The 71799-nt window shown below is 41.0% G+C and overlaps 2 protein-coding genes across 12 annotated transcripts in view; one reads left to right on the forward strand and one right to left on the reverse strand.

Moving 5' to 3' along the window:
- Nucleotides 1-3288: 3288 nt before the first annotated feature.
- mcamb (melanoma cell adhesion molecule b) lies at nucleotides 3289-53984 on the forward strand. 9 transcript variants are annotated; one of them, XM_086261513.1, is made up of 20 exons: nucleotides 3289-3481; nucleotides 38889-39013; nucleotides 39118-39343; nucleotides 39879-39949; nucleotides 40053-40140; nucleotides 40237-40416; nucleotides 41235-41365; nucleotides 41472-41607; nucleotides 41706-41821; nucleotides 42031-42172; nucleotides 42266-42390; nucleotides 43911-44049; nucleotides 45092-45178; nucleotides 45881-45943; nucleotides 46853-46921; nucleotides 47929-47967; nucleotides 49515-49550; nucleotides 49941-50064; nucleotides 52259-52370; nucleotides 52485-53984. In XM_086261513.1, the coding sequence occupies exons 1-20, from the start codon at nucleotides 3418-3420 to the stop codon at nucleotides 52485-52487; spliced, it is 2076 nt and encodes a 691-aa protein (XP_086117639.1). In that variant the 5' UTR covers nucleotides 3289-3417; the 3' UTR covers nucleotides 52488-53984. The 9 variants fall into 9 exon arrangements, with proteins under 9 accessions (XP_086117639.1, XP_086117640.1, XP_086117641.1 ...); XM_086261517.1 differs by lacking the exon at nucleotides 3289-3481 and adding an exon at nucleotides 24681-24699; XM_086261514.1 differs by lacking the exon at nucleotides 46853-46921 and having other exon boundaries at nucleotides 3290-3481.
- Nucleotides 53985-57288: 3304 nt separating this feature from the next.
- The window catches only part of cbl (Cbl proto-oncogene), a 35258-nt gene continuing 20747 nt past the window's right edge, over nucleotides 57289-71799 (reverse strand). For 2 of the 3 annotated variants that reach the window (XM_086261525.1, XM_086261524.1), the window contains 13 exons: nucleotides 71523-71679; nucleotides 69105-69226; nucleotides 67297-67434; nucleotides 66503-66590; nucleotides 65874-66005; nucleotides 65472-65690; nucleotides 64569-64700; nucleotides 63565-63981; nucleotides 63069-63157; nucleotides 62666-62863; nucleotides 62491-62579; nucleotides 61896-62135; nucleotides 57289-60623 (listed from right to left, as the gene is read on the reverse strand). In XM_086261525.1, coding sequence (XP_086117651.1) covers nucleotides 60334-60623; nucleotides 61896-62135; nucleotides 62491-62579; nucleotides 62666-62863; nucleotides 63069-63157; nucleotides 63565-63981; nucleotides 64569-64700; nucleotides 65472-65690; nucleotides 65874-66005; nucleotides 66503-66590; nucleotides 67297-67434; nucleotides 69105-69226; nucleotides 71523-71679 — 2311 coding nt within the window. In that variant the 3' untranslated portion in view covers nucleotides 57289-60333. Of the gene's footprint in view, nucleotides 60624-61131; nucleotides 61259-61895; nucleotides 62136-62490; nucleotides 62580-62665; nucleotides 62864-63068; nucleotides 63158-63564; nucleotides 63982-64568; nucleotides 64701-65471; nucleotides 65691-65873; nucleotides 66006-66502; nucleotides 66591-67296; nucleotides 67435-69104; nucleotides 69227-71522; nucleotides 71680-71799 lie in introns of all 3 variants that reach the window. The other variant, XM_086261526.1, reaches the window with a different exon arrangement.

The following is a 71799-nucleotide window of genomic DNA, read 5'->3' on the forward strand; positions in this document are numbered from 1 at the left end:
ACAAATGCCAAAACGAGAGTGATGTGATCCTGCCTCGTTAGTCCAGCTAAAAGCCTGGCAGCTCACATCTCTACAGTCTGCAGTCGCTTAAGAGTTTTTGTGAAGGCAAGCACAAAGAAGTTGCAGTGTCTTTAAACGTTAAACTAGAGCGTATTTGTAAAATATTTCCAAAATAATAAAAGAAAACGTGACATGTGTTTAGTTCATGATGTGACGTTCAAAGATTAGGTCTCCGTCGAACTGGAGATTTGAGATGTTTGAAATTTTCCAGCACGGATCGAGCGGACTGCAGAATGTGTTCAGCCATGATCCGAGACCAAATCACAACAGTTACAGCAACTTCATGCTGTTTTTGTTTTCGCCCCAGACCTCCCACAGTCCAAAGACCAGGATGTTAGGTTAATTTATGTTTCTGTATGGGCCTTTAGTGTGGATGTGAGTGGCTGGTGTAACTGGCGATACGTGCAGGGTATACTTGGAACCAGTTCAACCCCCCTGAGTTCTTAAATTTGAAATGTGGTAAGGAAAATGGATGGATGGAATAAAAACATCAGCTACTGTTGTTTCAGCATTATTAGAGCTGAATTTGTACAAACAAACTGGATGTTGACCAATAAACATTCAGACACTGTAGTCCTGAAATGGCTAAGCTATGTGAAGTCATTTGAAAACCACAATAATGGAAACTTTCAACTTCCAACTACTTAAATAACCACATTTATTCAATCCTGAACAAAAATGTTCCTCTACTTTTTGAAAACAGATGCTGTAGCATAACAAGAGTCACTGAAATGCCTCAAAAATGACCCGAAACCCACTCAGAAGTCAAAGTTTTTACACACATGAGCCGTCCAACGCTTACGTCTGGGACAATCTGGTTGGGCTAAATTCCTAAACTATCTTGTATCATTTTAATCAGGCCAAAGCCACATGATAACTTGCCAGTTGTTAGTTCACTGCTGCCCTCGGTTACTCTGAGAACCTTTTTTTGACTGTGGTCAGTTTGGCGAATGCTCCAAATACCAAAATCACGACACTGAAATGCCTGCATACAGTCCAAATATTTCACCTCGTATCGTTTCCATGATACTCTCAGTTTTGGTCCAGAGGATGTGGCGTCCAAGACTTCCAAAAAGGAATTTCAAATTTCAATTCTTCTGACCACAGAACAGCTTTCCACTTTCTCTCAGTCCATTCTAAATGTTTAGGATCACGTTTAGGATCACGTTCACACGCTGTTTCTTGTTTGCATGATGGAGATTTAACCTGCATTTGCGGATGCCACGGTGAACTGTGCTTACAGACAATAATGTCTGGAAGTGACTGCGCGGTTATTTCGAACTTGTCTGATCTTCTGAGAACCTGAAGATCACGGGCATCCAGAATTGATTTTTGGTCTTGTAAATGGCACACAATCTTTTAATGATAACATGCGCTGTAGCTGATTTTAGGTTGAAGAATATTATTCCTTTGTTTTTGGGTGTTTTTTTTTAAACAATTTATAGACTCTGGGGTTTTATGTATGTTGATGAATCTCTGCTCATCTTTAATTCAAGTTCAATATTCAATTAAATTTCATTTATACAGCACCAAATCATAACAGCAGTCGCCTCAAGGCGCTTTATATTGTAAGGTAGACCCTACAATAATACATATAGAGAAAAACCCAACAATCATATGACCCCCTATGAGCAAGCACTTTGGCAACAGTGGGAAGGAAAAACTCCCTTTTAAGAGGAAGAAATCTCCGGCAGAACCAGGCTCAGGGAGGGGCGGGGCCATCTGCTGCCACCGGTTGGGGTGAGAGAAGGAAAACAGGATAAAGACATGCTGTGGAAGAGAGACAGAGGTTAATAACAGATATGATTTAATGCAGAGAGGTCTATTAACACATAGTGAGTGACAAAAAAGGGGACTGAAAAGGAAAAACGCAATGCATCATGGGAGTTCCCCGGCAGCCTATGTGTTTTGCAGCATAACTAAGGGAGGATTCAGGGTCACCTGGTCCAGCCCTAACTATATGCTTTAGCAAAAAGGAAAGTTTTAAGCCTAATCTTAAAAGTAGAGATAGTGTCTGTCTCCCGAATCCAAACTGGAAGCTGGTTCCACAGAAGAGGGGCCTGAAAACTGAAGGCTCTCCCTCCCATTCTGCTTTTAAATACTCTAGGAACAACAAGTAGGCCTGCAGAGCGAGAGCGAAGTGCTCTAATAGGGTGATATGGTACTACAAGGTCATTAAGATAGGATGGGGCCTGATTATTTAAGACCTTGTATGTGAGGAGCAGGATTTTGAATTCAATTCCGGATTTAACAGGAAGCCAATACAGGAGAAATATGCTCTCTCTTTCTAGTCCCTGTCAGGACTCTTGCTGCAGCATTTTGGATTAGCTGAAGGCTTTTCAGCTAGTTTTTTGGACATCCTGATAATAATGAATTACAGTAGTCCAGCCTGGAAGTAATAAATGCATGAACTAGTTTTTCAGCGTCACTCTGGGACAGGATATTTCTAACTTTAGAGATGTTGCGCAAATGGAGAAAAGCAGTCTTACATATTTGTTTAATATGTGCGTTGAAGGACATGTCCTGGTCAAAAATGACTCCAAGGTTCCTCACAGCGTTACTGGAGGCCAAGGTAATGCCATCCAGAGTAAGAATCTGGTTAGATACCATATTTCTAGGCTTTTCATCCTTCTCTCTGCTCCTGCCTCCACACTCAGCTCCACCAGTATCTTCTTTATTATCTCAGCACAACACTGCAAACAGCCCTGATGTCAATCTGAAATGATCACCAAGCCAAAAAACGCACCACATGACCTGAATTCAAACGGCGGGACAACTGCCACACCTTCTCACATCAATTTCCACGCTAAATTATCCTCCACTAGTCACGGTCCCCTATTGAGAAAACATAAGTTATGACACGCTTGGTGAGGAAATGTATCAAATTTGAGTCTTGGCAACGACAAAATAGTTGTAAATTATAACTTCACACTATTTAACTCCAGACCTCCTCCTCCGCTTGCTGCTCCACTCTCTGAAGGTCCTCCCTTTTATTTGCCCGCTGCAAAAAATAACCAACAGCTCACTGGAGCTGGAGCTCGGATCTCGAGTGTATTTATCAAACTAAATGAGTAAAGAAATGACCGAGACAGAGTGATTTAAAGAAAATGAAACAATAAATAATAAAACGTGATGCCTTTCAGAGCAGCTCTCGGATGACTTGTGCGGAAGGACTTTCTTTACAGCGTGTCTCTGCCCCTTTCTGCATCATTTGCCTCTCCACGCTGCGCCGCCACTCCTCTCTTTCACTCTGTACAGTTTTCCAGGAGGACCAGTTCCTGTCAGACTCCTTTCACACACACACGCACACACGCACACACACCTCAGCGCGGACATCTGCAGCACCGACCGATAGTCATGGCTTTACCGGACACTGCCCCTCTGCTCGTGGGACTACTGCTCCTCTTTCATGCTTTTGGAGGTGAGGAACCAAGGCATAGTTATCACAGCTGTATGGGATATTTGTCGTACATGCAAATGTGTTTTTTTTTTCATGTAAGACAGAAAGGAATTCAACTAAGATGTTTGTCAGTAAAGCACCAGCTGTTAAACTGCAATTTGTGTTCTGTGGAAATCCATCAGAGAAACCTTCCAAAGAGATTTTAGGAAGCTGAAAAAGTTGCAGCGCAGAAACTTTACTTTCTTGCAGGGCTCCTCATATCGCCTTTTCTTCCAGCTGCAGAGATGTGACGCTGCACAGCCTCCTTCTTTTTGCTTACATTACATTTGGCTAAAAGTAATAAGTCCTTCACACACTTGAGTTGTTGTAACCTGGTTGAAAAGTTTCACATCCCTCATCTTTTGAAAGTCCATACAGAAAATGCATTTTAGCACAGCTGCACGGCTATAATGGTGCAATATGTAGGTGAACTGATTTTCCTGTTAATATATGTTTAAATTCATGTGTATACATGTATGTATGTATGTGGGTGAATGGTGAGCACAAACACTGACTTTGTGCTCTTGCTGTGAATGAACATGACACTCTTGTCACACCTATACAGTGAATAAAAATCTATTCTTATAATGAGAGATCATGATTTATATCATGCATGAAGCTGTGGTTAGTATGAAATGCTGCTTGCTTCATGTATTTTTAGAGGTGCAGTTGCAGTGAGGTGGCTCTCTGTCTGCTTTCTGTCAGCTCTTGTCTGTTCCCAGCAGTGATCGAGTGGCCCAGTGCCTCCCTGGCAGTGGTGAATGGCTCGGCTGTTTCTCACACAGAAACAAGAAGTCAAATATATCCCTAGTATGAGATACAGCTCTCACCACACTGGTTTATAATTTGACATTTGCATGTCAAAGGGATTGCGTACTTATTGTCAATCGGATTTATTTTGGATCAGTTGTGTGAGAGAACTGTAAAAAGTTGTGAGACCCACAGGGAGGTGCTGATGAATGCTATTTTTAGAGAGCATGAAAGTGTACATTTGTATGTGGTTTCTCTGGAAGTGAGAAAGGGCAGCTATCTGGGCTTTCCACAGTACGGTTTAGGTTTTAGAGACCTTTCTGATATTCCTGTGTTGTTTACTTGTTTGTTTGTACAAGAAAGCTCTAAGTGTGCTTTCCCCTGAACCCTTCCTCTCTGCAAGCCTCTCACTTCCCTCCTTTAGGAATGTGTTGCTCTCTCGTCTACCCCTTTTCACCTTTCCTTGAACACCGTTTACCTAATGACCTTTCTGTACCTCATCATTGTATTGTGCTGACCTCCTGTTTGACTCCACACCCATTGTTTGTGATCGCTTCAAGCTCTCTGCCCTTGAAAAAGTCTGTTTCCTGGACTTGCACCTCTCTGACTTTACAAACCTCCAGGAGCCATGCCTGTGCTGGCAGCTCCAATACAATTAAATTGTGCTGATATCTGTTGACAGTAACATGGATGGTGAAAAATAACTGTTGATTCCTGACTATTAATCACAATCATGGATTTATTTTATACAATACCGTAAAATATTGAAAAAAAAAAGCAGACCATAGATATCTTTTTGACCAAGCATTAATAAACTAGCCGTGTAGGCCATATTTTATTTACTTATGTACGTACTGCACGAGAGATGCACAATATGCTTTTGGCCACACCTCTTAATCTTTGATTTCAGGTGTTTTCCCATTATCACAGGTCTATAAAATCAAGAGCCTAACTATGCAGTCTGCTGTTACAAATGTTTCTGCAAGAATGGGTCGTTCTGAGGAGCTCACTGAATTCAACTGTTGTGCTGTAATAGGATGCCACTGTCAAGTCCATTTGTGAAATTCTTTTCCTTCTAGATAATCCACAATCAACTGTAAGTGATATTAATGCAAAGTGGAAATGTTTAGGAACAACTCAGCCATGAAGTGGCGGACTATGCAAAGTTGCAAAGCAGAGTCGCTGAAGGTTGGGGCGAGTCATGTGTAAGAGTTGTGAATGCTAGCATAACATCAGCACAAAAGTGTGTGCTGGGAGCTTCATGGCATCGACTTCCATGGCCGAGCAGCTCCTGCAGGTGTAATGTGTAGGTCACCCAGTACTTTTGTTCATATAGTGTATAATATGATCAAATTGTTTACTTAACACTGACACACACATAATACTGACTAGCTAACTGACTGAAATAATGGTAAAGAACTGGATCATATGAAGTCAGAAAGAGCTGATTCACTGTAAGAAGATACTGTAGAAATGTTGTAAATCTAGCTTTCAAAAAATAAGAATTAACACTACAAGTAGCCAAGGAAATAAAGACTTTTTTATGGTAATTTCACAATAACAACATGAAATGGCTTACTTTAGCATGTTGCACAGCTAATGTGGCTAATCGCTAGTCAACTGCTTGCGCACATGCCAGAGCTGCATCAGAATTTTGAAACTGAGAGATTTTCAGAAACTGTGGAAGCTTTTAAGACAGATTTGAAAGTAGTAAACAAGAACTAGCTGTGAGTTTTGTTTTCTGTTTTTTTCTTCTGTTTATCTGCTTATCTTTTAGCCTCTAGAGGTACAAATATCACTACAATATGTAAACAATTTTCTAATTAAGTTATTCGCATATTCATATTTTCTGTTGAACAATGATGAAATATTAAGTGTAAATATTTTAAAAACTGTGCAGGTGTAAATTGCATTTCAGGGAACTGAAAACTGAGCTTTTGAAAAAACTCCTTCCAGGGTAAAGATTTTTAGAAACTCAGTTTCTGCATGTGGAGAGAAGAGCAAAGACATGATCTTGCAACTTAAAAGATGTGCGCCTTTATCTTCTTTTTTTAATGTCAGACTGTGATATTTCTAGGGTTCTGATTGGCTGACATTTTTGAATGATTAGGGTTAACAACTCATATTGCCACCGGTTGCACTAACATGCTCTTAATCAAGCTTGATATCACTTTTTCATGTGAATCTTTTTCAAAACAGAGATTTTTTTTATTGATTTGTTTTTTTAAAGAAAGAAAGTGGAAAATCCCTGTTTTACACGAGGACGCAGTCGTGAGAGTCGATCTGTGTTTCAGTGTTAAATCTACACCTTTTGGAAGTAACTGGAAACGCTCTGAAATCTATGCCATAGCTTGCTTTGCACCGCCTTAGAAATGTGTGAAGTTATCAGTCAGGCAACAGATTTAAATAGTCTACACAGATTCAACAAAGAAGTCTAAACTAAACTTGAATCATAGAGGACCTACTTTAGAGGTTATAATCTGATGCATTTGAGTTGCTGAGTACACAGTAATGTCTTGTTTGAATGAATATGCTTATGGAGATGAATGAGTGCCTGTCCTAAAACTCCATCCAATAACATCAGAGAAAAGTTGCAGTTGTTGCTGGATTTTATCTTTGACTCTTGATAAGGAGAGAGTTCGTTTCCTGTGAAATCACCTAATCAAGCCAGTTCATGCAGCAGGAAGACCTCTCTCATTTAAAGGTCATCCTTTTCTGCTGCAGCTGAGACGCTGTGCCTCAGTTTCATGCGCTCAAAACAACTTCTGCTTTTCAGTAGAAGAGAGCCGGTCATGTACAATAAACACCCTTGTTGTGACTTGACCGCAGCATAGAAAATTGAGGCCCAGTAATCTGGCAGAGCATCAGCAGAGTGGAGCACATTGGAAATGGAAGTCTGTAAATTCAGCCTTCTCTGCGAGGACCGTGATTGCTTCATTTCTGTGCATATGGCCAGTTTGTGCAGAGGGACAGGCATTGTATTGTGACATATGGTGCAGTTCGGAGGACCTGGATAGTTTTCTGTTCCTTGCTCCCACTGAGCATTGAATGACTCGTGTTTAATGTCTGAATTTCCTCAGCCATTATTAGTAATTTATAGTAATTTAGTTCTGACATACTATATTGGCAATATATAACACCCCAGATAATTTCAAGCACACCAGTGTCGCATATAATCTTGAAATTTATTTTGGCATATATATTACGACTGATGGAAGAATCACTATGGCCAAAAATCAGGGTTGTTGCCTGGAGAAAGTTTGTCATAAGCACATGCTGTCTTATTTCGAGTGTTGAGCTGCACTATTCCTATGCAACAGGCTTATCAGGACACCCCAGAGCAAAGGAGCCATGCACTGCTGGTGCTTGATATGGGCGGTGAGAGTGCAATATTAAACAACATTAAACAACATTAATCCTGCTGAGCTTATGGCTGTTAGCAAGAGTGAAAAACAATCTAGATCCTGAAAAAGAAATCATGCAAACAGTATCTTTAAAATGAATATTAGTTTTCAGAGTATTAATGCACAGGGAGATTTTATAGTTAGACATTATATATAATATCCGCTGGAATATTCTGCTGAGGATTACTTCCTGTTAAACGGGAGTTTTTCCTTCCTACTGTCGCCAAAGTGCTCCCTCATAGGGGGTCGTGTCATTGTTGGGGTTTTCTAGGTTTTGTTTGTATCATTTTAAGGGTCTTTACCTTATAATATAATGCGCCTTGAGACAACTGTCATTTGGTGCTATATAAATAAAATAAAATTGAATTGCTTCAAAGACCAGAACATGCAATGCTCAGAGAAATTGCAACAAACCCCCAAGAGCTACATTTTAGACTCTAAAGGCCTCAGTTAGCATGCCAAATGATCAAATGAAGTTCATGACAGTACAGTTAGAAAAAGGCTGAACAAGTATGGCTTGTTTGGAAGAGTTGCTAGAAGACCGTCTCTTCTCTCTAATAAGAAGATGACAGGATGGCTGAAAAGTTGCATCTGAACGAACCACAAGACTTCTGGAACAATGCAGTTTGGACACACAAGGCCAAAGTTTGATCATGATGCACAGCGCCATGTTTTGTAAATACTAGACACGGCATATCAGCTCAAACAACTCATACCAACTGTCAAGCACAGTGGTGGAGGGGTGATGGTTTGGAATTGTTTAGCAGCCAAAGGACCTGGCAACCTTACAGTCATTGAGTGGATTATAAATCCCTCTGTATACTACAGTCTTCTAGAGTCAAATATAAGACCATCTGTCCATCAGAGTCCAAAGTTTGGCTGACATTGGTTCATGCAACAGAACAAAGATCTACAACATTCTGGCTGAAAAAGAAAAGACTGAAGGTGCTGCGATGGCCAAATGCTGTGATGGGAGCTGTGCATAAAAGAAAGCCCCCAAAACCTCAATGAACTAAAGAAGAATGATTAAAAATTCTTCCACAACGATGTTAGAGTCCGATAAACCTAATGTTGTTGAATCATGGCGTGTATTCATCTTTACTGTTCTTTAGCTGAACCCTTGAGTTATTTTTATGCAAAGTTCAAGAAACAAAAAGCATCCACCTTTGATTCTTCTGTGATATTTGTTGGGGTGTAAGCAGTAGCTGATAAACATGACTGTCTATCTCACACCTTTAGGACTTTTTTTTTTTTTTTTTTTTTTTTTTTTTTCTTCTTTCTTTTTTTTTTTTATAACAGATGTTTGCTTTGATTACACAAACATTATGTAGGAGTAGGTAATGGAGCCATTCATTTGTAAACAAATGGACTAAATAGCTTGAGGATATTATGTAATATTATACTACAGTATGTTTCTAACTAAGCAGGCAGCTCATTCTCTTTGTCTTGACAAGAACTTATTTAAAGATATGTTTGAAAGAAATGTGAAACATATAAAAGTGGAATCAGAGGTGACATGCGACAATATATTTGGATGCAAACTATAATGTGATATCTATAATCCATGTATTCCAGTATAACTTCCTTTTTTTTTTTTTTTTTTTTTTTTTTTTTATTTAAATGACATCAGAAACAGCAGTATGCGACATTACGTGATGGCAGAGCTTCAGTTCATCCTTTGTCATTTTTTTTTTTTTTTTTTTTTTTTTTTTTTAATAAATAGGACAGGGGGAATGAATGAGAGAGAGAGGGGGAGAGAAAGAAAGAAAACCCAAGGGGAGAAGAGACGGTGAGAAGGGGGGGGAAGAGAGACAAAAAAAAAAAAAAACTCCTGGGTCACCTGTATGGAGAAAAAACAAACAAACAAACAAACAAACAAACAGAGGAGACAGCAAACAACAAAGAGCAACATAATAATAGAGAAAACAAAGCACCATCACAATAAACTAGCTAGTCATAGATATCAGTATTTACTAAGTAATAAACGATATTGTGCAGCACGCAAGATAGACAGCGCACAGTGTGCTTTGAGGCAGCAGCCAAGAAAGCTTTAGTCCGCGTCTGTGAATACCCATGTGTGCATACCTGTGTGGATCAGCATGCTTGCATTCCAAAGGTTTCTCCATGTAATGATCTGCTAGGGAGTGTGGGGGGGCCACAGCCCCATCCTCCAGGGTGTGAAGCGGGTATGGAGGAGATCAAAACTCCAGACATCCAGAGGCCCCCAGAACACAAGAGACCATGGAAGACCAACAGAGGGGCAGCCGCGCCACTGTTCCAGTAAGAGCTGAGGAGAGTCCCAGATGAGGGCTCACTCAGCAGCCGCGGAGCAGAAGCCAGGGGGGGTTGCAGTGACGCGCCCGTGAGCTCCGCCGGCCCCCAGCTGTGCCTGAGTGACCGAGCCCTAGGCCGAGAGGCCGGGGGCACCCCACCTCCAAAGGGGCCCGAGCGAGCCCCAGGCCCCAGGCCCCGACAAGCGGCCGCCAAGGAGTGAGCCGGTGTGTACCCGGACGCCCACCCCCAGACACAAAGAACCACCAACACACCGACACCTGAGGGAGTCCGCCACCGGCAGGGGAAGTGGTGGTGGGTGGAGATAGGCCTCCAAACCTTGGAGGGCCTGAGGTGTCCCCAGAGAGGTGGCGTCTGATACCCAACCTGACATATAGACACAGACATACAGGCACACACAGACACAAACATCCATTCCCACCCTCATGCTCTCATATGCACTCACTCCACACTCAACCAACGTGGAGACAGACATAAAGAGACGCTGTACACACAATCACACTCCCCAAGCGTACTCTACAAACCGGGTCTAGGTACCCTTGCCGCTGGAGGGGGGAATTGCACCCAGACCCAGGTGGTGTTACCCTTTTCCCTGCGGTGGGGAGAGGCAGACCACCCCGACTCCGCAGCAGCAGGGAGGCCCCACACCCCAGACCGCAGTCGGACGGCCAACTCCTCCTACTAGCCCCCCCGCTCCAGCAGGCCGCAGAGAATGGGGGTGGGAGAAGACTCCAAACCTCCCTCCACCCGCTCATTGTAGTGTTGATGCATATGTGTTCTAAGGTGCAATTAAAACCCAGGAGGGCATGGAGCTACCTGCCAAGGAGCAGCAGGTAAGCGCATGGTCCCTCCTGCTAGCCCTCAAGAGCTGATTCACTGTAAGAAGATACTGTAGAAATGTTGTAAATCTAGCTTTCAAAAAATAAGAATTAACACTACAAGTAGCCAAGGAAATAAAGACTTTTTAATGGTAATTTCACAATAACAACATGAAATGGCTTACTTTAGCATGTTGCACAGCTAATGTGGCTAATCGCTAGTCAACTGCTTGCGCACATGCCAGAGCTGCATCAGAATTTTGAAACTGAGAGATTTTCAGAAACTGTGGAAGCTTTTAAGACAGATTTGAAAGTAGTAAACAAGAACTAGCTGTGAGTTTTGTTTTCTGTTTTTTTCTTCTGTTTATCTGCTTATCTTTTAGCCTCTAGAGGTACAAATATCACTACAATATGTAAACAATTTTCTAATTAAGTTATTCGCATATTCATATTTTCTGTTGAACAATGATGAAATATTAAGTGTAAATATTTTAAAAACTGTGCAGGTGTAAATTGCATTTCAGGGAACTGAAAACTGAGCTTTTGAAAAAACTCCTTCCAGGGTAAAGATTTTTAGAAACTCAGTTTCTGCATGTGGAGAGAAGAGCAAAGACATGATCTTGCAACTTAAAAGATGTGCGCCTTTATCTTCTTTTTTTAATGTCAGACTGTGATATTTCTAGGGTTCTGATTGGCTGACATTTTTGAATGATTAGGGTTAACAACTCATATTGCCACCGGTTGCACTAACATGCTCTTAATCAAGCTTGATATCACTTTTTCATGTGAATCTTTTTCAAAACAGAGATTTTTTTTATTGATTTGTTTTTTTAAAGAAAGAAAGTGGAAAATCCCTGTTTTACACGAGGACGCAGTCGTGAGAGTCGATCTGTGTTTCAGTGTTAAATCTACACCTTTTGGAAGTAACTGGAAATGCTCTGAAATCTATGCCATAGCTTGCTTTGCACCGCCTTAGAAATGTGTGAAGTTATCAGTCAGGCAACAGATTTAAATAGTCTACACAGATTCAACAAAGAAGTCTAAACTAAACTTGAATCATAGAGGACCTACTTTAGAGGTTATAATCTGATGCATTTGAGTTGCTGAGTACACAGTAATGTCTTGTTTGAATGAATATGCTTATGGAGATGAATGAGTGCCTGTCCTAAAACTCCATCCAATAACATCAGAGAAAAGTTGCAGTTGTTGCTGGATTTTATCTTTGACTCTTGATAAGGAGAGAGTTCGTTTCCTGTGAAATCACCTAATCAAGCCAGTTCATGCAGCAGGAAGACCTCTCTCATTTAAAGGTCATCCTTTTCTGCTGCAGCTGAGACGCTGTGCCTCAGTTTCATGCGCTCAAAACAACTTCTGCTTTTCAGTAGAAGAGAGCCGGTCATGTACAATAAACACCCTTGTTGTGACTTGACCGCAGCATAGAAAATTGAGGCCCAGTAATCTGGCAGAGCATCAGCAGAGTGGAGCACATTGGAAATGGAAGTCTGTAAATTCAGCCTTCTCTGCGAGGACCGTGATTGCTTCATTTCTGTGCATATGGCCAGTTTGTGCAGAGGGACAGGCATTGTATTGTGACATATGGTGCAGTTCGGAGGACCTGGATAGTTTTCTGTTCCTTGCTCCCACTGAGCATTGAATGACTCGTGTTTAATGTCTGAATTTCCTCAGCCATTATTAGTAATTTATAGTAATTTAGTTCTGACATACTATATTGGCAATATATAACACCCCAGATAATTTCAAGCACACCAGTGTCGCATATAATCTTGAAATTTATTTTGGCATATATATTACGACTGATGGAAGAATCACTATGGCCAAAAATCAGGGTTGTTGCCTGGAGAAAGTTTGTCATAAGCACATGCTGTCTTATTTCGAGTGTTGAGCTGCACTATTCCTATGCAACAGGCTTATCAGGACACCCCAGAGCAAAGGAGCCATGCACCGCTGGTGCTTGATATGGGCGGTGAGAGTGCAATATTAAACAACATTAAACAACATTAATCCTGCTGAGCTTATGGCTGTTAGCAAGAGTGAAAAACAATCTAGATCCTGAAAAAGAAATCATGCAAACAGTATCTTTAAAATGAATATTAGTTTTCAGAGTATTAATGCACAGGGAGATTTTATAGTTAGACATTATATATAATATCCGCTGGAATATTCTGCTGAGGATTACTTCCTGTTAAACGGGAGTTTTTCCTTCCTACTGTCGCCAAAGTGCTCCCTCATAGGGGGTCGTGTCATTGTTGGGGTTTTCTAGGTTTTGTTTGTATCATTTTAAGGGTCTTTACCTTATAATATAATGCGCCTTGAGACAACTGTCATTTGGTGCTATATAAATAAAATAAAATTGAATTGCTTCAAAGACCAGAACATGCAATGCTCAGAGAAATTGCAACAAACCCCCAAGAGCTACATTTTAGACTCTAAAGGCCTCAGTTAGCATGCCAAATGATCAAATGAAGTTCATGACAGTACAGTTAGAAAAAGGCTGAACAAGTATGGCTTGTTTGGAAGAGTTGCTAGAAGACCGTCTCTTCTCTCTAATAAGAAGATGACAGGATGGCTGAAAAGTTGCATCTGAACGAACCACAAGACTTCTGGAACAATGCAGTTTGGACACACAAGGCCAAAGTTTGATCATGATGCACAGCGCCATGTTTTGTAAATACTAGACACGGCATATCAGCTCAAACAACTCATACCAACTGTCAAGCACAGTGGTGGAGGGGTGATGGTTTGGAATTGTTTAGCAGCCAAAGGACCTGGCAACCTTACAGTCATTGAGTGGATTATAAATCCCTCTGTATACTACAGTCTTCTAGAGTCAAATATAAGACCATCTGTCCATCAGAGTCCAAAGTTTGGCTGACATTGGTTCATGCAACAGAACAAAGATCTACAACATTCTGGCTGAAAAAGAAAAGACTGAAGGTGCTGCGATGGCCAAATGCTGTGATGGGAGCTGTGCATAAAAGAAAGCCCCCAAAACCTCAATGAACTAAAGAAGAATGATTAAAAATTCTTCCACAACGATGTTAGAGTCCGATAAACCTAATGTTGTTGAATCATGGCGTGTATTCATCTTTACTGTTCTTTAGCTGAACCCTTGAGTTATTTTTATGCAAAGTTCAAGAAACAAAAAGCATCCACCTTTGATTCTTCTGTGATATTTGTTGGGGTGTAAGCAGTAGCTGATAAACATGACTGTCTATCTCACACCTTTAGGACTTTTTCTTAATGCTTCACTGCATTTTACCACGACGGTGGGTTTTTTGGTTCCTGTTTTTTTTTTACTTTCGTTTGAAACGCAGAAGTAAAAATATATAGAAATCTTGCGCTACCTTGTAGAGTAACTCAGACAGCAGTTTCCATTTGTGGCCACAGCTGTTGAGCAAAAACTTGTAATACTTTGGCTTTCAGGCAGTGTTAGTAGTAACATGTAGTGCTTGGTGTAAGAGTCAGAAATGTTTTGTTTTCAAGTGTTTCTACGGATCCTGTGTTGATCCGGTGCAGTATTTCCCCGCTGAGCAATATAATGGGTTGAAGCTGTGCACTTGGGAACCTGAATTGTTGAAGCAAAAGGTTTCCTTTTACTGTTTGATCTTCCTATTGATGGGAATAACATCCATTATCACCATTACCTGGGTCAATATAGCAAACCAGCGATGGTGAGGGTGGGGGCCTGTTACTGGTGGAGAAAGCTCCCAGGACTTTGTGCTGTTGTCATCGGGACCATTTTGTGTGTGCTCCTGAGTAGCAGCAAATGATTGTTTGTATAATGTAGCTCCAGCAAAGAAACGTTCTGCAATCCAGCCTTGTTGAATGATATCTTAATATCAACAGTTTTTGTTTCCAGAGCGAGCGGTTTAACTTGTGTTTACTGTGAGAAGCGAAGGGAAGGAAGCAGATATTCGGCTTTGTTCAGGCTCGGCGTATCAGAACAGGATACAATACAACTTTCTGTCAACATTTTCCCTCAAACAAGAATGCTTTTTTTTTCCCTTTTGGAAAATAAGTCTGTAATTAAAGTGATTTCACAACTTCTACTGGTGGATTAATGTTAGAAAGCTCAAACGTGCACATTTTCAAAGATTCTTGCAACTTTTTATGTTTTATTTTTATCACATCTTGGGTTTATAAGAAACACACCTTCAGCTATGCCACGCAGAAGGCCTCATAACTCAGCATTGGCCTCATCTGCAGATGTGCAATGAAGCATTTCATGGGATAGTGATGATGTACCCTGATGTATAGCTCTATATTTGGCTGCGGGGCAAATCCATTCATATCAGGCAGTTTAAAGATCACCTCAGTTAGAACAGCGTTTGAGGAGTCAGCTCTCCTCCAACTATAACCACCTACTGCTGCTCTTATGGGCTTTGAAGTCCAGATCAGACGGACAGCTGCACACACCTGGTCCTGACAACACACTCCTGACTTGGAGACACATATAAACACACATACACAGAGCCTGCGTGCCTTCTCAGGTTAGCTCACTGCTACCACTTAATGACCTGTTGTCATCGTGTCTTATTTTTGTTAAAGCAGGGTTACTATTTCACACGGGTAACACTGAGTCACTGTGCAGCCTGGCTGTCTAAACTCACACCCATGCTGTTTTTAAGCTTTGCAGTTCTTGTTCACTACCTCTATCTAGCTCAGGCCTTAATTACTTTAGTGTTATAAACATAAAACTGTCCCTGGGGCAGACTGAAGACATCCTGAAGTGAGCAAACCACTTTTCATTAAGCGGTGAGAAAAGATTAGCTGTTTGTCCTTAAAGGGTTTGTGCTGATACCTCTACTGACCGTATTGGTATTAAAAAGTAACCCGGTAGTTTCCAATTCTTTCAACATGCATAAAAGATGGTTAACTGATGTATTCGCTATATGATACGTGCAAAAATATGACATGTGGGCAAAAAGTGGGTGGAAAAAATGTGGATAATTTAACTTGATAAGCTGTGACACGTAACACTCGTTTACCACAGGAAATAAACAAGAAGCTGCGTTTCCTTCCTAAACTGCATTCTTTTTTTTTCACAGAAACGATATCTTACTTTGTAAAATAGGCCTGTTTTATTCACACATGCTTGCAGCAGTCACAACAGATTAATACATTTGTAATAAAACAAATGTTTTTCTGGAAAAAATCATTTTAGGCTTTGGTAGAATTGCTCATATTTTTGTGACTTCATGTGAAAACGGTATGAATAAGTCAGCGCTGGAAGGTGTTTGAGCTGTGAGACAGCCAGAAACCAAGACAAAACAGAACACACTTTTCAAGAAACCAATATTTGTAGCCTAAACATAAAAACTTTGTAAGTTTGTGTGACTCTTGGGAAGCATGGGAACTGTAAACTCCTCTGATATGATTGATCTCTTTCATTTCTTTAAGTGACCTCTGACCTTTTTTATTGCAGTACGAGGGATTGGGTGGCAGCACTTGAAAAGCCTCGGGATGAAGGGTCGTCTTACATCTTTGAGCTTCAGTTTTTTTTGTTTTTTTATTCGCATTCAACTCTGTTGGGAATTAATCTGACCTGTTACACTTGTTACACTTGAGCACTAGAGAGCAGTTTATATTGAGGTACTTTTATATAGCATGCCAACTATACGTTAATAAGTCATTTATTAACTACTGTTCCTCTTTCTTTCTGTTTTTGAAGCTTCGAACTCTTTACATAATTATGAAATGGCAGAGTGGGGTTTTTCTTGTTTCTTGTTTTTTTTTATCCTTGTTCCACAGAGCAGAGACACGATTGTAATCTCAGACACGATTACAATCCCTGTGGAATTATTTCATAGCAAATCAAAGCTTGAAATAAACCCAAAATGTTGTGTGGGGATTTTTAGTGATAAATCTTTTTATCGTGAAATCTCTTAGCCAAAAACATCAACGCTCTTAGATCACTGAAGCTTCTGTAGTTATTGAAAGGTGGGGCAAGAAACCAGTGTGCAGCAGTTAAATTGAGATTTGTTTTCAGATTTCATTGAATACTGTTCAACTTCTTATTTAGACTGTCTCAACCAGCAGTGCAAACAGTACATTCAAAGTCAACAGTTAATCCTGGAAACACTGTGCTTTCCTTCCCTGCGAGTATGCCATGTGGATTGTTGGTATGTCTCTTTGGCTGACTTTGATGCACAAATGCATCCAATAATAATTGCGGTTTGCCATAGCCTCTGGATGTTAACTGGAAGTATCAGCTGTTTGTCTGAGAATAGACGTGGAGAAGAGAAAAGGTCTTAATTGTTGTATTAGTTGTTCTATCACTCTTCATTAATTATAAGCTCACAGAGAAGGCTTATTAATAGTGTCTGTACGTCAGAAGCATGGAAGCAGCATTATCAGTAAACACATTAGGAGCATTTTGCCAATGAATTTATTTGTTATAGAAATACATTCACAGAACCCTGTTTTAATTTGACATATCCTAAATACCCCCCAAAAACACCAGGGCACATAAACATATATCCATTTATATTTTTCACTGTGCTTTTTCTATATACACTCTTTCTCAGGTAGAGTAGCTCAGCTGTTTTTTAACACAAACATCTAATCAGCCGATCACGTGGCAGCAACTGAGTGCATTTGGGGATATTGACATTGTAGAGACAATCTGCTGAAGTTCAAAGCGAGCATGAGAATGGGGAAGAAAAGTGATTTAAGTGATTTTGGCTAATTTAGATGTGTCATGGTTGGTGCCAGACGGGCTGGTCTGAGTACGTCTGATCTAGTAATGGTTGTGTGGGATTTTCCCACTCAACCATCTCTAGGGTTTACAGAGAATGGTCTGAAAAAGGGAAATATCCAGTGAGAGGCACTTCTCTGGGTGAAAATGCCCTGCTGATGTCAGAGGTCAGATCGCTTCGAGCTGATAAGATGCTTCCAGCAGGATAACACACCATGTCGCAAAGTTCAGATCATCTCAAACCGGTTTCTTGAACATGAGAGTGAATTCACTGTAGTCAAACAGACCTCTGGGATGTGGTGAAACGGGAGATTCACAGCCAACAAATCTGCAGCAGCTGTGTGACGCTATCATGTCATCACGGACCAAAATGTTTTCAGCACCTTTGCTGAAATCACCTGCAGTTCTGAATAAAGTGGCCAGCTTGTACAAATTGCATATGTGAGCTCTCAGTATTGACCAATCCTGCAAAACCTCTCTTACTTTTGTAAATTCAGACTTTTTGTGACAATCTAAAGATCTGGGTTATGAAATTACTAATGTCAAAAACTTTTTTGAGACTATTTAAGAATAAATAGATCAATTTCTACTGACAGCTTATTACTTCCAGACTAAAATTCTGGTATGTTTGAATGATTTTTGTCAGTCACACCGACTCTGATGGCAAACTGATGGTTTTAAGTGATCTTCGGGCCTTAAGTAATGATTAACATTCTCGAGCATTGCAGAAACTTCACCTAAATGTTGAAACGAACACTTTCACAACGTCAGAGAGAATGTGGGATGTGTGATCCGGTGACCATATTGTGAAAGAATTTCTCTCCAGAATTTCTTCATAACGCTGGTGACATTGCAAAACTCACACTTTGCTCATTTTGTAAGGAAATGATTTTTATATCATGGTACGCCGCAAAAACCTTTCTACTAATGTGACAACCATGAATCATCCTGTTGTAATGAGTGCACAATCTCTTCTCTACTTTGACATTCTTGCATTTGTGTATGCACCCCCCGTTTCTGCTGTGGGTAACCCAAAACCCGAGAATATGTCTGGGCTACATCCTGGAAACAGCTGGACAAAAATCATATTGCATGCATGTAGGTTGAACGTATGCATGCTCCTGTCCCTGGATCTGCTTTCTTAGAGGAGGATGAGTTGAGCTGATGCTTTGGCCTCGGGATAAAAATTATGGTGAGACTTTATGAGCCAAATTATATGAGCTGTACTTTATATAAAAATACAGCATGGCTCTCTGCAGAGTTCGAGAAACTGCACAGTCACTAATTCAAGCACAAGCATGAATAATCACATGGGTGAATGCCAGTTTAATGTGATGGTGGGAACAATGTTTGGTGCAGAGGAGTCTTTGCTATTAAATGTCTCTTTATGGGTCATAAAGAGTTTTTGTGTACATGTGTAAAGAGAAATACTAATACTATTTTCGTTACTTTAATTTGAACGATTATCATTTATACTTAATGCAGACCAGAAATCCAGAATCTCCAATTATTGGAATATTTCCTAAGGTCACTCAAAAAGGATTTACAGTACAGAGATGTCCAAGTGTGTTCACTCACACAGTCCATACTTTGTTGTGGCTTCTTTATGACAAATCACTGCATCATTGGCTTCCTTTGGCCTGCCTCTAATTTTTGAGATGGGTGTTTCTCATCTTTGTCTTGATAGGTCAGGTGGGCTGTTTAGCCAATCAAACACGCTAATAACGAGATCAGCAAACCTGCCCACATTGGCAATGTGGGCAGGTGCTAAGTGCTGCTGGAAAGGAAAATTGGTTCGTCCACAGATGGAAACATGATTTTGGACTTGATAGACTTGATAGAGCACTACGGACCCACCAGCCACCAACACCATCAGGAGGACATGGCAAATCCTCACTGACTGCAGAAACACCTTCGATTCTGCACTTCTATACTCTTCCTCCAGACTCTAGGACCTTAATTTCCTAATGAAATGCAAATTTTATTTGTCATTTCTTTTAAAGTTCTCCAATGGACTTTAATTAAAAATCTGCAAAAATTCCCGTAGGTGCTTGTGCACTATGTTCTGCTAAAAATTTCCCTTCCAGTCAAATTTTGGTTAATTTGCGTTGATACAGCACTCTGCAAACAGCCAGCCTTTGCAGCGCTGACCTTCTGTGGCTTACACTCCTTGTGGAAGGCAGACTTCCAGACCTATGCTGAACAAGAGAGACACTAAAGGTTTAAGGGACATTTTTGAGACACGATCTCAATAACTACCACGAAATAAAAAAACTCAAGAATTCTCTCTTTACAGAGTATAGTACCACATTTATATCTCAAAAATCTTATCAAAGAAAAGAACTTTTACTAAGAGTATCCACACAGCTGCAGGCTATCAGGCTGCGAATATGTGACCCTGAAAAACATCAATGAGACATTAAAGCAGGAGAATAGTAAAACCGGTACCTGCAGAAATGCTGTCAGAGGAGTTTGAGATGGAAACAAGGTGAGTCTATGAGGACGGCCTTTGATTTTCCATTGTTCAAGAGTGAACTGTGGTTTGCAGACTCCACTGCGGGCACACCTGCAAAGCTGTTGGAAAACTCTGTGCGACTGATGTAATCTGGCATAATGCACAGTCTAACGTGTTCTTGAAAGCAGTTCATGACACCCAGGAGAGAGGGGTGGAAAAAAGTGTGCATGTGTTTTAAATTTGAGATCTAAAGTTCAGTTTGAAACCACAGCAGAGATGGAGGCTTCAAACAGCATCAATTTCAATCATATATTGGAGGAATTGTTATGTAATTGGTGAGAATAAAGGTGAGGGAGTAGTAGCAGTGGCTGCAGAGGAATGTGGAATCGTCTCCGTCAAAGGCTGATGCACTGCTGGGGAAACTGTCTCTCTTCCACCCCGAAGCTGATTTAGTGCTCCGCCGTCTCTTGTTGCAGCTCTGAGGTCAAACACACACACAGTCTCTCTGTGTCTCTGTGCTAAGTGTTGTCGGTGTGTGGGTCATATGTTGGGCTATTGAAAAGGGAAAAACTACAATTCTTTTTTAAATCTTGATTTTTTTTCTCATGTAGCTCTCATTGGGTGCTGTTACCAAAGGAGTGTGTGCGTGGAGCGTGAGACAGGTGAGACAGGATGATTGGCCTGTGGTGGACAGACTAGTGTGGCCTTCAACTTGGAATTTATTTGGTGAATATCTGGTGGATGAAAGAGAATAAGAGCAGCTTAAACTTAAGGTTTGAAGAGCTCAAATCTCTGGGACAATCTGCACGGAGGAATAAAAACACTGTCCAAGATGTCTCACATTCAGAGACCACAACCAAAGCCAGAAATGCTGTGTGGAACAATAAGAACTAACCGAGCGCGCCCTGACATATAACATGTTGGTTTGTGATTTAATTTGCATGGGTTAAATTAGCCTTTACTTTCTGTGTACCACTGTGCACCTGGTGTCAGTCTGCAATAACACTTAAATCATCTCATTTTCCATGCTTTGTTGTGTTGTTTACAGCACGAACATGATAGCATGTAGAAGCTGCTCACACGCGTGTTGATCCTTGGACCTAATGTGTCCGCCGGGAGCTGTGCTGGCGCAAGTGGAGATGGGAGGCTTGTTGGGGATCTCGGCCTGCTCTCTGTTAGTTCAACACCCTGCTTAATAATGGATGTTGTTTTTGTGCTGATCTAATGCACATTAGGATCCTTTTAACCTAATGCAACCTACGAGCCCTCAGCCCTGACGCCGTGCCGCTGACTCCTCAGAGCAGACTGGTGTGTTTGCTGCGGCTTCACAGTATTTAGTTATGGCAGATAACTGCTGGTTAACGGTTCCACTGTTTGTGTTTCCCCCTCTTCTATTAGGGTATGTTTTAAAACTTCATTAGTTTTAATGTTCTAGCTAATTTATTTTTCCAAACAAAGTTCCTTCTTTTCAGATGAAACTGAAATATTTGCGTGTATCTGGGTCACGCTGCACATTCAAGACACTGAAAGTGGCTGATATGATTCATTCATTTCATTTCAGTCTGCGTTCGAAGTAGAAACAGCTGATGCTCTCAAAAGAGATCATTGTTTTCGCCGCATGGCTTGCTTCATAATTCAGCACAAACACCGCAGCATGTGGGGCATTTAAAACTGACTTTTTTTTATTTGTCCTGTGATAAGTAGGCAAAGCTTTTGGTGACCAAAGCATGTGAGCAAGAGATGTGTGAGCATCAACGCTGGCGTTGTTTTTGTGAGATCCTGAGATGACGTTAGTGTGAATAACGGCATTAACCAAAAATCCACTGCAGCCCTTTAAAGGCTCGTAGTGTCTTGAGCCACCCCTCATTTCTTTATATTTTAGCTTCCAAAGAGCCATTTTTAAAGCAGCCTTGAGCAACCCTTCTCCAGGTTTTCTGGGGATCCTAAAAAGTTAAAAGATAAAAGTTTTACTACTTTCAGTAAAACTCTAAACCTGTTTTAAACTTTGTTGCAATATATATAGAAACGAGGGGTGGCAACGACACTCCCCACTTATGGAGACTACATTGCACGTGTGGACCACAGAAGTATGAATTAAGCGTTAAGTGCAGTGAGAAAAATACACTCCTGTCAGTTTTCAGGCTCTAGGAATGGCAGCTGCTAAAGAATTAGTCTTTGTGATACTCGCACTTTAAGAATGTCGTTTTACCTGCTTTAATGAACACTTAAAAAGACGACATCTGCACACAAAGGATGTAAAAACAAAATGAATCGTTATTTCTGTCCACCTCAGAGTCAGTGGATTGCAAGCTTGAAGTTTGTGTATCAGGGATCTATCTTTAGCCACAATATGCCAGCAGCACACAGCACACATCTCATACTTCTGAAGCCATGTCATGAGACCGCTCTCTGCCCCCCCTGCCCTTCCCTCCTCTCGGTTTCTGTATCGTTACGATCAGCGTAGCACAAAAATATTGTCCCTGTTGGCCTTTCCCATACTTCCAAACTACGTGTGTTATTTTATTGCTGGTTGCTCGCAGAGCATCTGATTACGGAGACCGTTTTTGCAGTCTTGGGACGTGGGAAAGAGGATGAAGGGGGCGTTTGTACCATTATGGGAGCAGATATAAGGAAATGGCCCTGTGAGATTTATTCCACTACACTCATAGACAGTAACGCAAGTGAGCATCAGTGTGTCAGATTGTGAGAGTAATTACACAGTGTTTTCTTTCTTTTTTTTTTAATATTATGAGAGTAGTGGAATTAGACATGGGAAAATGACCTCATCCTACATGAAGTCAAAAGTCACAGAGTGGACACATTTTTAAAAGTCTGTGAGTTTCTGAGTGTGTGGGCATAGCAGAATAGAATAATAAGGAAACTCTGAACACGGGGAAGTACATCTTGTTGAAAAAGTAATTATCAAAGGCCGGGGAAGGGAGTGAACTCTCTTTGGAGCGTAGCTGCGGAGGGAAGACCAAAGAGCTGCGTATCAAAGAGGGGCTGGCCTCAGGTCTTTGAAACCTGCTGCTGAAGGCCTGTCCACAGATCTGTTTATGTTCTGGGACTGCTCAGAAATTTCCAGCACTCTTACACTAATTTAAATGCCCTGATTTTCCTTGGCGTTTATTAAAAAATCAAAAAATGGGAGTAAAGTTTTTCAATGTGACTCGTGTGGGCTTATGAAAGTGTCTGTGGAGCTTCTGGATTGTCAGGATTATGTTACTAGGAGAAATCACGATAGCAAAATGGGACGAATGACAAAGTAAACGCTGGTGATTCGAGTAGGAAAAGAAAACGTTGACTCACTGAACAAACCCACCGGTCATAGCCAGACGGTCTTTATGCTTACCTCACCATTGGCAGAGGCCTGGTTGGTAGATTTAAGGTGGCGTTATTCCAGGTATATGCAGGTGACATGACAGAAAACATGGATAAAGTAATGGTAGAATCCTCCATGAATGCTGTGCTATGTGTCATTTTAGTTTTGTGAGGAAGAGTGAAGCTACCTGTGCTGCCTTCACAATAACAGGGTGGTGATATTTGGGATATTAAAATGCATTTTCACACAAGTCTTCTTCTTTCTTCTTCTTCTCCTCCTCCTCCTCCTCCTCCTCCTCCTCCTCCTCCTCCTCCTTAACTTAACATCAACTTTTCAGCTAATTGTTGAGGGAAGAAAGAGCTCTCTGTCTTTTTTAATTTCCACAGCTCCGTTTAAAACACTTCAAGTGCTGTCAGAGGTGACCTTATAACAGAGCCATTCAAAGGTTTATTAGTGTTCTGTTGTAACAGTTGTGAGTCAGCAGAGCCCTCTCTGAAAGACACAGTCTGAGACCCGAGCCAGGTCTAGCTTCGCCTGATCACTGTAACAGGTGGTCCGCTGAAATGTAATATAGTCAGCCTAGTCCCTCGCTATCTCCCCTGATGTGTGGTCTGCTCTGATTCTCTCCACTGTATTTACATTCTTTGTGTACTCCGTCTCCTCTGCCTTTTTGGAAAACGTTAATTCTGATGGCATGTTGAGTGGATCTGGCCGGCATTTGGCTCCAGAACACCCCGGGGATCTGTGTGTGCTGGAGAACGTGTCTGGCAGGTCAGCGTGACAAGTTGACCTTGTTTTCTCTGAAGCATTGTGAGAACGTGCAATTTGGTTGCTACAGCTGCCACCGTCCATCTCTTTGTCATTGGACTCAACAATTTAAACATCACCTGATCCCGCGCGGGCCCCAGACAGAGGAGTGCTCTGTTCCTACTCGCAATGCAGTGCAATATGGCTTCCTCTATCATCTATAATACTTTCAGTTCTTTCTTTGATTAAAAGTCTGTGCAACATCAGAAGGTGGCATCCTGGTGAGCTAAGTCTGCACCTAGTGTGCCTCTGACTTTGTTCAAAAACATAAAAACGCCCAGTCTCCTTCTCCACATCTTCTTTTTTTTTTTTTTATCAGAAGAGCATCTGTCTAGTAAAAGCAGAACCCCCCACCAAAAATAATCTCATAAAGATGCAATAAAAAAATCACAGGTGCCGTTTCTCTGGACCAAAAGAAGACACATTTTTATATAGAATTAAAGATAAATTGAACTATCATAGTTTACAGTCTGCATGCTGTAAATTGCTAAGGTCTAATTAATGCATTTTAAATGCATAAATATTTTAAAAGTACAATAAGTTAATTCTTACTTCCTCTCTCTGTCTTTTTCTATTTTCCAGGCGCACGGCTGTAAATGAAAGCAATACTGTGAAACTGTCCTTTAGATCAGAGGTGGGCATTTAATTTTCCCAATGGGCCACATGAGACACTGGGACTGTTGTGGAGTGCCGCACCAGTAATCTTATAAAGAGATCAAAGTAATACTGAGCAGAATTGATTTCAGCTTATTGCTAAATATGTGGTGTCCAGGCATAGCATCCTGTTTCAGTGGATAGAGCATCAATTCTGCTCAATATTACTTTAATCAATATTAATTCATTTAATTTTTCATATCTCTCGGCTGGCCTGAGAACGCCTTGGTGTTCCCCCGGACAAGCTGGAGGAGGTGGCTGGGGAGATGGAGGTCTGGGCTTGTCTGCTTAGGCTGCTGCCTGGCAATAAGTGTAAGAACATGTATGATGTGATTAATTTACTGTCTTTATAAGCTTTATATAACTTTATTGGTGCGGTCCTTCATAACAGTCCCAGTATCCCAGGTGATGTTATGTTCTAGGTGTTTATTGCACTTGTTTGTACACTCCGACCTCCTGCGTAGTGTTAGTGTTGGTCAAAATCACTCACGGTGCCCTAAAGATTGAATCAGCGCTCAACATTTTCTTAAACAGCAAAATCAACACCTAACCAGATACAGCGGGGAAAATAAGTATTTGACACATCAGCATTTTTATCAGTAAGGGGATTTCCAAGTGGACCATTGACACAACATTTCCACCAGATGTTGCCATCAAGCCAAATATTGAAGTCATACAAACAAATCAGAACATATAAGTATACAAGTTAAACCACAATAAATAAAGTGAAATGACACAGGGAATAAGTATTGAATACATGGAGATAACAAGGGGCAAAATGACATAGAAAGCCAGGAGATCACCTGAAATCTGTCAGTATTGATAGAGAAATCCTGTCCCCTATCAGTACTAATTGATATCAGCTGCTTTAGTCCTAATTGATGGCCTATAAAGGCTCCTCATTACCCAGAAGGCACACAGGAAAGACTTCATGATGGGTAAAAGCAAAGAACTCTCTCAAGATCTTCGTAATCTTATCGTTGAAAAGCATTTTGATGGGAATGGTTATAGGTGCATTTCCAGAATGCTGAATGTTCCTGTGAGCACTGTGGGGGCCATTATCCGGAAATGGAAAGTGCATCAGTTCACCATAAACCTGCCACGATCAGGTGCTCCACGCAAGATCCCTGTCCGAGGAGTCCAAAGAATAATCAGGAGGGTTCTCCAAGAGCCAAGAACCACTCGGACAGAACTTCAGGAAGACCTTGCATCAGCAGGTACTGTTGTTTCAAAGAAAACTATAAGCAATGCACTGAACCGCCATGGCATCCATGCACGCTCACCACGCAAGACTCCATTGCTGAACAAAAAGCATGTCAAGGCTCGGTTAAAATTTGCGCAACAGCATTTGGAGAAGCCTGTGGATTATTGGACGACTATAGTATGGTCAGATGAAAGCAAAATTGAACTTTTTGGCAGTCATTCTACACACCATGTTTGGAGAAGAAATGGCACTGCTCACCACCCCAAGAACACCATACCAACAGTCAAGTTTGGGGGTGGAAGCATCATGGTTTGGGGCTGCTTTTCAGCAAGGGGTACTGGCAGACTTCATATTATTGAAGGCAGGATGAATGGAGAGATGTACCGGGACATTCTGGATAAAAATCTGCTGCCATCTACCAGGAAGCTAAAAATGAAAAGAGGGTGGACATTTCAGCAAGACAATGATCCCAAACACAAGGCCAAGGAAACAATGAAGTGGTTTCAAAGAAAGAAAATCAAGTTGCTTGAATGGCCCAGTCAATCACCTGACCTAAATCCCATAGAAAATCTATGGAGAGAACTGAAGATTAAAGTTCATAAAAGAGGCCCAAGGAACCTTCAAGATTTAAAGACCGTTTGTGTGGAAGAATGGGCCAGAATCACTCCTGAGCAATGCAGACGACTGGTCTATCCATACAAGAGGCGTCTAGAAGCTGTAATCACCAACAAAGGCTTTTCTACAAAGTATTGAATAAAGTGTGTTCAATACTTATTCCCTGTGTCATTTCACTTTATTTATTATGGTTTAACTTGTATACTTATATGTTCTGATTTGTTTGTATGACTTCAATATTTGGCTTGATGGCAACATCTGGTGGAAATGTTGTGTCAATAGTCCACTTGGAAATCCCCTTACTGATAAAAATGCTGATGTGTCAAATACTTATTTTCCCCGCTGTAACTTGCCATCAGCTGATTCAACTCATCTGTTAATGGTTGATTTTGGTTAATTGATTGATTGAATATTATCTCATGCATAAAATAATACGCCCAGATGTTTTTTCCAAGTTCCAGAAACAAAGGCAGCTTATAAAACCATTCTGCCGTCGTCATTACACCAAAACATTTATAACAACTTGGATATTTTTAACTCAATTTAAAAAAAAGGAGAAGAAAGAAATCAGACTGGTACTCATTTTCTTCTAACACACACAAGCTGTTATCTTCCTGGATAATTTTCACTCTAATGACTTCAAATGCAAGAGAAAAGACGCTTGTTTGCACCTGTGCAAATAAATGTTCCAGCTGTGTTTCAGATCTAGCAAGTTCCTTCTACGTGCGTTCATCCCGCGTGATTAGCTGGCTATTCAGCACTAATGATCTGAAATGTGTGCTTAGTTTGATACTGATGAGCGTCATCTGGTTGAATCGCTCTTGATATGTTCACACTGAGTCCAGTTTTTAGATGCTGCTTCTGTTTGCTGCTGTCGGCAGGTACTCATGAGAGCTGCTGTGTGCAGCCAACATGGAGCCATCCGCCTGGCCAAAAGTTGCATCAGTGTCTCCTCTGCATGGGAGTCCTGATTAATTACCTAAAGCCTCACTAACTTGTAACAGCTAATGCAAGCCAACGGGGTAAAAAGGAGCATGCATATTCATGAAGGGAAACCAGAACAATCACCCAGGTCTAAGAGGCTTCTGGTATTGACGCGTTAATGGAGAGATCCTTTACAATTGGCTTCGTGAACTGTGGATAATAAAAATATGAAAGATTATCTGCACGAATACAGCATGCACAATTGTTTGCAAGATATGAGAAATGCGTAACAAAATCCAGTGGTGACACATCATGTATATTTATTAATCCATGCTGGAGAAAAGTCAATCTTTCTTTTATTTGAGTGGATTACTCATGGCATTATGGAGAAATGTGCCTGCTGTGCCAGAGATATGTGTGTGTGTGTGTGTGTGTGTGTGTGTGTGTGTGTGTGTGTGTGTGGGGGGGGGGGGGTCTTGGTCTTGCGTGGCATATGTGCATTAAAATGCTTCATGTGACAAGGACTTCACTGTGTGTTTGCAAGAGTTACATTCTTTTGCACCATTTCACTGAGACGAGTTGACCAAACTCAGTTGTTCTACAGTGGATTTGTCAATCTGTCGAATATGTCTACAGAGAAAGTCAATGGCATTTATTTATTTAGAGATAAAGAATAAATGTGGATGTATTCCTGTTCACTGAGCCCTGTTATTAGCCGAAAAAAACAGAAGAATCTCAGTTATAGACGCATCAATACTTTATTTTTTACGTAACATAATCTTGAAATGAAATAGTGCTAATAGTGTAAATAGATAAGAACTTTGATCCATTTTAAAACTCTTTCTAACAAGATAAGAAGATATTATTTAGCTTCACTAATTCAACCGTGAGTCCTGTGACATGAGCAGGTGCAGTTTAATCTCCAGCTGCACGCGAGATACTTTAGTTGCGTAGATTATAGCAAGCTATGTTCGAAGAGGGAAAGAGAAAGATGCAGAGGAAGGGGATGGTATCCATAAACAATTAAGGAAACTCGAGGAAGCAATTTTATTTTTAGCTTTTATTTTTAGTCATATCTGCCATTGCAACTAAAGGCAACATCAGAAATTATTTTGTTGCCTCCTTGATCTTAGACAAAGGTACAAGGTCACGCTAACGCAACATTCATTTCTTATTAGTAGAAATATAACTAAAGTCTACTGATCCATTCAATGTAATCAGTGTAATCCATCCATCCTCCATCTTCTTTCCCAAATCGTTTTTGGGGGCTTTTCTTGCCTTTAATCGATGTTTTTAGTGAAGAGGAGACATGAAAGCGAGGAGAAAGAGAGCACGTGGCCTCGGGTCAGAATCAAACCCAGGCTGCTACATTTGGTTTTGTGGCATGCGGGTACATGCTCAGCCACTGAGCTAAAACGTCTTCATTTCTTTGTTTATTTGATAAATAAAAAGATAATCAGTGTTCCTTTTTGGGCCTCTCCAGCGTTCCTCTTGTGTTTATATTAGCCCAGCTGTGACCTTTTAGCTAGCCAACATGCCAACTACATCCGGCAATTTACTTTTCCACTTCAACAGTTACTTTATCAATGTTTAATAATAATAAAAATAATTACAAGCTAAACTAATTTATACAAAGATTAAAAAAAAACATTTGTGGGGAGTTAGTATTTTTAGTTAGCAGAAAATCTTTTCTTGATGTCAAGATGAACCAAAAATGCAGATTATGATCTTCTCATTTAAAGCTGCAATTGTGTGAAATTTTCTCCGCTACATGTCATTAGATTGCAGATTCTGTTTTCATATCCCTCAGGATTCAATGGCATAATCCCAGCTACGGTAGCTGCTATAGGACAAACGTGTTAGTCAACCACGAGGGATCAAAAAAGATCAGATTTAGACTGTACCCCATGACTGCCAAAACCAAATAATGTCAGCACTTAGAAATAAATAAGGAAGTAAAAAACCAATGCGGTAGCTTAATTAAATACTTTGCAGTATTTTATGTTCACCCTCAGGTCACCTCAAAAACACACCGTTCATCAGGAGTGAGTGAACTCCTATTGCTTCAACAACTATTACTTTTTAGCTTTAGCTGCACTTTATACAGTCTGTTTGACTTGTAAATGTATTTTATAAACCATATTGAGATCTTAATACGTTGTTAAATATGCAAAGATTTAATGTTTAGTGATTTAACTTTAATTCACGGTATCGTCTGAGGTTTTTTCTCTTTATGTGCGATATCTTCACCTGACGATCTTTTGTTCTTTTGTACTGTGTGGGGAAAAAAAATGATTAAAAGCCCGACTGCAGCATGAAGGGGAGACAGCTTGTTTGGAAGGTAAAAACATTAAGTAGGCTGATGAAAAATTTACAGAGACTACAGTTCCAACATTTGCAAAGCCATAGCTGCCTCTCTGTGATAATGCAGCTGCTTTGAATAGCTGTCATTACAAATGCCTGGCTGCTGAGTGGTTTTGAAGCCGTTTCATGACCCGACTGGGAAACTGCACCCTGAAGCTTGTCAGGAGCAAATAAAAGTTCTGGCACTTTGAATGGCTCTCTCCTTTATCTTTAGCCTGATTGCATTTCCTCCGTGTTAGATACAGCAAGTGTGCCGCTGAGGGATTACGGCGTGATAAATGTCAGAGGCCACAGCAACTCTCAGAGACCTAAATACAACCTGTACAGCCACCTTGATTCCTCTCTTTCCCTCTTTCTTCCCTCCTCTCTATCTGATCTATCTCATCTATGGTCTATTCACTTTTCTCAGACTTATTTACATCTGTACAAAAAGCAGCCTGGCTGAGGCACCGTCCTCCTCATGCTCCCTCTCACTCTCTCAGCCTATTTCTGGTGTCAGTGAGGTATATGATCTGCTGTATCATATAAGCAAACAAGCTTGATAGGCCATTGTTATTCTTAGATGTAGGAGGGCTGGAAACATGTCACCGAGCTGTCGCCTCATTTCACCAGCACGCATATGGGAAATTATTTGGTTTACATACACGGGAGGCATGCATCCTGTTCTTCACGACAGAGTCCAGGGCAGTAAATTTATCATATTAATTATAATTAGATTCAATACGGTCCTTGTTATTTTTAAGATAATTAAGCTCTCGTGTGCTGTCCTGTTTATGCCGCCTTTATGCCTCTCAGCAGTGCTGTCACCAGACAGGATAGCGCACAGATTATGGCCATTAAAAATAGGACTGACCAGCTCGCAGTACAGAGAGATAAGCTCTGCTGCCTCCATGTTACTTCTTCTTCTCTGGAGTATAACATTCGATGGTCGTCCATTCATGTTTTGATCCAGCGGATCAGATGTTTGCAGTAACATAACGATGTGCTTATTTCATGAGCCGAGGCTTAAGTTCAGGTCAGTAGTTACAGCTTAGTGACGTGTGTGTGCGTCTGTGAGCGCACATCTCACAGACAGACAAAAAAACCACGCCAGGTTTCCTATGTCTGTTTTCCATCGACCTTAGTAATCGTCTCCTCGGCCGCTGCTTGCTTTGATCTGATCTTTTTCTTTCTGTCAAATCTGAGAAACTGCTTCTGGCCCCTTCTGGGAGCAGACTTAACATCAGCCTGTTCCTCCATATTTGGGATATTTTGACAGATAGCGCCCCCGTTTCACCTGAAATCTTGCTCTTGCTCTTATTTAAAACAGAGAAAACACAGTTTTTATGAAGACAGTCAGGAAATATCGGTAATAAATGAATCTGTCAAGTTGGAGGGTTTTGAAAATGAACATGCCAGGCTTTAGTTTCCCTACAATATTTGCTTAGGCACTGACAACACAGGTTAAGGAAGGAAAGCCCGATAGATTATGTTGGCTAAACGTATTCACACGGGTGGGGTGGGGTGGTGTTTGTTGGAGTCACGGTCCTGCACTTTATTTCCTGTCAAAAATCTAACTGGAAAACAAAGAAGTAGAATTTCCCTCCTGTGCGGTGTAAGATGAAATCTCCCTGAAACAGATCATAAGGATGTAATGCAGAAATGTTTTATTTTTTTCACAGAGCTGTTGGTTTAGCTAAAGTTAATTGTGCACTTTTAATGATAATCATCTGTATCTGTGTTATGTACAGAGGAAAATAAAAAGAGACGTTAACTAAGAAAATGAGAAACGGGGGTGGAGGGTTTCCTGTGGGGCACCGTGATGGTGCACTGTCTGTGGGATTGCATGAGTGTGCTTCAGTTTTCTCCTTTTGGGTAACTGTTGATTTTTTAAATTGTCTGTAGGTGTGGTGAGGTATTTGTTGTCTTTGGCTCGGTGTCAGCTTGGATGAAAAATGAGTGAACGATGGATTTTCAAGCCATCCTTGTGGGGCGCTGTTCCTCACCTAGACCACCATTTTAAAAAGAGCACAGGACCGTTAAGTAAAACGCCAGTGAATGTGCTGAAGTTGTGCGTCCTGCCCTCTCCTTTGGCGATCATCTGCGGTCTGGGCTCGTTGCCAGAGGAAACAGGCGGCAGACTCAGGCCTGTCAATGAATCCATCGCGGTGCTAAACGTAAAACAGATTCCAGGCTTTGAACGACCACATGGACCATTTCTTCTGTGCTCTGTACCTGTCAGATGGAGGCCTGCAGTGTTAAAATGAATGCACCCTGGCTTCACTTTGCTTGCTGATTAGCAGCAACTAGACTTTTGTATGTATTCAAAATTGCCTGCACTTGTTATCATAGTCAGAGGCATGAAAGAAATGAGATTTTGTAGGTGTGGGTGAGCATCCACAGATGCTAAGAGCTCAGCAGGAAGCATTTTTAATCAAACAGTAACAGATAGCAACCAATTGTTTTGTTAACAATGAAATCAGCTCAAGAGGAAGTCATGTCAAAGACTCCTGCGAGTCTTTGACATGACTTCCTCTTGAGCTTATTGTCTCTTATCCTGCGTGCCTCTGCCGTGTGAGCCTCTTATCTTTAAGTGGGTCTAATTTTGTGTTTGAATACAGTGCACCCTCTTTTGGGATGGACTGTGCTTTGCAGGGACAGCTAAACTGAGACAGCAAACTGAGAGCTCTTTGAGGCTTGATTATCAGTGCTGACACACATATGGAGCTCTCATATGCAGATGTGTAAGATCCAGAATTCAGTTTTCCTCCTCCTACAAAGAAGAAAAAGCTTTGAGCTTTGATTTATTGTTGAATTTGAAGTCCAAATTTTTTCACTCCAAAAACAAATTACTTTTCATTTTCTGTGACAACTAGTGCAATCACTGATATGATGGCATTTTCAAAAGTAGATTTCAGTCATTCAGTTTTTTTTTTCTTTTTTAAGTTTTGATTTTGATCTAGTGAAATTATCTGGATGAGCAGTGATCTCATCTTTGGGTTCCTCCTGTTCAGCGGCTTCACACTCGACTTTAAACTGCTCCAATCCCCCATTATTATACATGCTGAGATTGGAGTAGATCAGGTGAGATGAAAGATTGCTGAGAAAGACAGAGAAACATGGTTCTTGTGCAGCACTTTCCTACTCTACCCGAGCACTCAAAGAACCTTATGCAACATGCCACATTCACACCTGCTTAAGTGCTTTCTATCTAACATTCCCACTCCAATGGATGCACTGCAGAGCAACATGTTGCTAGTATCTTGCCCAAGGATACTTTGGCATGCAGACTGGAGCAACCAATAACCTGCTCTACCTGATGAGCTACAGCCACCCCGGATGGATGCAGAGACCCCATAGATTCAACAAAGAGCTGGAAACATCCCTCAGTGATTCTGGTCCATATTGATATGATAGCGTCACACAGTTGCTTCACATCCATGATGCCAAATTTTCCGTTACATCCCAAAAATGCTCTGTTGGATTGAGAATTGGTGTCTGTGGAGGCCATTTGAGTACAGTGAACTCATTGTCATGTTCAGAAAAACAGTTTGAGATGGTTTGAGCTTTGTGACATGGTTATATAGGAATATTATACTGCAAGCAGCCATCAGAAGATGGAAACACTGTGATCATAGGCTGTGGCACTTAAAAGATGGTCACTTTGTACAAAGGGGCCCAAAGTTTGCCAAGAAAATATCCTTCACACCATTACATCACTGCTGGCAGCCTGAACCGTTGATATGAGGAAGGATGGATCCATACTTGTCTTTTATGCCAAATTATGACCCTAACATCCAAAAATTGAGACTTTTCAGACCAGGCAACATTTTTCGAATCTTCTGCTGGCCAGTTTTGTTGAGGTCAGTTTCCTGTTCTTAGCTGAGAGGAGGGGCACACTATATGGTCTTCTGCTGCTGTGGCTTCAAGGTTCAGCATGTTGCACCTTAAGAGGTGCTCTTCTGCATACCTTGGTTGTAAAAAGTGTTGTTGTTTTTTTTAGTTACTGTTACTGCCTTCCTATCTGGCTATTCTCCTGTTTTCTGATATCAAAATGACATTTTCACCCAAAAAAGTCTGAAACCCTTTTTCAGACTAAAGCCCAAAGATAGTTGTGTTTCATGAACTACCAATAGATCAGCAGTTTGAGAAACACTAAGACCAGCCGATCTGGCACCAACAACCACGCCACGTTCAGCCAACTTCAGCAGGTCATCTTGACCATCTTGCCTAAATGCATTGAGTTACTTCCATGTGATTAGCTGATTAGATTTTTTTAATGAGCAGTTGAACAGCTCTCTGTCAGCTTTTGCAGGACTCCCTGTTCTTGTTGCTGCTGAGGATGTCCCTTTATTTCTGGGATTGCTGTCATGCTGCATACTGATTTTTAGAGGCCTCCTCAATGGCTTGGTCTGATACATAAGAGTGAATAAACACGTAATATATCGAGAGTTGACTGACGGTCCTATTGCATGATGGAAAACGGAGTGGATACTTGAATGAAACAAGGCAGGTAAAGTTTCTGACCTTTTCCTACATCAAGATTTGTGAAAAACATGAAAACACATTGGTAAGGAAATCGATTTATTTTAGATATAATAATACCAACATCAGTATGTGAAATCATTGTCTCAACACTTGTTAGTGGAAAGAATATCATTTGCAAAGTGGAAACCGTGGAGAGGTCCAGCTTTCTGCTGCACAGCTTTTTCTCTGTCACGTTTATTTAAGTCTGATATCCGCTGCACAACAACTAATATCCGTTCTCTCATCATGAGGAGAGCATCGATCCAATGCATTGCGGGGAGCTTCTCTGATGGATGCACTGTGGAGATGAATACTGGTCAAGTTACTAATGAGATGTGATTGAGATTCCCATGAGCAAACACTCCAGCTGTCAGACGTAATGGGGGAAGAGTTTTCAAAACATAAAGCTTCAACTGCACAGCAGCAATCTCAATCCCAGTTGTTACTGTAGGTGAGTCCTCAGGTCGGGGATGGGGTGCTGCGAGTGAGTCAGCGTTGTCCTTCTGTCGCTAATGGCCAGGAAATGTCTATGTTGGAGAAACTAATTGGATTTCTTTAACAGGAAAGCATCCGTCCAGCTCCATTAGTAAACAGTAACACGCAGCAGAGCGGGAGAAAAGGGGCGGGGGTTGAGAGACAGGAGGTGAGGAAGAGAAGGAAGTATGTTTGTTGTTGTTGCAGTAGTGAGGGGTTTAGCTCGGGGGCAGCTGTTACTGTAAACGTGCGTTATCCAATGAAATGATGATTAGATGAAACAACAGGTGTGGAGCAGGGATGTGTGTGGGTGATGAGCTCATCAGTGGACAGTCCTGGTGTTGTGATAATTCACTTTAACTGCCAGACCACACATCTGACACTTTTTCCTGGATGGAGTGTCTTTTGATGTTGGACGCAGGATAATGTCCTTTCTAAAAATACATATTTGGAGTTTTTCTTTTGGAAGGAACAAAAACTGCTTTACCAAGTTTTCCCTGTGCTGCGCTCCACACTCATCGTAGGTGTACGTGCTGCAGTAGTAGCTCTAATTGCTTAAGAGTGCCTCAGCAAGTTATGCTCAGATTTGTCATTAATACAAAGAGTGCACAGCCACACGTGTCCACCAATATTTTACTTAAAATGTTTGGGGGAAAAAAACGCACTGAAATTTCCGGTAATGTATCAAGCTAAAAGCTAAAACCTTTAATATCCTTTTAGTGTCGACGCTTACATCGTCTTCTTTGATCATTTGGATCACAGCACATAGATTTTTGTAATGCTAGCAGGGTGAAGCGATGACAGAGCGGAAAGGAAGTGTCATTTGTCTCTAATTTATCACAACTGCCAATAAAATCCATAGCTTCATCAGTCATCGACTTAACTGTGACTTTAACAATAAATAGCAAAGCCTTAAAGCTCTGTTTTTTATGTATAAATGGAAGTAACAGTAGACAGCTGTGTGATGACAGCTGAACTGTGTCCAGGTTACAGGAACAAGAATAAGTCCACCTAAGAAGCAGGATGTGGGCTTATCCGGGTAACTTCAGGTTTAACTCTGTGTCTTCACTATTACAAAGGTGATACATCACCATGGTAACTTATTCTGCAGACTTAACTGGCTCCATAGAAGGTTGTGTTTGAGATTAGAGACCAACTTGAATGAAATCACTGTTTAATGACCAATCAGTGCGCCCGAAAATAGCTTCACCAATCCTGTTTGATACCTCAGTGTCATGTCTGAGTGTGGGCAGGCAGGAAGAGAGGACCCAAAATGCAGGACTCACTGAGGCGGAAGTAATTCAAAACACACAGCTTTATTGCTGGTAAGAAGCAGAACAGAAAAACACTAACTAAACTGGAAGAACGGAATAAGTAGGCAGGAAGGCTGGCTGGCAAACGGAGCACACAGAGGAAGCGAGGGTGAACAGACGTTAACGATGCGACACCGAGTAGGGGAAGACACAGACACTAAATACAAGAGGTGAACGGAGCAAAGAGGAAACAGCTGGGAGACACGGCTGACGTTGATTACACTGACGAGACAGGGAGAGCACAAAGCTGAACGCACTGACAAAGGGCACAGACCTACAAAATAAAACAGGAAGCACACGCCAGACAGAGACAGACTCGTAAACAGGCATAATGACGTCATGGACAAACAGAGGGACATACGGGCAGAGAAGACTAAGCACAGGCAACCTAAACCAAACATAAGGGCAAGATAACAAAACCTAAACCAGAAATAATCATCATCAACATCATCATCAGATAACTAAAGAATCAGAATATAATTGTAATCAAAACAGTATCACCAGAGAATAACTAATCCATAATGCAAAATAAACCAAAACATAAGAAACTCAAAATACTGGGTCGACCCGACCCAGGACCGTGACACTCAGTAACTGGTGTGCAGAGACTAAAGCGGCTGAAGTCTTTCCGCCATGAGCATCAGTTATAAAAATAGATTATTACAAGAAACTGTATCCCTTAATGCAAATGGTTTTAAAACAGTTCCATTTTTCTTAGTATATATCCAGAAATATAATAATTAGGTAATTATATCAATTTATTATGCAGATTTTCTTCTTTCTTTTTTTTATTCTTTGATCTCAGACCATAGTTTTCCTCACACACACACACACACACACACACACACACACACACACACACACACACACACACACACACACACAAACTTACATTGCTGCTTTGTGTGTGGCTGTTTTGTTGCTTTCATCCTGTATTGTGAGCTTGACCACTTCATATGTTTATTTTAGTATCTTTTTATCTTCATTTGTAAAATCAGCTTTGTGCCAGTGGACTTTTCCATGTTTGTGTTTGATCAGAAGTTACCAGTGCCACATGCTAAGCTATGCACTCATAGCTAGATTGATAAACTGTTATAAATAACACACAGTATCATTTTTAACTCACATGTAATTTTAGTCTTTTTAAATATGTACTCACCATGAATCTGGTTAAAAACTGTCAGTGGTTCCTGAAGCTCAAACTGCTTATTGCAGGACACTTAGGAATCATATTTACATTCTCTTAAGCTTCGATTGACATAAACTAAGATGTTTCCTGCCATCGCTCACAATACACAGACACTCAGGAAAGATTAAATCAAACCTGGCAGCCTCATGACCTCCAGGCTATATCTCTCATTGGCATCTCAAGCATCCGCTGAGACACTGGGATGTAAAGTGTAATTGGGGGTCCCTCCTTTAGATTTAAAGGATGCCTCACATCAGGAGATCCTGGAAGGGGGAAAAACCACTCGGTCTTCAGAGGCAGATCATAAAGGAACAGTGGGGCTACTATGTTGCCTGTAAATTGGGCCTTTCTTCCTGTGAGAGGGTGACATGTTGGAATGCAGCACATTAATGTGGACATGGGTGGGCTTCTCATTCCTGTCATAGCATCTCCCTCTTTCTTTTGACTCGCAACAACTTTCTTCCCTGTTATTTATTTTTGATTCTTTGCCTGTTTGGGGTTTGTTGTATCTCCATCTTGTCCATTTCCATTAGTGGTTAAGCGTTCATTGTTCTTGTTGATATAAGGATGTTATTGCCGAATTTCATATATCTTGGTATGGATGCAAGAAATTCAGGGCCAGAAAAAAAGTTTGATGTGATTTAAAAACAATTTCTCCAACAGTGGGGTGGTTGTAGCTCAGGTGACAGAGCAGGTCAGCCACTAATCAGAAGGTCGGTGGTTCGATCCCAGGCTGCCTCCTGGCTGCATGCCAAATATCCTTGGGCAAGATACTAACCCCATGTTTGCCTACTGGTGGTGGTCAGAGGGCCCGGTGGCACCAGTGTCCGGCAGCCTCGCCTCTGTCAGTGCGCCCCAGGGCAGCTGTGGCTACAATGTAGCTTGCCATCACCAGTGTATGAATGGGTGAATGACTGAATGTAGTGTGAAGCGCTTTGGGGTCTTTAGGGACTAGAAAAGCGCTATACAAATGCAGGCCATTTACCATTTTACCATTTAACACATGCTTTTCTGCCAAGAAGTTGTTTGGTGTATCCTTGGAGAGAGGAAAGAGGACAAGGAGACTTGGTGGTAGAGTGAATGTTAGTAGAGAAAATTTAAAGTAGGCAGGAAGTAGTGAAGAAAGTACATGGGAGTAGTGGGAGTACTGGGAGGCTAGGCGTACAGCAGGGAGAGGGGTAGGCTGGATACTAAAGGAAGGACTCATATTAACTGGCTAGACAGAAAGAATAAAGTGTGTCCTGGTATGAAGCTTGATGGTTCCCTGTTGCAGCATTATACTGGTTTGCTGAATCAGTCATATCATTTTAAACTATATTTGCATAAAGGCTGACTGTGCCACTAACTGTCATACAGCAGCTGGCTACACAACAGCTACAGAGCTGTGAAAATAATGCAATGGAAGTCATGTCAGTGAGTCAGAGTGTAACGGTCCTCTTTTAAATGAGAACTTTGAAAAGAGATCAGTTTAAAGCTAAGTAGATAATAGTTGTACGTGCAGCACCGAATTGCTTAATAATCTGGTCAGTTCTTTTAAAAATATATATATGTTGGTGGGTAATTTATTGTATTTTTTTCAGCATGGGCCATAGTGGAGGTGAACATGGAGGACAAAGTGGAGGTAATGGCTGGAGAGACGGCTCAGATCACCTGCATGTTTACAACTGACGAGGGCCTGGGCGGCACCACCATACAGTGGTTCTATGTGAGTTTGGTGAAGCTTAACGTGCACAGAAACACACAGATGTGTGATGGGTGTCACGTTTCTCTGTTTGATTGATGTTTGATTCTGTAAACTCTGACCTTTAGGTGCCACCTAATAAGGAGAGACAGAGAATCTACAACAAGGAACCAATGCATGAGGCTGCAGAACAAAACACACTGTTCACGCATCGGATCAGCTTGAACGTCAATGGAACCGCTGCTGTGCTGGCTATCAGAGATGTGGGAGTGAGGGACAACTTGGAGTTTATCTGTGTCATCAAAACTCTCACACCTGAGGAAGCAGAGGGACGAACCCAGCTCCAAGTGTTTAGTAAGACTCTGAAAGCTTTTATTGCATTTTCTATGCTGTCTGCTCTCTCGCACTGAAACGGTTGTTTTCATTAAGCAAGTCATCAGTATCCTCTCTTAATGTATGCTGCTCCATATTTTCCATATATTTCTTACTGCTGCTGCTACAAGTTAACGGATCAACTTCAGATATTGTATCTGCTTCATTTGCTTTGGAAGAAAAACAAAAGAAGATGGAACAGACCTCACCTGTTCATGAAACTGCTTACCAGTTTTCCTGGCCAATTACCTTTTTTTTTGTCCAATTTAGGTCCAATTACTTTGCAAAACCTCTTAAATTAAAAACTGCTTTCAAATCGCATTTGGATTTTTCGATTTAAAGTCCACTGTGTCCGGAGGCAGAGATTGTGTCTTTGTCCAACAAATTATGGAACTCACTGTATTAACATACCTATAATGTTACAATATTTCTGAAATTTTTAGCTATCAGAATCTATGATTGTTTCTTTCTAAATGCTTCCTTTTCTAGTTCTTATCCTTTCTTACGTCTTGTGCAGAATCACCAACCTTTCCTACAATTGAGGCAGTGGAAACAGGGATATCAGTAAATGAAGAAGCTCCATCCAAGGTGAAAAGGTTTTGGCGATCACAAACATCAAAGACTAAAATTACAAAATGCGAGGATGCAATTTTATCATTTGAATTTCCTTACCTACCCCCTCTCCCACTAGATTGGGTCTTGCAGGGTCAAAAACGGATACCCAAAGCCAAATATTACTTGGTACAGAAACAACATGCCGCTTCGCAATACTCCACGTGGTAAGGCAGATTGATATTTAAAACTGGAATGCCTTAGCTGTTTCAGTTTGTGTCTGTCCTGTTCTTTTATGTTTACAGTATTTTTATTTCTTTCAGAGGTGGTTGTAACCTCCAGCACCACTATTGAATCGAGTGGTCTTTTCTCAGTCCAGAGTGAGCTGACAATGAAAGTTAAGAAGGAGCACAAAGATGCAGTGTTCTACTGCGAAGTCATCTACTTTGTCCCTGGAGCGACCAAGATGACCGAGAGTCAGCACATTAACATCACTGTATACTGTGAGTTTCACCACTTGAAACCAAACTGGCTTGCATTTGGTTTCCAGTTCATGCAATGTTCTTGCACACCAAACTAGAAAAACTAGAAACAAACTACAAGAAGTTTCTTAATGGATCTGTTTTGATATTTTGAAGTGGAAATGGATGCTATAGTTTCTCATGAAGTTCACTAAGTTAAAATAACACTATTGTTCAAGTATTATAGGATATTATACTAATAACATTTTCCTTAATTTGATTTGACAGGCCGGTAAATTTTGAATTTACCGGTCGATCTACGTCCCTGCCCTCACCTATGGCCACGAGCTGTGGGTAGTGACCGAAAGAACGAGATCGCGGATACAAGCGGCAGAAATGAGCTTCCTCCGAAGGGTGGATGGCCTCTCCCTTAGAGATAGGGTGAGAAGTTCGGCCATCCGGGAGGGGCTCAGAGTAGAGCAGCTGCTGCTCCACATCGAAAGGAGCCAGCTGAGGTGGTTCGGGCATCTGACAAGGATGCCCCCTGGGCGCCTCCTGGGTGAGGTGTTCCAGGCATGTCCCACCGGGAGGAGGCCCCGGGGCAGACCCAGGACACGCTGGAGAGATTATATCTCTCAGCTGGCCTGGGAACGCCTTGGCATTCCCCCGGATAAGCTGGAGGAGGTGGCTGGGGAGAGGGAGGTCTGGGCCTCTTTGCTTAGGCTGCTGCCCCCGCGACCCGGCCTCGGATAAAGCGGATGAAGATGGATGGATGGATGATTTGACAGGCCTCAGTTTCCTATTTTTAAGGATAGTTCAGGTTTGCAGTTTAATCTTGAATTCATCTCTCTGTGTTTTAGATCTCCCCACTGAAGTAAATATTTGGGTGGAGTCACCAAAGGGCAAAATCAAGGAAGGGGACACACTTGAGCTTCGCTGCGATAACAATGGCAACTATCCATCCTCAATCACCACAATTAAGCACCAAAATGTAAGAAAATCAGCACTTCCATACTCCTCATTTATGTGGAAATGGTTGCAATTCGATGTTTTCCTGAGCACTTTGAGGACATTAAAGTTAATCTTGAACTTTGCAGAGTGAATACTCTGTGGAGAACAAGACAATGGTGCGGACTAATGTGAAGCGTTTAGACGGTGGAGTTTATGAGTGCACCTTTGAGGAAACGGATAACTTTCAGGAGATCTCAGGGAGTACTAAGGTGTCGGTTAACTGTAAGTGTTTTACTCTGGATGAGTTTTTCATCAAATACATTTTACCAGTAGGTTCTCTGTTTGACTTGTATGCCTTGTTTCTCTGTCTGTGTGTGCAGACCTTGAATCTGCTGTTATAACGCCTAAAGACAGCATTGCGGTGATGGAAGGAGAGGAGCTGAAGGCCAGCTGCAATGCCCTGTCTTCTCTCCAGACATCCACAACCTGGTTTAAGGTTACATAGATACATACATATATACAATACAACTGCTTGTCTAACAGTAACAAGTAAGATGCACCTAGAAAACAATCATTTCACACTGTGGCAGAGTCGTACCAGCAGTTAGGTTGACTAGAGGCCTCTAACACCTATTTCACCCAGTACTTAGATGCTCATTTAAACGTGTTGAGTCAAACAAGCTTTTTTTGTTCACCTTTGTCTAGAATGAAAAGTTGGTGTCAAAAGGCAACACTTTGAGTGTGAAGAGCGCAACGTTAGAAACAGCAGGGATGTATAAGTGCGTTGTGACCGTTCCTGAGATGGAGGGGATGAAAACCAGCAGCACACTTCAAGTCAATGTTAAGGGTGAGTTGTATTTTCTTTAAATGAGACCATGTCCAAAGTTTGTGACTGCATAGTTATTGCATAAGGTTGTATTTCTTGCTACTCATTCTGCAGGTTCGCCACAGATTTTGGGGCCAGATGTCCAAGAAGTGGAGACTTATGAGACAACTGTTAATCTGACCTGCAGTGCCACAGGGTTTCCTGCTCCCACAATTATGTGGACAACTTCTGATGGGAAGGTACAGCAGAGGGAAGCTTCTCATTCTCGGCTTAGTCACAGCCGCAACAGAGATCTGCTTATTCCAGTTGTGACTTCAACAGGTTGATCCAAAGTCCTCCGGACCTCCATTTTGATAAATGCGTCCAGTGGGACAAATAGTGGAACACAATTTTTAACTTGAATTTTAAACTTAACTTAAATGCATTTTCTTTTCAATACTGTTGTGGTATTTTGCCGTTTACGGCACACGATTAAAAAAGAGCTGGCTGGTGGACTGTGGGTGAGACTTCACATTAGTAGAGTATGGTCTTCACTTTTGAACAGTTTTAATAGTCTTAGTAACCACAAATCAGCAAGTTCTGAACAGATTAGCAATACAGATGCAGGAAAATTGAACAAAATGTTTCAACAACTACCGGACATTTTGTGCCTCGAGATATTTTGTGCAGTGATTTGTTTTATGATTAAAAGTGTGTGTTAGATATGTCCATCAGCCTCAGTTATGCAGTTGTTTAGTGCTAAAAGCACTAAAGCATGCTAACGTTCTAGAGCAAAATGGTAAAAATGGTTAATTAGCATTAGCATGCTAACATTATCATTTAGCTGACATCACATCAGATTCTCACTGATTTAAGCAGCACTGGTTGGTAGTGGTGCAATGGATCAATAAACTCACGGTTTGGATCAGATCACGGTTTTAAGTCATGGATCGGATCAATTTTCGGATCAGCAAAAAACGAAACAAGACAAGAAAAATTCATTTTTTTGCCCATTAAAGAACATTCAACTCAATACTCATTCCACGCAATTATATAAAAAACAAATTAGGTGCTATATAGGGCAGTACAGGGCTTTGTATCTACCACTCCGCTGTGATATAATGAGCGGTCACGGTCACGTAGCTTTCCGTTGCCCTGGAGGTCCACCCATCTGTAGTTAGGGCAACAGAAGATGCCTGACTTTTCCTGCTCATACATGCTTGGAACGATCTTGTCACTGAAGTGGACACGCAACGGGATATCATAGCGTGGCTCAAGCACGTTTATCATATGTTTAAACCCCTTGTTTTGCACAATGGAATAGGGCCTCATGTCTGGAGCTATAAACACCCCAATAGCTTTTGTAATAGCTTTTGTAACAGCTTTAGCACGGTCAGATTAGGCAGCAAAGGGCTGCTTAAATGCCGCAAACTCCTCTGCTCTTTCACTTGGAGTGCTAGCGTTGGCCATGACTATTGCAGACAGACTGACCACGCCCACCATACACATATTTTTTTTCTTTTTCGAATCTTCGGTTCTGATCACGGATCAACAGTGATCCGTTGCGCTACTACTGGTTGGATTTTACAGAGTTAGAAATAAATTTGATTGGACTGACAGAGCTAATACTAGCTAATGTCTAGTTTACCTTCACGATGATGATGGGCATGCAAACCTTTAGTCTTTGGAAGTCTATATCAATATTGTGCTCAACTGTCTTCTCACCTGTTTGCTCTTGGATCTACTTTTCTATTTCTGTCTTTAACTGTCCTTTTTGCAGAACCTAAATGCATTGCAAACAGAGACTGAAGATGGCGCTCAGAGTGTGGTCACTTTCAAGATCACCTCCAATGTGAAAGTTTTCTGCAATGCCAGCAATGACTTTGGCTCTAAAGTGGTGGAGTTCAACATCAAAACCAGTGAGTTCATGCAGCCTGTGCTTCCTTTCTGCAATCTTTGTAGTTAGTAGTTCAGTCAGGTTCGTCACAGAGTTTAGAGTTCATCTTAGCGCAGATGGCTCATCATAGATGGCTGATCACAAGATTTTTCTACGGACACCACTGCATTCGACGAAATCCACTGCTTTTGTTTGAATCATATATTTCTGTTAGTTTTCTGTTCCAGCTATTAATACAAACAAGGATTCTTTCTTACATGGAAAAGTTACTTATGGAGTTCTTCTGTGTCTACATGTCTCTGCTACGCAGATGATGTTGAGTTGTATTTATCAAACGACATGACAAAAATCAGTTAATTAAGCTAGACATAAAGGCCTTCATCTATGAAATATTGGTAAACAGCGGGTTCAGGAGACAGACTCTGCTTTTAAGATTTGGCTTCGGGCCTTGTTCATAAAACAGGTGATCCTGGAAAAGTCCTCAGTTATCCTGCTGTAGGCTCAGGCTGTTGGTGGACTTCATGAGGTCCACTGACCAGGTCTTTTCCACTCCCCTCTTTTCACTCCTGATATGTTTATATGTCAGTACTGCATGTCATTAACTTTAGTCATTTCTCTTCCAAAGTTTTGTCTCCCTATTTTTTTCTCTTCTCTTTCCATTCACCCTCCATTCTGACCACGGGGGAGTTCTTCCTTCCCTCTGTCGCCAAGTGTTTGCTCAAAGGGAATCCTCTCATTGTTGGGTTGTTCTCTCTAATATTAAGGCGACTGTTGTGAAATAGCACTTTACATAAAAACGAACCGAACATGCCTGCATGTTTTTATTTGTTCTCCTCACTTGCCACTTTTACCTATGTCCCTCCCCCCTCATGTCTCTATTCATTTTCATCTAAAGGTCTTGAGTTTTGCCACATGATGTAACGTCTTGTCTGTGATTGTTCAATCTTTATATTTTTTGTTGTTGTTTTTCACATTCTTCACCCTGGTAACCCACATGTCGTTTAACGGGCACCCATGTGTAAATAACAAAATGACGTCCTTTCTGTGCCTCTACCTGCTTTTAGTTTTAAACACCACATTAACAACAATCACTTCCATGCCAACAATCAGCACTACCACACGATCAACCACTACTATATCCAGTGACACAGGTAAGACCACAGTTACACTGCTGTGCCTGTTTTTCATCATGCAAATGAAACCAGCTGCTAAATGCAAAATTAAATTTGACTGGGAAAGAGAGATTTCTAACTTGTCAGAAAGCTCCCAGCTCGAATTTGCGAGACAGGCACACTCTCTGTTTTTACCACGAGGCTTCAAACATTTCCTTTTGAAAAAGCTCATAATTATAACTGGAACTGGCGACCATGAACCATGCCTTACTTGTGCTGCTATCGGCTGAGACTAATGTTACTCCCATGATGCACTGAGCATTTCTACATTCTTTTCATTCCCTGTGTGTTTATATGTAACTACTGCATGCTATTGATTTTTGTCTGTCTTATATCTTATACTTTGTGTTCTGTTCTTGGCTCTTCATGCTCTCCTTCTTTTCTCTTTCTTTACACTCACTGGCTGCCCCTCCCTGAGCCGGTTTCTGCTGGCAGTCTTCCTGTTAAAAAGGAGTTCTTCTTTCCCACTGTCACCAAATGCTTGCTCATAGGCAATCCTCTTATTGTTGGGTTTTCTCTTCATCTAAATGGCCTAAGCTCTGCCAAGTGCCGTAACCTGTTGTTGTGACTGTGAATATTTCACTCTGTGTTGTTGCTGTCATTTTGTACCTGTGCTGTTTAGTGTGTACCCCTGTGTAGTAACAAACATGACCTCCTGTCTGTGCGTCTAACTGTTTTTAGTTGTACACACCACACCAACAGCCACCACTACCACATCAACCAATACTATAACCGATGACACAGGTAAGATCACGATTACTCTGCTGTGCCTGTTTTTTGTTTTTTTTAACATGGAAATCAAACCCGCTGTAGAGCTCTATTTCATTTTAAGATGAGGCTTCAAACATTTATTTTTAATAAAGCTTATAGTTATGGCTGGATCTGGTCACCCTGAACCATCTTAGTTATGCTGCAATAATTTTAGGCTGCTGATAGACCTTCCACAATGCGCTGAACATTTTTTCTTCAATCCCCTTTTATCCTTCCCCGTGTCTTTATCTGTCACTGCTGCATGTTATTAATGTTTGTCAACTCTTTTCTGTAGTTTGTGTTTTGTTCTCCCCTTTTTTCTCTTTTTTCCCTCCCACCGGCTGCCTTTCCCTGAGCCTGGTACTGCCACATGTCACTGTTGCCAAGTGTTTATTCATGGAGAATCTGATCACTGGCATTTTTTTGTATATTATTGTTGTTAAAATTGAACTGAATATGTCTGTGTACACTGCTCTGAAACCGTATTTTGTCCTTCTAGATTTATTTTAAGTATATTTTTATCAAATGTTTCAAATCAGCGAACAAATTTTAATGTTAGACAAAAATAGTAAGAACAACATGCAGTTTTTAAGAGCAACTGGGTTATACAGCAGGACCATGATCCAGAGCACACCAGCAAGTCCACCTCTGAATGACTCACACGGTGAAGCTTTAGGATCGGACTACTTAAAGTCCAGACTGAATTCAGATGGAGATGCTTTGGCATGACCTTAAAACATGGCAAAAATAAATACGTTCCAATGTGGCTGAGTTAAAACAACGCTCCAACATGTTGTCAGTGATTGTATTTCACTCTGTGTTGTTGTCCCTGTTAACCCGTGTGATGTTTAATGTGCACCCCTGTGTGATAACAGAAGTCGCATCCTCTCTACCTGCTTTCAGTTATATACAACACATCAACTACCAATACTACCATACCATCAACAAACATTACCTTTATCAATGACACCGGTAAGATCACAGTCATTCTGCTGTGCCTGATTTTTGACATGGAACTCAAATCCGCTATGAGGCTTTATTTCATTTTAAGACGAGGCTTCAAACATTTATTTTTAATAAAGCTTATAGTTATGGCTGGATCTGGTGAACCCTGAGACATCCCTTATTCATGATGCAATAGATTTAGGCTGCTGGTAGACCTCCCATGATGCACTGAGCATTTCTCCCGTAATATGTCTCTAATGCATGTTATTAAGTTTTGTCAGTTCTCTCCTGTAGCTTGTGTTTTGTTCTCTCTCTTTTTTCTCTTCTCTTTGAACTTACTGGCTGCATTTGCACCTTTTCCTGTTAAAAAGGAGTTCTTCCTTCCCACTGTTGCCGAGTGCTAATGGGGAATCCTCTGATGTTGAGGTTTTCTCTCTAGCACTGTTGGGTCCTACATAAACCACCTTGAAGAACTGTTGCTGTATAAATTAAAGTCCCCTCACTTTTCCCTTTTACTCGTGTCCCCCCCGTTCACATCCATGTCTCTGTGTGTTTTGACTTTGATCTAAAGATGCTGAGCTTTGCCAAGTGCTGTAATGTGTTGTCTGTGATTTTTCATATTCCTCACTGTGTTGTTGTTTTTTCACACTGATGTCTTAAGTGCTTAAAAAGAGCAATTGGACTTCTTTAGGTTTGGGAAGACATTTCGACTCTGATCCAAGAGGCTTCTTCAGTTCTAAATAAATTGGCACACAGTCTTGATATCCTTTCCCAGGTATTTCAACCTCCAAGGAGACAATTCCCAGTGGGGTTTAAATCTCTGCCAGTTGTTTCAGAACTGAAGAAGCCTCTTGGATGAGATGTGAAGCTACACAAGTCCATTTGCCTTCTTTTTAAGAACTCATAGCTCGCATGTCCTTGATGACTGAGAACCTATACAGACCTTTTGACACTGTTAACCTCTGTGATGTTAAATGTGCGCCCCTGTGTAGTGACCCAAATAACCTCCTCTCTGTGCCTCTGCCTGCTTTCAGTTACACAAAACACATCAACTAACTATGTCAATGACCCAGGTAAGACCACCGTGCAATTAAATCAGCTACAAAATGCATAATTAAACTTGGTTGACAGAAATAGGTAGTTCATTTATCAAAAAGCTCCCAGTTTGGATTCAGGAGACAGACGCCCTCCATCATTTTCACATTAGGATTAATCTTTTTGTTAAAGTTTAGATAGGGCTTGATCTTCTCCACACACCTTTTTTCACTCCTGATGCATTTATGTGCCACTGCTGCATGCTGTAACTTTTGTCTACCCTCTCTATGTTCTCCCGTTCTTTTTCCCCTCTATTCTTCCCGTTCAGCCTACACCCAGTCACGGCAGGTGGCTGTTGCTGATTGTTGGCTCTTTACTTTGCAGAATCAAGTGCCTTGAGACGACCGTTGTTGTGAATTGGCAATAAATAAATAAAACTGAATGGAACTGATTGAATTGAAAGCTTATAACCAGCAAATTCAGAGTCTCCAGACTTTCTTTTATTTAGTCTTGTGGGGCAGTTTTTTTTCTGTAAGTCAGAAAGAAAGGATAAGAGCAAGGAGGCGTGATGCAAACTCAGAAACACCTGCAGGCCTTAGTTACCGCTGTGGTATGATAGATAGGTCATTAAAAGTGAGGTTTGTTGTTGTTACAGGGTGTCTTAATTATTAATTTATTGTCACGACTGCTGTTCTGCGTGTTGGGTTATTATAAATGTAGACGTTTTGTTTTAATGTAGTCTTAAAGTTTGAGAATGAAGTCATGCTTGCAAATGATGTGGAAATAAAAAGAGAAAGGTTCACACACGTACATGCATCATTGTGACTCTCATCATTGAGTGCATTTAAAGCCGATGCTTTAAATGCACTCAGAGTGAGTCTCCTGACTCCCATTATGGGTCCTGCTTTGTGTTTTTCTGTGTCTGCTCTCTGTTTATATGTCACACCAGGAAATTTTCAGCCCCTCAGAGGAAAACTGCTCTGAGTCCACGTTTCTCCCAAAGCGTTGATAAACGGGATTAAACAGGGCCCCTCTGGAAAATGACTCTTCTGCTGCTGACCGCAGTTTGCATATCAAAGTTGATGTTTCGATTCAAAACACTGATAAGATCCTCTGAAATAAAACATTTATTCAGGACTCTGCTGAACATCAGCAACACAAACCTGGGGTGTCAACCATAAGCCCGCAGGCCAGAGCTGACACAGCAAAGACTTCAATCTGGCCCAATGGACAACTTTGAAAGGAGGAGCTTTTGAACTTTTAACTGTATTTTCACGTTTTACAGCTTTTCCTATTCATAAAGACCGCTTCCATTGCCATTCATATCACTGGGCAATCAACTGCCAGATCTTTCTCTGCAATTTTAAACATTTGTCATTTAAACGTTTGTCATTGAAAATCTGAATGTTGAAACTGCATATGTAAGACATCTCGGAGATTAAATGTGAAAGAGGCATTTCACTGGTCCAGCCCACTTAAGATCAAAGTGGGCCACGTGTCCCTGATCTAAACTGTGTTTGAGTATTATATGAAGTATTTATGTGCATATGCCCACTGATTCCTGTGTTCATTTGGTTTTTCTCAGTTCAAACGCCCACCAAATCACCAAATATCAAGAAAGGTTTGTACATCACTCTGCTGTTGCAGATTCTCTACCGCCTTCCTTCCACTTCTCTGTGAGCACACTTCTCGCTCTCTCGCCTCCTAGCTTTCACGAGAACCCTCCCTGGTGATGAACAAAACATCAAAGCGTCATTGGGTTGTTCATCATCTTCACCTCTTCCTGCGCATGTTGTAAAAGCACTGCTGCTCCTGCAGCCCTGATAAACAGCCACTTCGTTTCTTTATCTTTCAGGGTCACCTGAATGATGCTACTGCCACACTCTCTTTAGGCGCATTGCAAACTGTATCTCCACCTGTATCAGACTCTCCTGTCTCCTGCTGTCATTCTATTCCAAAATCCGGGTGCAGTAAGTAAAGCTGTGGGTGTTTTGTGCTTCTTCTCCAATAGAGAGCAAAGGTTTTGTTATCGCAATCATCATCATCGCCATCTTCCTTCTGGCTATCTTGGGAAGCGTGCTCTATTTCCTGTACAAGAAGGGCAGGATCTGCGGCCGATCTGGCAAGCAAGACTTGTAAGTGCAATGACAGCAGTTCCATGCATAAACACACAATGTGTCCACATAAGGAGACATTAAAATGTGATTTTATGGCTGGACTGTATCACAGTATTGTAGTTCTAGACCATTAGAAAGAACTGAACATGATGCATCGATGTAGAAAATTCAGTTATGCTATGTTGTGATTAGACTCCGATGGCCCATCACAGCCGAATGAAATCCCAGCAGTGATAGGAATTAGGGCAGAACCCCCCAGAGTCTAGACCAGGGGTGGGCAACTCCTGGCCTTGAGGACCAGTGTCCTGCAGGTTTTAGATGTGTCCTTGATCCAATACAGCTGATTTAAATGGTTAAATTACCTCCTCAACATGTATTGAAGTTCTACAGAGGCCTGGTAATGAACTAATAATTTGATTCAGGTGTGTTGACCCAGGGTGATATCTAAAACCTGCAGGACACCGACCCTCGAGGCCTGGAGTTGCCCACCCCTGGTCTAGGCTTAGGTTGAGTGACTTGTGTGAGGCAGCGATGGGGAAGAGGTTGATTGCACAAGGGAGATGAGCAGGGCAATTTAAGGTATGCAGAGTGGAGGCTGATTGGCAGAAAGATGATTGGACTAGAACAATGATGTCTGCATTGAGTTTTACAGCCTGGGAAAAAGGAAGTGATGAAAAGAAAAGACTAGCAGCCAAACTCCTGGGAAAGCAGACAGATGATAGATGACCCTTTGATATAAAAGTGTCTAAAAGGAGAAGCCAGTCAGGAAGTGCCTTAAGCTGCATTCTCTCTAATAGCCTGCAGGGGGCGACAACTAGGGTGTCTATATCCATCTTTTAGATACAGTTTGTGTTCACAGTTGATTCAAAAGTGCACTTAATAACATAAAACATTAAATGTTAAAGTTGTGAGGTGTGTTGTTCCTAAAGCCAGAGTGTGTAAAGGTTGCTCTCTGGTAAAAAGTGATATTTAATTTAGGGCTGTAGGTAACAATTATTTTAGTAACTGAGTAATCTATCAATTATTCAATTGATTGATCCAGTAGTCAGATAAGAAATACTTTTCTGAGCAATAATTAATATGAGCAATAAAAAAACACAGGTTTTTCTAAACGAACTGCTCATTGGTTTCCATTTTAGAAATTGCAATGTTTTAATGCAAACGTGTCAGAAAAATATGAAAGAAAACAAGCCTTTGATGACCTGCTATATTAAATTTAATTACTAAAGAAAACATTTTCTTAAATGCAAAAAATATAAATAATCTCAAGTACAGTTGAAGTCAATAAAATAAGATATGTATGAAATCCAAACTAAGGCATAAAAAATTTACCTTTACTGGCCCGTGTACATTTCTGTTGGCTTGTGAAAAAAGCTTTTGTTTTATATTTTTAAATATTAACGCAATATTTTATATTATTTCACTTTCAGTCTGAAAAATGTTATGAAAGACTTTAAAAAAAATCAATGGGTCTATTACACCCTATTCCCCCCCGTGTAGACTCACCCCTGTTTGCTGCAGGTATCGCCTCCATGTAAAAAGGGCGGCTACCGTTCGTTTAAACATAGATCATCTGCACATTTTAATACAACTCGGTTGTGGGCAAAATACCTGCAACTGACAAATAAAGGCTATCTCATCATCTCATCATCATCAACTTGATGAAGTTTACTGCAGATTTTTCTCTGTGTAAAACAAAGCAGTGGATGGAGCAGCTATAAAGTTCGCTTTTCTTTTGCTATAATTGAATCCCTCGAATTACTCGATCGATCGTTGCAGGCATAATTTGAATTTTGTGATATTAGTGATACACCTGCCAGAAGTACTTTAGTAATAAACCTGTGTCTTCGTAACACTACCAAAGCCATGCTGTAAAATTACAGTAATACAAACATTCATGTTTACACACATGAAGCAGAAAATGCTTAAAAAACACGGTGGCTGTCAGTCCCAGACCCTTCATTAAATGGATGAAGTTTAAAGTTTTTTTTAATGTGCAGTTGTGATTTCCAGAAATATTCAGCAGCACTGGGAGTACATGGTAAAATCAATACACTTACTGATGAATGTGTACATATATATACTCATTTTATTATTTTTTGTGTGGCTTTAAAGGACACACGAAGTGACGCCCCCTGTTATGTGAGCAGGTACAATGCATAAAGCTTCAGATAGGTTCAGTTATAACTATGGCTTGTTCTTGACCCTGCAGCAGTAAGAGGAAGTCCAGCAAAGATAACATTGTGGTGGAGATGAAAAGCGACAACACAGAGGAGGCGATTCTCCTTGGGGTCAACGGAGAAAAGCAACAACCAAATGACCAAGTACATATCTGATCCTGAACTGAATTCGCTAAATCGAATAGTCTTTCTACTGAATATCAAACTTACCAGTACCCCACCCAAACTTTCTCTTTTGTGATTGTTTGCTCTCTGCAGTAAAGACCGATGAGCGTCTGCACGCGTGAAAGTGAGGAGGTGACACACCGACGGCTGCTCCCGTTCTCCCCTCTCGGCCTCAGGCCCCGCTACTGCCTTCAAGCACCCACAGCTTTTTATTCCAATCGTGACTATCAGGACAAATGAAGTTATTCCAAGCTATGGCTTTTTCTCTTTCTGCCCTTTACGTGCCAGCTCCTCTGTTGGAATGCATCTCGAGCTTTAATGAACAAGGTTGGAAAGTTTCATTTCAGAACTAAGAAATCTCCCTTCAACCCCAAGGAATGCCGCAGGTTCTCCTCACAGTGTACTGCTGATAGTCCACAGAACAATAATTAGAGCACAAAGCCGACAAGGGACTATTTTTATACCCCAAAAAGCATCACCTCAAGCCCCTTCAGTCACCGAAGAGCAGCCTGAAACAGCTGAGCTAATGTACATATTATTATCTATGTATATATTTCTTTATTTAAAGTAACACAATGTGGGGGAAAAGAGAAAAAAGCAAGACAAGATAGTGTGGTGGGGTTTTGTGTTTTTTAAGGAAGATAGCAAGGAGAGTTTAAGTAGATATTTTGTTTTTATTATTTTGTCTTTACACTGAATTGTTTTTGTAGCTCTAGCGATGCCTCACCTCTACAGCCAGTTCACAGCTTCACCAAATATTGGCTCTGAAAGAAAAATTTGAATCGCGTACCTTTCACATTATTTTGATATCTATTCCTCTAACACTCAACTTTCACACAACCTGCGGAGTATAAAGTATATTAACTAGTCATTTTGTGAGGCAGGTGAACAAATCTGACTATGTTATGCAGTCCAGTTATAAACGACCAATGCCTTAGAATCTACATTCGAAGCCATTTTTTTATTGTTATATTTAATGTTCAGCGCACTTTGTTGTGGAAGGAGCCACCATCTTTCATCGTTCTATACGTTCATGACATGCTTCACTTCTGTAATCATTTCTTTTGAAATTTTAAACTTGGAGAGTATTGGTGTTTGGTGAATACACATGGGTTCACGGCATGATGTTTCCTTCTTTATAAGAAAAAGACATTTCTGTGTGACGAATGAAGAAATTCATGTATCGAGCAAAACTTGAAACACTGTTGAAAACTGTTGTGTCCCAGAGAGGCATGAGAATGCCCCTCAGCCTTGATGCCTTAAAACATCAACCACTCCTCATTTAAATGTAACCAGAGCCTTTCTTTTTCATTTCGGTAACTAGACTAGACTTCACTACTGAGAAGAGGGGACTGACTGTGACTCCGCATATGCAAATCATGTTTGAAGACAGTTAAGCCTCTGTTTTGTTTCTGCTGTTGATGCGTGTGACCACTGTTCAATGTATAATGCCTTTTTAAAGACTGAAAGATAAAATGTGTTATAATATCACTGAAGACATTATAACATATTTAACAAATCTGATTGTTTGTAGTTTTTTTTGTGAAATTCTACCAAATAAAAATGGACTGTTAAATGAACATAACTGGAAATGTGTCTGCTGACATAAAAATATGACCTTTTTTATTTAGCCATACTACAAATCACTGCTGTGCCTCTACTCTGTAATGGTCAAAACCTTTAAAAACAAGTTAAAACTTGGTTACCTTCCAATTTACACACAGTGTAAAATCATTAGGATGGGTTTGAGCTGTCACTTGAGAAAATATCATGCTTAAAAACAAAAGAAATCGGTTATATAAAAGGTACCACTGGGAAGTGTCATCAAAAAAATTCAAAGAGAGCCACAGAGTACAGGACGAGCCTGACAGAGGTAGGAAGATAAAGACATCACTGGAGCCCTGCACAGCGATGCACTGCGAGTTTTCAGCCCAAGAAAAACTCAAATTACACTTTCAGGCCAGACTGAAGTTTGTCAAGAACAATCTGGAGAATGATTGATACTGGAAGCACATAACGATCATTTCAGGTACACAGACATACTGTCAATCGACTAAATGTTTCCATTTTATAAATATAGGACAGTCTTGAGATACCAGCATTAAGATAAAATATAAGCCCAAAGGAGCATTGTGGCTAAATCATGTAGAATAACGGACATGTTTTATTATAATTGCAATTCTTTTCTTATATTAAAATTTCTTGTGGATTAAATGTGCAATAAACTTCTTTACACTGACGGAAAGAGCAAATTTAACTGGTCAAAATGAGTTCGACACCCTTGTTCTTGATGAACAAAGTGCAACTTGATGTAAATGAGGATAATTTTGAGCAGGGAGTCATTCAGTTCTCCTCTAATAATAAAAATGTGGAGGCAGAAACTAAACATAACAGGTCCACTTTAAATAATGAGCCTTGTGAATTTTAGGTAGAAATAGAAATTGTTCTTTACTGGTTTTACCAAAAATATATATATTTTTTTCCTTGGATGTTGTCTCACAGATAACTGGCAAATAGTCAAATATTATTGTTAATGAACATTAGTAATATGAGTTGTAGGTATTGCACAGTAGGTCTGCTAAACATGACAGTGTGGCATTTGTGCACACAACTAAAAACATATAGCTGCTGAACATGGCGTGAATTAAATTTCCAGCATTAAATGAGTAATGTGCGACTCTGTTTTTAAGTCAAGGGGTTCTATCAAAGAAATATACACCGATTAGTATCTGAATGAATTTAAAAGGGGAGTTCATGGACAGTGGATGCCTATAAAGTGCCTACTTCTAACATCCACACCAAAGCAGGCATGAATAAGCAGATTATCCTTAGCAGTCCCTTTACAAACAGTAGGCAAGTTTATTAGGTTACATTGAAGTTTTATTTGATGATTGGTCATGTGATCTACTGGTCGGGCAGCCAAATCACATTTTGGGTTTTAATGCAATTACCAAATGCATCACAATGGAAAATGCAAGAGTATCAACTATTAAAATGGCACCAAAGCACTGAATCGGTCTGCAGTTCTGATCACTCACTGCTCTTTTTCAGTTTCATCTGCTTTGCTGTTAACTTGTTTAGAGTCTTCTCAGCCACTCCTGCCTGAGCCAAAGGATGAAATTCAAATTTCTATTTAGTTTTACCTTAAAAAGTTATTGCCAAATGGCAGCAGAGTCAAGAAAATCACTGAAGCTTGTGCACTCTGACTGGAGCTACACATGGGAAATGACTTCCCCCCCAGTTTTAGTTTTTGTTTTGTTTTAACCCTTGTATGGTGTTCGGGTCTGTGAGACCCGTTTTCAGTTTTTTTCAAAAGAAAAATTAAACAGTTAATATTTTTTAACCTGAAATTCATTGGCTTTGGCTTATTTTCTGTGAAGAACATAAATCCGAACTAATTTTCAATGACCTCATACTGTACCTCCCCCCACGCATTTACATTACATACAAGGTGTTCGGGTCCACTGGACCCAGGTCTAATAAAAATGTTGAAAGTGTAGGTCCTGTGTTCCCACACTCTGTCCTTCTCCTTTCTGGTGCTGCTGATAGTGTTTTCTTCCCGTCCCGCTCCCGCACAAAGTTGCAACATTGTTGAAAATTCAACTATCAACACCGTCTGCTCTTACATTCCCGCACATTTTACCCTCTTTCTTGAGGGATCCAAATTTTATTTTCTCATACCCTGTCCCACCTGCAAATTAGGGGCATAATACTATAAATAAGACTTTGCCGATGTGGTTCTTTATCACAACTGATCAAGGTGACAAAAGATTATCTGCTGCGAGGGCCATCCAATTGATTTTGGAAGAGAGAGAGGCTTCTGATGATGATGTTGACAAAGAGGTTTCAGAATATTTCACATTTCTGAAAATTCAGAGTCTGACAGTGACTTTGAAGAAGAGGATGAGGTTGAGCACCATTTAGTAACAAAACAAAGACGAGTACCCCATCAGCAGCCAGCTCCAGGACCAGAACAAGCCCACCAGACAGCAGGTGAAGAAACATGGATGTCAATAACTGGTGAAATTGAATGGTCTTCTTGCCCAAGAAATGAGCCACCCTGCAGAGCTGTTACTGGGATAAGCCAGGGCCAACACGGCTGACAGTTACTCATGTGCAGGACATCAAGTCTTCATTTGAGCTTTTCATCCCAGATTCCATCCAGAAAATTATTCTGGATTGCAGTAATCTAGAAGGAAGGTGTGTTTTTGGAGAGAGGTGGAAGGAGATGGACCAAATTCATCTAAGAACCCCAAAGGCCTACTTTGGGGTTCTTATCCTTGCAGGAGTTTTCAGGTCCGAAGGGGAATCCACAGAATCCCTGTGGGATGCAGAAACCGGCAAGAACCTTTCCGTGCATCAATGTCTCTGGAAAATTTCCACAAAATTTCCAGGATTATCTGTTTTGATAACAGAGACGACAGACCAGCTCGACGGCAGAGAGACAAGCTAGCTGCCATCAGGACAGTGTGGGATAAGTGTGTGCACCACCTCCCCCTGTTTTACAACCCTGGGCCTAATGTCACCATTGATGAGCAGCTGATCCCATTTAGTTGTGAAGCAATATGTTTCACGTGTAAATGTGTTGTGTCTTTCCACTCACTCCACTTGATTATAACTGATTAATTTTTTTATAACATTTTATGAAAAAAAAAACCCACAAAAAAACAAAAACGAGAAGCACATTCATTCATAAATGTGATCTAACAAAGGTAAAGGGAAAAAATTAACCATGTTTGCTGTTCATATGTCTTGTAATTGGGATGAAATAAACATCTGTTGTGTAATTTAACATAAAATTGTTTGATAGTGTTAGTTTGGAAAGCCAAAACTCTAGCGGGTCCACCAGACCCATGAACACTGGCTGAGTAACAAAAATATGAACACCACACAAGGGTTAAGGAATACAAAGCTAAATATGAATATGTGTAAACAGAGGAAAGAGACACCTGAAGGCTTTTGCTTGTCATTTTATTAACAGCACTGTGCATACTTCCAAATTGATATGAGCTTTAAAAACCTTTAAAATTTAAAAAAAAAAAAAAAAAAAAAAAAAAAAAAAAGAAGCTTTTTACTGTTGAGAAGCAATGCAGCCGTGTGGAACAACAGCTCCCTCTTCTGGCAGATAACTGAAATACCCCTGGTTAGCATCAAGCTCAGAGTCTGAGGCCTGATGAGGCTGAAGAAGCATAGAGGACAGATTAACACAAGCAATACCGCATCATTTTGCCTTCGGAGACCAACAGGTACACATCTATACCAACAAACGCTCTTCCAAAAAACATCTAAAAAACAAAAACATATGGCACTGCTCACTGAATTATTCACATAAGTAAACAAATCCTTTGGAACAAAATACATGTACAGGAATGCAAAATGAAATATAACAGCCATTTTCTTCCTCTTTTCATATCTAACTCTATACAATTTGCTTTTCTTTAGAGTGACAGTATCAAAGCACAAACTGGTATAATGTGCAAAAACAAAAACAATGGTAAATAATACAAGACAATGACATGCCATTCTTAATATATAAACACACACTGGTACAGTATTGATGATATGAGGGGAGCTTCCTGTCCATTAAACATCATTCAAGAAGTTTCTCAAGGCAACTAGGAAGAGTAAAAAAGACCCCAAAATGAAATAAAAGAGGGCGAGACAGCACAAAGCTTCCAGTCAACATGCAGAGACACCCAGAATAAGACAGGGCTGACTTACACGATGCACACACTCCCAGGGTGGGTGAAACCCCCCCCCCCAAAAAAAACATTCTTCATATGCTGGGAGAGGTTCAGTCAGTGTACCTAGAAGCTGCTTGGATGAATTCCTCATAATGCATTTGTAATTAGTACCTGGAAATGAAGCTGCTGTCTTTATAGACCTGCAAACACTGGAAATAATCTTAAAAAAAAACAAAACACTAATGTGCAACTTATGACAAACCAAAATGAGTAATTAAAAAAACTTGTGTGACTTCATTACGCGGAAACTTTTGGCTACATGTCACCTGGATGAACAGACAGCTGGACAGGTGAGCTGCTGTCTATGCCAATATGAGTCTCTTCTGGGGTTTTTTTTTTTTTTTTTTGACAGACAGGGTGAACACCACTTGTTCAGACATACATTATTATTCCTGAGTTAGCTCTTACAGTCAGCCCAAACACTGATTTTCTGTAGACTTGGAGGGGTGCGCCAACAAACCCATGAGCCTACGATTAAAAAGCCTCGGCAGTCGCTCCCTTTCAGCAGGACGAACTCCTACAGAGGAAGGAAACCGATGTGAAAGAGAAGCTTGAATCTGTTGCAAAACGTCTGGTTTCCATTCCCAGAACATTTTGCTTGTGATATTTCTGTTCCTCTACAGATTCCACTTACAGAGTATATTTTATATTTATATATATGTTAAGAAAAACAGAAAAGAAAAACACTGAAGATTTGCGACCTGATAGAGCTGTGTGCTCACAAGTCGCTTGTACTTTCAAGTATGCTACATTACAGACTAGAGAAACACATGATACTGTCACTTTAAAGACGGTTAAACACAATATTCACAATTGTACATTGAAGTCTTAATTGTTTAGCACTAACAACAGTAGCAGCAGTGAAGCACTTCTGAATTAATTATAATAACAATATTTATGATCATATTACAATAATATATTATCAAAGTAAAATCAATGACTTTTTTTTGTTGTTGTTTTTGTAACACCGGACTGAGCTGGAGATAGAAATCTGAACCAGTCAGCCTAAGAAGTTAGTCAAAAATAATAATGATGATGATAAAAAAAAAAAAAAAAAAAAAAAAGCGTTCAGCCTGTCTGGTACTGCAGGGGCGTCAACATTAGTACGTCCTCTAATCTCACTGCCAGGCTCTACAGCTACACTGGGCCCTGACACACAAGTTCGAGCAGTAGTACGTTTACAGAACACGAGTCTTGAGTACACCGAGTGTAATTCCACATTCATGATGTACAGGAACAGGGGTTCGTGTTAAGAGCAGGCCATGAGGTGTAGGTCTGACTGACACACACACACACACACACACACACACACACACACACACACACACACACACACACACACGACCTGAAACCATCTTCATGCTACTTTGAAAAAAACAAAAAACAACAACATGACAAAACAAGCAGTTTCTAAAACAAAAAAAGTACCAAAGCAACAGTTAATCGAAGGCCATAACAGACTGAATTCCAAATGAAGAAGCTCTGCGGCATGTTTTTTTTTTTTTTTTTTTCTTTTTCTTTCCCCCCCCAAACTGCTGCTGACCAACAAACCTGGGTGAGGAAGACACCCCGACTCGTCCTCACCCAGTTACAGAAATCCCCCAACCGACTCTTTAACCTGGTCCCATCTGCGCTTTTTTCGCCTGTACCAACCGTGACCCTCAAAGCTGCGATCATTTTCACATACTATATATGCACGTACTGTATATATTACACACATTTAATATATATTTACTCATATATTAAATTTTCATATAGACATACATTTTAGTTTTCTTTGTGAGGTGTTGGTTACATTTTCAGCAAGAGGCTTCAAAATGAAAGGATAAGAATCCATCTCTCCGACATTCCTACAGAAGCCTTGCAATTATACGGCGTTCCATTATTTGTCGTTGCTCCGCACGGGATGAGTCCTGCGGAGATGTTGTTGAAAACTAAGAGGCCGGCTGCAGCAGTTCAAAGAAGGCCAGACACTGTGAAAGCGTGTGGAGTGCAGGGCGAGAGTCCCGAGACACTGCGAGCTTGCTGGAGTAACAGCCAGTTAAAAATCCACAGGGGCGTAGGGTGTCAGCCAGCACTGGAGCTAGTGCTGCAGGCAGTGGCTTTGGGTTTCGGGCTGGTCTATGCCAGCCTAAACCAAACCAGGCTGGGCCAAGCTAGGCAAAAGAGAGCAAACAGGAGAGAGGCGGGAGGATGTGCTATGTGAGAATGTGCGCGGTAGAGGGAATGGAGACAAATTCGCGCAGGATGTTCTTGGCCATCTCGATATTGTTCTGTGCAATCATCAGTGCTTTCTGGATGTCGTGCTGAGTGTATCCCTGACTCATTAGGTGCTCGATCTCGCTACTGATTTGTGGGTTGGCTTCTCCTCCTGTTGCCCCGCCGCCGAGTGGAGTGGGGGGGACTGGGCTGGCCCGGCGCTCGGAATTGATTCGTCTGGGAAGGGGCTTTGGAGGTCTCTCTGGTGCCTCCATTGGATCTGGGAAGGCTGAGGAAATGGGAAGAGTGAAATCAAAGGGTCTGGCTTTGGTGGAATGACAACCAACATAAACTAGTTTTAAACATAACAGCCAGTGTGGGTCAAAGACAGAAAATAAAACTACTGGAAATAATGTGAAAATAATGTGGAACAAAGGATCTTGATCACTGAGGTAAGCTATGAACTTTTTATCTTAACACACATTTGATGTCCTTTCCAGTGTAGTGGCTTTCAATAAACCAGTCATAAGCTCGAATCTCAGAGTTAATCAGACTGTGTGAGCACTCATTGATCCTTAGACATGAGGACTGAAGATGGGAACAATCAGACACTGCAATCATCCTCCAGCAGTAAATGTCAAGTCACAACAGAGGCCAGGACATAATGAACACAGTCTCATCAGCAACCACCTGAACACTTAAACTCAGAGGTGGTGCTTCTAACATGGAGTCTCTCCTAAGTCATCTAAAACACTGCTCCCTTTATCTACTCTCTGCTTTAACTTCTTTCTTCACACCGTGTTGTGTCTGCTGAGGCAAGTACTGCTGTGTTAGCTCCTCGCAGTCTTTGGAGGAAGACGTCTGTGTGGTCACTACGGGTTTCTGATGACACAGCAGGTTGTTTCCACCATTCTGAGGACCTCGCTTTGGATTTAAAAAAAAAAAAAACTATTTTAAGGTCACTAATGTAACGAAACAGCTCTCTGTAATTACTGGTCTTTACTTTTCTTTGAATCTGCACGCACCCACAAATGCAGATGATGTGCAGTAAAAGAAATCAATCCATGACAATCAAAGTCCAGAGCTGAGTCTAATATTAACTCCAGAGAGCTTCTGGAAAATCTGCATTATGTTTGGCCCCAGACCAGGAAGCAAAATGCTTTAGCTGACTTTTCAGGCTGTGATCTGGTCAAAGAACTTTTGGACGTCGAGTTATTGATTCATCAGCAGTTTTTGCTGATTTTGAGCCAGAAAGGACGTGAAGGCTGTAGTTATAAAATTGCTATATACAAGTGATTTTAAGAGACAGGCAGTTTCCCTGCAGCTGCTGTCCCAGACGTAAAAAACTTTTAAAACATTTAAAATGTCAAAGCACTTAGTAGAAGTCCATTTTTAAGCAGGATAAGCTGAATAACAGATGAAATGCAAGTAGAAATACAACATTAAAATCAGCTGTGGCAAGCATGGGTATGTTTATTGATAAAGAACCGAAATCATAGTAAAGAGAAAAAAAACAAAACAAAAAAAACACTTTTTTAAATCAATAAACTGTTAAACTTACGCGCTGTCGCTCCAGCATCCGCATCTAGAGAAAGACGATTGAAAGCTGCTGCAGCGCATAATGAGGAGGATGAAGAAGATGAAGACAAAGACCCCCCCATTTCTGAAAGGGTCCGTCGGGCGGGAGGCAAAGGCAGTCGGGGTTTTGGGAAGTCGTAGCCGTTCTCCTCCTCTTCCCCGTCATCAGCCTCATGGTCTCTGGGACCGTTACTCACTGGTTGAGGGGGCAAATCTGAATAGTCTGAAAGGAAATCAGAATATGACATCAAACAGAGAGATTAAAAGTTTAATACATGCTTGAGACCTTAACCAGATGAAATTAAACAGGTTAACATTGTCTAAAACAGTTTCAGATAACTCACAAGTGCAGTCAGAAGTATAAGTCACATTTATGTCAATACAGAGGTGTTTATTCCCAGGATGTGCAGTGGTCGTTTTAGCAAATAAATAAAACTTCAGAAAATCCAGATGAGGCTTGTCTGATTAAAACGTAAGATTTTTGCATATTCAAAGTATTACGTGAAAGAGAATTGCCCTGAACACTGCACACGGCCCCGCCCCACAAAGCCCAGCTGAGATTAGTGGGTCACAAATACCTGAATCTCTCGCTTGTTGTGACCTGGGCTGGGCGTTGAACATGGCTTCATACATTTGGAGTGAATGAGGTACATCGTCCAGAATCAGCCTGCAAGGCCAAAAGCAAAAATAAATCAATAGTGACAGTTTATTTTTCTTATGTGCTGCGAGAGAGTAATAGAAAGGCCTGAGTACCGTGTGTTCAGTGCAGAGGCCTGGGTCTGTGTCGGGACTGCTGACACGGGCTGTGGGGGTCTTGGGATTGGTGGGGTCTCCCCCATGAGTGGAGTCGGGATGGGGGGCAGAACGGGCCGAGAAGAGGGGATCATGTACTCATCATCACTGTCATGTCCTTCATCTCCTCCTGCTGGCCTGGCTGTAGCTGGGGACGCTCTGCAGTCAGATCCAAGAATATTATTTATTAAGCACCATTTATATTATGTAAAATGATCCTTAAAAAAGGTACTGAGTATAAATCAACTTCAAACAAGGTAATTTGTACAGCTTTGTGGATTGCAAGTAAGCAAAGAGCATGTCAGTGATTCAGGAAAGACAAGATCCACTCCACTGAGATGCTTTCAGCAGCACTGAAACGTACCTGTTTGCCAGTGCATAAATGGCGTTGGCTGAGACAGAAGGTTTGACTCTGGGGTTGTCGTAATCTTGACCAACTCCCGTGGAAAAATTCTGAAAAGGAAACAAAAGATGGCATCTTAGAAACACTAAAGACAAATATTTTTGTAGTTAAAACTAAGAATCATAAATAAATTAAACACATTAAAGGCAGCTCTTAGGATTTAGACCTGCACAGACATGCCAGTAGTAAAGTAGAAGACTATGTATCAGAATACAGACTTTAATACAGACTTTAAACTCTCAAAAAGACTAGGCCTGCTTGTCCAAAAAGTAAAAAGCCAACCTTAATGTCATTGTCACTGTTTTTGTGACAGATAACAATTTACTGGAATCCATATAAACAGTATTCTCAATAATTTCAGTTTTGTTTGGAAAGTTAGTAATAACTTTAGTGATATGTGTGCCAGCAAATGAATCAAAGGGCAGTTGAATGTGCTGTGTTTTGTGGTTGCTCTGACCAGCTGGTGGTCCAGACTGAGGGAGCTGTTGTTCTGGGAGTCTGAGCGAGCGTCCATGGCGGAGGGCAGTGCCAAGGGGAGGGAGTGCCTGTTGGAGAGTTCCCTGACACCTGCTCGGAGGTCCCCGCCCAGACAGGGGAACTGGGTGGACGAAGAGGATACCGAAGAGGATGACGAAGAGGAGGTGGGAGCCTTGGGAACCGGCCTGGAGGTCCAGTCAGACAGGGGTCGGTTTGGGGGTGTAGGAGGGAGTTTATCGCGAGGGGGCTCCCCGGGTGTGCTGGGCAAGGGCCGCCTCTGAAGCCGTCCATCAGGGGCTGCCCCGGCTGTGTGGGGACGGTCTGGAGGAGGGGGAGGGGGGAGATCACGCAGTGCTGGGGGAAGGGGAAGAGGCTTGTCTTTGTGATGAGATGGTGCCTGGAGGGAAAAACCAAGGAGGAGGGATCTCAATTAGACTACATGCGATATTAATGTGAAACCAAAGAAAGCTCTGTGCTGTTATCTTCAGTGCTGGAAGTAATCCATTTAGCAAGAAAGACACTGTTTATGCATTAGTCATCATTTCCAACAATACACGCAACTTAGATGAACAACACCAAGCAAAGATGCTGTTTATCATGTGCAGAATAATCAAGCTTTTCATCTGCAGTTTCATTTTATCTACATTTAAAAGATAATAAAAATGTGGAAATATGGCAGTTTCCCAGAGAAGGAAATCTGAACATAAAATGCCCTGATGATTGTGACCGCCATTTTTAAATTCCTTACCTGTATGAAGGAGCATTACGCGTAGGTTCTTCCGAGCGCATAGCTAGTCTATTTTTCAATCTTAGGCTTTTCCCCCCTCCCCCTTCTTACCTGCTCTGACTCTGAACCCACCACAAAAGTTGAGTAGATTAGGATTAGGCACCCACTAAGGCATGACACACTCTACTGTACATAGACTGGACATCAATATTAGACTTGTAAGTTTTTACAATCCCTTCTTGTGTACATTTAGTTACCTTACTGCTGACTCCAGGGCTGGAGGCACCAGGGGGGTTGGGAGGTCTGTGCGGTAATAGGTCTAGTCTGGGAGGCACTGGGGGAAGAGAGGACTGAGGAGTCCCAGACATAGGTGATGGGGGACGCTCCACCTGGATGACGCACAAAAGAGCCAAACACAGATTTCATCTGATCAGCATTATTCAAACACAATCAGACGGAGTCCAAATGCCACTTCTCATTTTGCAAATATCACAAATCTCCTCTCATATCTCTGCAATAACATCAGGCCAACTGAAAACTCTCATAACCTTATAAGGTTACTTTACAGCACTGTTCAATATTAGAGCTTTATTTTTTCTGCAGTTCCTCAAACGTATCTTGTTTCAACACAGATGAAACAAAGAAGTACGCACAAGAAATGAGTAAATATAGAGTAAATGGTCAAAGAGGTCAGGCCAGCAATCAAAGCCAAAGAAATTCCCGGGACCACATCAAAGTGTGTATGATCTCAGGTATTCGCCTGCTCTATAAACAGATTAATGCACACAGAGTTTCTCAGAGGTACATAAAAGATGTAAGACAGGAGAATTCCCCACATATCAAATACAAAGAGGCACAAAAAGCTGCTACCTTGGTGCCATGAAAGATGGAGATGAAAGACTTTAGATAGGAGATGTGAGCTTGAAGCTCACAAGAAGTGAAAAGGCCAGGGCAGGGAGCGTTTCATCTGCACAGGGTCTCTCAGAAAAGCAGGAGATAAGAGGACAGTAGGAACCTGTGAGGTGCACTCTGGGTGTTAAGTGCCTCAACGTTTTATGAATAGAAAAAGACCAGAATAGCTCACCCAGTGCCACGACTGGAAACTTTGAGTGAAGTAACTTTTTTTTTTTAGTCAAGTCCGACTCCTGTCACCGTCTTACCTTTGTGCAGGCAAGTTTGCTCATTATTAGATGAGGGTCTTCAAGTCTGTCATCATCATCGTCGTCGTAGCTGGGTGAGGGTGCACCCTCAGCCCCAAATGTGCTCTTGGAAGACCCTCCGCTGTTGTCCTTTGGGTCAAAAGGATCCACAACTATCGGCTCCGTACCCTTAATCTCACAGCGACAAAAGGGACATCCTGTTCCCTGACCTTCTGACTCCTGCAACACAGGCCAAAAGGCAGATGGTTAGAGCATGCAGAGATGAGAAAAGGGTTTTTTCTTTTTGTGTCTGACATGTCTGAATAAAAGAGCACTTCAACAGACAGTTCACTTCTCAACAGGTTTGAGTTATGACACATGAACAACCCACACAAACCCCCTTGCATACACCCACTCTTGTACCTGCCAGGCAGTGAGACAGGAAGTGCACATGAGATGACCACAGGGCTCAATCTTCACATCCTTGTCGTTCTCGGCACAGATCTTACAAAGCTGGAAAGTGGAGCCCATCTCACAGTACAGCTCGTATTGTTCCTGCGGGGAGAAAAAAAAAAAAACATGACAAGACGGTAACATCACACAGGAACAACAGCACCTGAGATCCTTTTGAAAGAAAAAAAAAAAGGAGAAGAGAAAAAAAAAAGCCTGGAAGGATCTAGAGCAATAGGTAGTTGTGGGGGTGTAGTTTGAGTTTCAGTCCAGTGGCTGCAAAATGAGTCTGTTCATTGTACTTACAAAATTCTGAGAACATGTATGAGTCTGAAAAGATCTTCTACAGTATTTAAAACAAAGTTATGAATAAAGATGTTGATAATACTCAAAATTCTTTAGGACTCCCACTGGATGCACTGCTGTAAGAGTGTGATCAGTACTGGATCCCATCTAACCAATCTTATTAACAGATGTATAAATTGTTTAAATCCTTTGTTTAGTCATCCAAACGTAACAAACCATTTTAACACTGCAATAAAATAAAAAGCTCACGAAAAAACACAGGGTTTTCAAGGGTCTTAGAAGAAGGCTGCTCTGACCTGGGTGACTTTGATATGGTCTTGAGGCGAAGGCTCGCACAGTCCTGTCAGGTCAGGATTTTGAGTCCGGCCATCAGGGAATAAATAGCTGCAGATGTAGAGACACAACAAATTAGTAAATCTATATAAAGTATCCCTGGGTATTTTGGCAGGTATGTTAATTTAGAAGTAATGATCATTATTAGTTACTGCAATTATGTGGCATGTATACCTAACAGGCTGCAGTAATGAAAACATCTGTTCAGTCCATTCATTCGCTACGAGTTTGTGCATGTACAATACGTGAGTGTTTTCTAAATGAGTCAGACTCTGTAATTACCATTTGATAAATGTTTCGAAGATAGAGGCGATATGGTTTATAAGCTTTGAAAAGTTTTCAAGATTTCCCACTTGAAATCACCATTTGATTACACGGTGGAACAGACCAACTATAGCTGTTATTAAACAAAGGAATCAGCGCTGGCTTAAAAAGATGAGTTTTACGCCAGTCAGCTAAATCAACAACTCTATTGTGGTTAGAACACTGGAATGATGGGAACATGTAAAATGATATGTCTGAATTGGCTTAGAGCAAATCTCACACACAAAACTGTGCAAGCTTTGTAGGAAGAAAGGACAGAACAGGAGAACGAGAGAAAAAGAGGCGCTCTGCAAGTAAAAATTACATCGAATCAAGGGAATCAAGACTGAACCAGTGACAAAGACAAAAAAACAGAAGCTCAGAGCTCTGGATGGAAAGCTGCAAGAAAATGACATGATTTTAAGTGAGGCTCACAAAATGCCAGTTGACTTACAATCCTTCCCTGAAACCATCAATGAGAGCCTGGAAGAGGGGTTTATTATGGGGAATGGTCTGGAGTATATTTCCATCTGCAGTCACGTAGCCAATAGCCCACTGGCCCAGTCTTGTGCAGCTCAGTCGGAAGATGTAACTGAGAAGAGAGGAAAATTTTAAATAAGAAGAGCTTGAATGGTGTTAAATGGTCAGATTTAACTCTGAAAAAAGTAATAAAATACAATGAGATGAAATGTAGTAAAAGGGCAGCAGTGTCTGCAAAATGTGCACAAGAAATACCTTCCAAGTAAGCACAATCCAAATGAAAATATGCAGGCTGCATAATAAACATGCATAACAGAATGTGGCAAAATCAGCTACTTTTTTCTAATTTGCATTTTCATTACAATACTGAACACATATGTACATAAATATATACTAGATCATGGGATACACATCACAGACACACACATTACATTCCGTGTATATAACACATTATAGAAACATTAAAGCAGCTGCGTTTACACCACTGCCGTAGTTACCATTCGACGTTGCTAAAGAAGACAACTGGGACAGAACTGATTGTAGGAATGACAGAGACACAAAACCCATCACTGCTTATCAAAATAAAAGATCAATAACTAACATCAACTGCAACTGGACTAATACTGGTTCATAAGAATGACACTGTTGTGGAACTGGAGGTGAATGCACAGCATGTTATATCAGATAAAAATAGACGTTTGTGCCGTGGGATGGACAGTAGAAAGGCAAGAACAAAACTGAAGAGATAAGAGATGGACCACTCCCCCCAATATGCACTTCTCTAGTTAACTGCACAAGCTGACCAATTTGTATACAGAAATGAAAGAAAAGAGGAAGGAATAAATAGTCTTGCCAATTTTTAAGCCTAAGTGTTGGTCACAGCCTCGATGTTTAGCACAGAACTGTTGTAGCCATAGTACCAACATCATTCTCTTAATGGGGCACAGTAATTTAGAGCGTCAAAAACGCTGCACTCACATCAACCAGTAACTACTGCTCCAATGTCAACGTGGCCCTACACGGGCCAGGCCTGAAAAGTGACATCAGCTTTCAGCATACAATCAGGCCATTGATGCAAGGTACCAGTGCCATGCTGCCCTGGGTTCCTCACACACAAACTAAGACACATGAACACACAAACTTTTGCATTAATTGTGAGTGAATCTGGCATTAAGGTTAAAACTGTGCCCTCTCTGTCCTCTACCAGGGACAAAAATAGGACCTGGGTGCAACTATCCAGTTGCCAGAGTGATGATTTGATGTGTGAGACGTGTGTCTAATAATGTACAGAATCATGTTGCTCAGTGCTAAAATATATGTTGATAGAAAACTAAACTGTAAAAATACATGCAATGAAAGGTCACCGTAATGGTAGAAACATTTTGGGTATGAACTGCATTTACAAATGGGCAGTTATGCTTTATGTATTCACTGCACTGCACAGTGCAGTGCAGTGAATATGTGTTCTGTGTAGGGCTGCATGAATAGCAAAACAAGGCTTTTTGTTTTGGCCCCGTGTTGCATATTCTGCTTTTGCACCCAGCATTTTTCACCAAATTGTGCAATATGTCCAAGTAATCTATAGATTACAACAGACTGTAAAGTTACCAAGCAACTACAAGGTGGTACTGGTAAAAAGAAATGGTGATGCTCGATTAAGTTCCTATACAATTATCTATCTATGTCTGATATAGCTAATGCTTTATGAACCATGTTAGACATTCAGTGTTGATGAATATTTCACGAAGTCTGGTGTGGATGTCTGGTATCATGATATCTCACCTGCCAGGCTTGTGAATGAACTTTTGAAGCCGAGCTTTGACCTCATCGTAGGTGAGGAAGGCCATGTACCCCGGGTGAGTAACTGCCAAGCTGTTCCAGTTCCGCAGCAGGGATGACCAAGGCTACACACACATACACACACACAGAGAAAGTGAGTCATCTGATGTGTGAATGTACATGGCAGTAACAGAATGAGCACAGCAAGAGTGAAATATATTGCATCACTGGTGATATTCAAGGTTTAAACAACTGTTCGGCAAACCTCATTGTGATGTACAATGACCGGGATCAATCTGCGCAAAAAGGTATTTTAAGCAAAGCAACTCATTTGGCACCACCTGGATCACAGAATGAAGACTCCTAGACTTTAGTAGACTGCTTTCCATAATGTACATTCAAAAAAAAGAGAGAGAGAAAAAAGCCTGGTTTATAGGAGCTCATGTTTCTTTCTTTAAAGGCGACTTGACCCACATCCAGAAATGCTCACAATAACTAGTAAAAATTTAACATGAAGAAGAACAGGGAGGAAAAAAAAAAAAAAAAATCATGCTACTCCACAGCACACTCACTGAATGCATGCTGTGGTGAGTAGGTGGTTCTGCAATTGCTATCGTTAGTCTGTCTGATGTGTGAAAGGAAGCAGAATTAACACATATGACACTTAACGTGAGCTGCAAAATTGAGGAGATGCAAACATGTTAATGAGACCCATCCAGTCCTCTTTCAGCATCACAATAGTTGCCCAAATGAAAACCTAACACTGCCAGTTGCCTAGTCCAGCTCCAGCTCCACCCTCAATCTAACCTTAATCACAGAGAGGGGGAGCTGGACGTGGTCCAGCGCCGCCCATTTGGCTCTGCAGTAAGCAGCACTTAACACAGGAAGTGACAAGTCAAAACTGTCTCCTCTGGACTCTTTTCTGGAATATATTTTATCACATGTCTGTTGTAGGCTTTAGTATTTTTTTCCCCCTAACAGACTGCACTAAATAAGTGCAATAAAGTCTGATGAGTAAGGTTATATCCAGCAACTGTACAATTACTTTTCAGGTACATCTTAACGACATTTGAAGGGCAACTCATCCTAAACCACTCCGTTTTCACCTAACTGCACTAAGAATGCATGTTTTCTTATGTGCCTATTTATAATCAAATCATAATTCAGCCTAAAGATATTGCATGAAGAGAGATGAGATATCTGAGAGGGCTTTTAAAGCAATATAAAAAAATAAATAAATAAAAATAACAGTCTGCTGCATATCAAGGACAGAACTTAAAATGGCCACAGGCTCACTTCCTCTTCTGCGTTTGAGGACATTTAGAGGAGGACGTTTTTGTAAGAGGGAGTGCCATAGGAAATGTCTGTAATCTGTTTAGGCTTCATTAAGCCTGTCAGTAACATACACATAAGTAGGGGTGATGTCACTGAGGAATAAACATTAGCTGTTGCATACAAGAAATTGTGGTTCACTCGAGAGATCAGTGGTTCTCATTCGATACAGTTTTAATTGCAATACTGATGCAAAGAACTTGTACTACAAAATACAGATAAGCCCTGAAGAAGGTAGATAAATGCAGCCTTTGTGCTCCCCTTCCCAATATCCTTTGCTCTTTTTTTTTTTTTTTTTTTTTTTTTTTTTTTTTTTTTAAATCTGTCCTCATTCTATACTTAGAGAAATTTGCAGCACTTGCACACCAGAAGTATATGACAAAATGGCACAGAAACAAATGCGCTGCTTCATGATTGTGAAATATAAATTGTGGGTTGTATTTAGCCCTTTACCTCTGACACAGGATGCAAGTAGACAACCAGTAATATGAGCTATAAAACACACAGTTAATTTAGGGGATAGCAAAATAAAAGTTTAATTTCTTAACCTCTCAAAGATTTCATGTCAAAGAAATTCTACTTCTACTATTCTACTTTCAACCTTGCTACTTATTACTTTTCTGGAAGTAATAAAATACCTCAGGGAAGCACATTTAATGACTCTTTGAGAAAGATCGCAGTGTCGCTCTCTAGCACAAACGGACTTATCTAGGCCACATGATGCAACAACAGATGCCTATTAAAGAGTGAAAAATAATTCCCGAACATATCCTTGTGTACTGGCTGGGCAGAGAAGGAGGAAACTTTCATTGTCAGTGCTGTCTGATGGTGTATATACGTCAACAGACATCCTGCTAATAAGTTGATAGAGTTAGCTGGGAAAAAAGATGCGGCTGATTAGTTTAAGTTCATTATGTTCTGCTTAAATGAAATCCGTTTCCTAGACCAAGGCTAACAAACCCCTAGGAATTACTCTCCATCTTGGTCTTCTCTGTCTCTCTCTTCCTTTGCACATTTCTGCTTTCATTAGCTCAGGAGACCACTATAAAACAAAGAGAAAGATGCAGTGTGCATCTGTGTGATATCTACCTGAAATAGCCTGGTGAATATGTCAAACTCAAAGACGGAGATGTAGTCATTGCAGGTTAGATCTATGGTGGACTTTAGGGCCATAGCCTCCAGCCCAGAGCTGATGGGATGAAACTCATGGAGAGACTGACGGAATACCTTCCAAGGCACAATGGTTCTGTAACACACAAAAACACACATTGGATGATGACATCCCCTCAAAAAAAGTGTAATAAAGCATCAAGAATTCAAAGCTCATAAATAATGATTCTTAAATGTAGGCTACCAGCATGCTGTC

This window comes from Aulonocara sp. 'chitande type north' Nkhata Bay, linkage group LG14 (genome assembly GCF_057382095.1).
Source record: "Aulonocara sp. 'chitande type north' Nkhata Bay isolate Kocher_YH1m ecotype deep benthic linkage group LG14, A_spYH_male_GT1.1, whole genome shotgun sequence".
Lineage (NCBI taxonomy): Eukaryota > Metazoa > Chordata > Actinopteri > Cichliformes > Cichlidae > Aulonocara > Aulonocara sp. 'chitande type north' Nkhata Bay.

What these genes read in the sequence shown, in the direction of transcription:
- mcamb (XM_086261513.1), top strand. Translation starts at nt 3,418, where the DNA reads ATGGCTTTACCGGACACTGCCCCTCTGCTCGTGGGACTACTGCTCCTC. An exon ending in ACTTCAAGTCAATGTTAAGG is followed by an intron (nt 42,173 to 42,265) that starts GTGAGTTGTATT and finishes CTCATTCTGCAG; the next exon opens with GTTCGCCACAGATTTTGGGG. An exon ending in TAACTATGTCAATGACCCAG is followed by an intron (nt 47,968 to 49,514) that starts GTAAGACCACCG and finishes GGTTTTTCTCAG; the next exon opens with TTCAAACGCCCACCAAATCA.